Source organism: Procambarus clarkii, chromosome 51 (genome assembly GCF_040958095.1).
Source record: "Procambarus clarkii isolate CNS0578487 chromosome 51, FALCON_Pclarkii_2.0, whole genome shotgun sequence".
Classification (NCBI taxonomy): Eukaryota; Metazoa; Arthropoda; class Malacostraca; order Decapoda; family Cambaridae; genus Procambarus; species Procambarus clarkii.
Window position 1 is genome coordinate 25,960,440 of NC_091200.1, and position 72,089 is coordinate 26,032,528.

Below are 72,089 nucleotides of genomic sequence, written 5' to 3' on the forward strand. Positions count from 1 at the left end.
CGAAATAGCTATATGCTGACTGGACGTGTATGTATGTATGTATGTATGTATGTATGTATGTATGTATGTATGCATGTATGTATGTATGTATGTATGTACGTATGTATGTATGTATGTATGTATGGATGGATGGATGGATGTATGTATGTACGCATGCATGTATGTATGGATGTATGCATGTATGCATGTATGTATGTATGTATGTATGTATGTATGTATGTATGTATGTATGGATGGATGGATGGATGTATGTATGTACGCATGCATGTATGTATATTGACAATCGACTTGAGAATTGTCCAGGACGGACCGAAACGTCGTCGTCCCTTCAATTTCTAGTGTGTGGTCTGGTCAACATACTTCAGCCACGTTATTGTGACTCATCGCCTGCATATGTATGTATAGATGTATGTATGTATGCATGTATGCATGTATGTATGTATGTATGTATGGATGGATGGATGGATGTATGTATGTACGCATGCTTGTATGTATGGATGTATGTATGTATGCATGTATGCATGTATGTATGTATGTATGTATGTATGTATGTATGTATGTATGTATGTATGTATGTATGTATGTATGTATGTATGTATGTATGTATGTATGTATATACGCATGTATATACGCATGTATGTATGTATGTATGTATGTATGTATGTATGTATGTATGTATGTATGTATGTATGTATGTATGTATGTATGTATGTATGTATGTATGTATGCATGCATGCATGTATGCATGTATGTATGTATGCATGCATGTATGCATGTATGTATGTATGTATGTATGTATGTATGTATGTATGTATGTATGTATGTATGTATGTATGTATGTATGTATGGATGGATGGATGTATGTATGTACGCATGCATGTATGTATGGATGTATGTATGTATGTACGCATGTATGTATGTATGTATGTATGTATGTATGTATGTATGTATGTACGTATTTATGTATGTATGTACGTATTTATGTATGTATGTATGTATGTATGTATGTATGTATGTATGTATGTATGTATGTATGTATGTATGTATGTATGTATGTATGTATGTATGTGTGTATGTATGTATTCCCAATCACGTTAAAGACTCCCCCTCTATCATCCAATTAAAGAGAAAAACAACTATGTACTAAATAATCAACTCCTTGTAACTTTAATTATGCTGACCTTCCTATCTGTATTCAGACTGTGCCTACCATCATTATAGGTGATTATAACGCTAGACATAGGAATATGGGTAATTCGCAGTTCAATAATCGTAACGGCAACCAACTGGTGTCACTATTAGGTAGTCACGTGATGCACAGATTGTGGGTGACCTTGAACCGACGAATATCTACGGAGGTATTCTTGATCTATGTCTGGGTGTCAACGTCTCCCACACCGTGTGCGCCTAGTCAATAGTGCCAGATATGGCGTCTGATCATCTGGGCATATTAGCCACTGTAAGCATTGGAAGCTCTCTCCTCCCCGGTGGAGTGTTCAAGCGGAAGAGGCTGGTTGTGCCCATCGATTAACGAGACAATTTTGTTGCTTATGTGTCAGATTGCTACAGTTCATCTGAGCCTTCATCAGTTGAAGATTTTAACAATGAGCTCACAGATACTATCAAGCAGTTTATAGAATCACTTGATCCATCGTCCAGGCCACGTAACCCAAATTACACTGGTCATAGCACTTATGCTTATTATAATGATTCTAAATTGCATACACTAAAACGCACTGCCAGAATAATTGGACTAGCTTATAGAAGGACCCGCACTGCTGAAATGCTTCGGCTCTTTCAAGCGGCTCTGGCTAAGGCCAGGGAACGTATGGTGGAGCTGAGGCAGACAGACTGGGAAACTTTTGTCTGTGGTCTCACTCTCACACGCCACTAAGTCGGGCATGGAAGGATATCAACAAGATCAAAGGAAAAAATGCAGAGATCGCGCACCCTAATCCTTTGCACAGAGCAAATGAGCTTGTTGGTGCTTGGGCCACGACTTCCAGCTTTGACAGTCTTCCTCTACCCTCAAAGAATGAATTAAATGATAGATATACTGATAGGGCAAGGCTCCTTGACTTCATGCGTCATCAAGAGGATGACTAAAACATGCTTTTTACTGAATACAAACTAGATTCTGCTCTACATAAAGGCAAAGCTACATCACCCGGGGAGGATGGAGTTACTGACGGCATACTGCATATGCTTCTGTTAGTTCCAGGGAATACCTTTCTTCAATTGTATAATATGAGCTATGTAACTGGGGAGCTTCCTAAGTCATGGACCAACAGTGTTATTATTCCCATTCCTAAACCTCACCAGCCGAGTGCTTTTCGCCCAATCTCCCTCACTAGTTGTCTCTATAAGTGTCTTGAGAGGATGGTTCTCAACCGTCTCCTTTACAAAATTAATAATATGTTGTCTCCCCAGATATATTGCTTTATGCATGAAAAGAGTGTACATCACTGTATTACCACATTCCTCACCCTGCATACTGATAGGTCATATACCACTTTCCTAAATCTTAAGTCAGCCTTTGACAATGCTAACCCACACGTCATTCTGAGAGAACTTGCTAAAATGAATGTTGGAATGTTAATGTTAAAAATTGTTCAAACTGAAATAAATATATAACACTGTATGGTACAGTTGTGTTTAATTATGTTTTGCGATTCCTTTGGAAAAGGTATTTGTGCACCAAGTACTACTAGGTCATTATGAGATATGCTGAATGTTGTCAATATACCATCTGAATACGCTTCACTTTGCGTTAATCATTGGACGTCCTAATGATTAAGGTCCCCAAAAGGACTTAAACAGACCTCAGTGGATATTTTTACTCTCCCTCTCTCTCTCTCTCTCAGAGCATCCCTTTATGTGTTGTATGTGGGTGCTGAAGTTCAGTCTCTTGTCTATGTATAGGTGAAGGAACTTTCCATAATTGTTATTGCTAATGTTTACTTGTAATACTGGGTATACATCCGGTGTTCTTACCCTCGACGGCGGCGAGGGTAAGCCTCGGTCGTATGGTCTGAAACCCACAAATATTTACAAAGTGGGGGGGGGGGGGGATAAAATTTCCTCTTCAAGCACGCGCACACAAATGAACTATGTTACTTAACTGGAAGCACTCGTACAACATAATTTACACGATTTTTCAGGATTATTATACTTCTTACCAGTATATATACAGTATAGTACCTAGGAGGTTCTCTTCAATGATATCTAAGATAATTAAAAGAACCCAAGCAAACTACTGTGGAAATGTGCAGGACAAACATATCAATTGTGACACTAGCTCTCCACATATGGCATTTGCTTAATTTAGAAACTGTACTTGTGGTCGATCTCGAACACATGTTGTTGATGTGACGATGTGTTATGAATTTTGTGCCTAGCTCCTCAAGATTGTAACTTGCTTAGATAAATAAATTGTGTGTTCAGTCCCTGAACCCATTATGTGATAAATTAACTAAACTAAAAACTATAGTATGGCGACGAAACCTGAACTGCATAATGTAAATAGGGATTAACCAGAAAAAGATATAGGTGAAGAATAACACCAGTTAACTGTAAAGCTGCCGCCCAGTTGGGTGGGTGTGGAGCAATTAGACTAGTAACTGTGCGACTCCTCATGGATGTAAAGTGCCTTGTATAGTGACTGTTGTGAGCCTCTTGTTGAATCACTTGTGACACAAAAGATTACTGATGTGTGTATTTGTGTGGGTGATTAAATATGTATGTGTATTTATATATGTATACGTATGTATATGTACATGTATGCATAAGTATGTGTACATTAATAATTTTGTAACTAGCGTCAAAAGATTGTTATTTGCTTAGCTAAACGAACTAGAGGGTTCACTTCCTGAACCAATTATGTGCCTCTGTAATCCTTTACACCACCGCCCACGGGATGTGTATTATGGGGTGCATAATAAAGAAAGAAAATGAATGGACCGAACCCCACAATTCATTTAGCTAAGCAAGTTACAATCTTGGTGAGCTTGTTACAAAATTCACTATAAGTCGTCACATCATAAATGGGTTCGAGATCGACCACAAGTAGTGCATTATATAATTTATCAGTATTGTGCAGCCTGTGATCCCCGTCTGGCTGGATACTGATACCTAGGTAGTTTTCATGTGTCCGGACACCAGCGATAAGGTGGTATTATTTATTTAACTTAAGAGATATATTTTTTTAAATGTTGTCACATTAACGACTACATCTTCCTTTCTTCGGACATATAGATTTTTAAGATTAATTAAAATATATGGAAACTAATTATACAATTTATTGGCTGGTGTGCAGGGCTTCACACTCTCAGAGCTAGCCATCAAGTAACTATCAAAAACGCATATATCTTCGTTTTCACTTCAGTTATATTTATGACAAAGGATTTTAAATGTAGCCTATATTTCTACCTTTCAGATGACATAAATACTTTCGTTTATTACAATATCTAGATCAAACTAACATTGATTTTCAAAAGGTTGTATATTTTCCATCAATGGAGAGCATCAGCCAAGAAGCCTTCTTTAAAATATGAATATCTTTCCTCACCCAATAAGATCTAATCTCTGAATAAAACGCAAAAAACGACTTGATTGTAACCTATCCACCGCTGCCCATTGGATGGGCAGTTATGTGTAGGGGGGAGAGGGGGTTATGTGTAGGATAAACATATCAATTGTGACACTAGCCCTCCATATATGTCAGTTGCTTAAATTATAAACTGTACTTGTGGTCGGACTCGAGCCCATTGTTGATGTGACAATGTGCATTGACTTTTGTAACTAGCTTATCAAGATTATAACTTGCTTGGCTATATGAATTGTGGGGCTCAGTCCCTGAGCCCATTATGTGCCTCTGTAACACTCCACTATCGCTCATAGGATGGGTATGGGGTGCATAATAAATGAACTAAAATAAGCTCTGCCTTTTTGATAACATATACAATTATTAGCTTTATTTGTGAATCTCAATTAATTAAACAATATATCACAGAGCCTGTAGGGTTCGGTGAGATAAGCGAAGAGACATGGGAGATTTTACATAAGTACAGTACATGGTAGTTTAAGTAGCGAACGCATGTCAACGAATAACGAGTATATATAACAAAACTATACAATACAATACAATTTTATACAATACAATTTTATTTAGGTAAGGTACATACATACAATAAATTTTTACAAGGATTGGTTGACTTATAGGTAGAGCTAGTACATACAATGCCTAAAGCCACTATTACGCAAAGCGTTTCGGGCATATATTGTCCTATGAAGTTGATTTAACTTCCAAACATATATTTTTTTAATAAATGTTAAATGTTTTCTGGCTAGTTATGTTAGATTTTATTAAAAATACGTATTCTACTTGTTAACATTATAATTTAAATTTGTGATAATTTGTGCAGAGAAGTGCGACAACTGGATATGCCAACAAACACTTTCCAAACAACGATATATCTTGGATAAGTCGTTCCACAACATTGACGCTTGGACCGTCGACTTCCTTTGATGCTACTTATTTACTTATTTCATAATAAATTATATTAGTTTGGAGTAAATATATGTTTTTTCATGTTCTGCATTCAGCACCCACATTATAGTGAGTAAATATACCATATTACGTCATTACTTAAATAATGCTAGGAGGGTTTGAGTAGCTTTGGGTCTTTAGTGCACAGAATCTCCAATAGATGGGGCGAGAGTCGCGCCATCTGTCTCACCCGAGAGAGAGTCGAAACTTAATTTAAAATTGATATATCTTTGTTCTCGAACATGATATATTTCATTTGGTGCAATCATAATAATGTTCATATCTCGGACTTTCTGGAGGCATATAAGATTTTAGGCTTTATTAGCGTATCTTTGTTAATTATACAATATATCGGCAAATGCGTAGGCGTCTGCACTCCATGCCCGACAAGCTACTGAGCGCTACTATAAAAACATATGTATCTTCACTTGAGCTATAAATATGTCTATTGTAATGTATTTAAAATGAAGCTCTTATTTCTATCTTGCTTAAGACATATAAAACATTTGTGTTTATTAACGAATTTACGTGAAATAAACATTGATCTAACAGCGAGTTGCTCTGTCGTTCAGTCTGTACGAGGTGGGAGCTCCGTAATTTTTAAAATACATGTATCTTCATTAGAACTTTAAATATGTCTATGGTAAAGTGTTTAAAGTGAAGCTTATATGTCTGCCTTTCTTGAGACATATAAAACATATATGTTTATTAACGAATTCACGTGAAATAAACATTGTTCTGAGAGAGAGTTGCTCGGTCGATCAATCTGTCCGGGGTCGGAGCTCGGCTATTATAAAAGTACACGTATCTTCGCTTTAAATTTAAATATGCCCATGGTAAGGTATTTAGAATGAAGCTCATATTTCTATCTTTCTTGTGACATATAAAACTCTTACGTTTATTAAGGAATCTGTGCGAAATAGGCATGGTTCTGAGATGAATGCTGCGGTTTTCGAGCTCGACGCGCGGCAATGGACGCCATACACATCCAGTGGGTGTTATTGGACCCTATACCCATTTTATGGGTGGTTGGTGCCCCATACCCATTCTATGGGTGGTTGGAGCCCCATACCCATTCTATGGGTGGTTGGAGCCCCATACCCATCCTGTGGGTTGTAGTGGACGCCATACTCATCCTGTGGGTGGTATTGGATCCCATACCCTTCCTGTGGGTGGATGTGATCCCCATACTCATCCTGTGGGTGGATGTGACCCTCATACCCATCTTGTGGGTGGTATTGAACCCCTTTCCCACCTAACAGGCGGTAGGTGACAATATACCCATCCTAGCTATAGTTGGTATAGTAGACACAATACCGCCCTGTTTGCAGTAGTTTACCCTATAGACATTCAAATGTAACATCGTTTTCTGTTAGCGTTCCTACAAAACATCCTTTAAAGATTTGTAAAGCACAAACTATGGTATATAATATTGATTGGTGAAGGACTGTTATTCTATGTAATAATTTTTAGTGCTTATTATAATTTACTAAGAACAACTAATATTTCTCAAGACAAAACTACGAGCCTTCAATAGGAAGTAGCTGATCTGTAATATTCTAAGAGCATGGACAATAGTAGGTAAATTTCACAACCCATGTGGGACCTGAAAACTACAATTGTCCTTATAATTGAACCAATCACTAATTTTCTGCTATCTATGTTGACGGACGGGTACTGTGAGACGTAAATTGGTACGTGAGGAAGAGTTTGGGCCTTGGTAAAAAAAGTAACTGGGAATATATCACATATTTACTAATTCATATTCAACATATTGACTTTAAGCATTAAGTCATATATGTGCTGTCTTGTGTGTGAACGGGTTGACTCTATATATCAAAATAGATTACTTTGAAATCCGTATCAGTCACTAAACAAAAAATTGGGCTACTCTTATTACAAATTCGCTACTTTTAGACCGTCAGCTCGCTACTTTTAGCAATTTGGATCTGGCAACCCTGCAGGCGGCCCTCTCGCTCAGTCGCCCACCAGTAGTCGGAGTGGATGGACGTCGCTCCCCCCTCCAGATAGTTCCTCCATCTTTACTCTCTTATTTAGGCCTTCTACCTTATCAAAACATGCCTAACATATCAACAGACACTTACTACAATCGCTGGGCACATGACCAACTATAGGTAATCACTGTAAACTGGCTTAAAATGAGCTTACCACAGAGTTAGATGTATAGGGGCACGCCCTGACCCCAGCGTCGGACGTTAGCGCGCTGCTCAGCCCACAAAATCGCTATTTAAACTCCTTTACTGGGTTTCTTTCCCTGCTGGTTCGAGCACTAAGTCGTCCCCAGGCTTCATACAAGAATGCCTGGCTAATTCTTCTCTTGGCGGAGCACGTAACATGAGATTCTTCCTCTGTTACCAGGAGCTCACAGACACTGCATCTTGCTCCCACAACATCAGCTGCTCGAGTGAGGTCAGGACCCCTGCCTTGAGCCTCCTACCTTCTTCACAAACTCTCGACATCTCATGTCAAGTCCTTCATTTCTATTCTTGATCACTGCCCATACCCTTAAACTGTCTGTTAAATTTACCCAATTGTTTTACGTATGTATCTTCATTTCTATATTTCTGTGACCTCCTATTTAGGTCAGGTCTTGCAGAATAACTCTCAAGGTAGACTCGTTTCTCAGCTACCTGGGATCTTAACACATTCCATTTACTAACTACTCTGACACAGAAAAAGTCTAATGTCTCTGGCTCATTTGGGTACTCATCTTCCACCTGCGTCTCCCTTGTGTGTGTACCATCTGTGCTAAATAGTCTTTCTTTATCCAACCTATCAGTTCCCATGAGAATTTTGTATGTGATGATCATGTCTCCTCAAACTCGTCTGTCTTCCAGCGACATGAGGTGCAATTCCCACAGCCATTCTTCATAACTCATGCTTCTTAGTTCTGGGACTTGTCTAGTAGTATACCTTTGGACCTTCTCTCTCTCTCACCCCCCCCTTCCACACACACCTCCTCAGTGTGTGTGTATTCACCTAGTTGTGCTTGCGGGGGTTGAGCTCTGCTCTTTCGGTCTGCCTCTCAACTGTCAATCAACTGTTTCTACTACTATGTTTTTCTCCCCACACCACACACACACACACACCAGAGAGCAGCCTGTGACAGCTTACTAACTCCCAGGTACCTATTTTCTGCTAGGTAACAGGGGCATAGGGTGAAAGAAACTCTACCCATCGTTTCTCGCCGGCGCCTGGGATCAAACCCGGGACCACAGGATCACATGTCCAGCGTGCTGTCTGCTCGGCCACCGGCTCCCCTAGGCTCTGTGTGTGTGTGTGTGTGTGAGGTTCAGCTCCTTTAGCCTTTCCTCGTAGCTCATTCCTCTCAGTTCCGGGACGAGCCTGGTGGCAAACCGCTGAATCTTTTCTAACTTTGTCTTGTGTTTAACTAGGTATGTACTCCAGGCTGGAGCTGCATATTCCAGGATTGGTATGACATAAGTAATATACAGGGTCCTGAACGATTCCTTACAGAAGTTTCTAAAGGCAGTTCTTATGTTGGCCAGTCTAGCATATGCCGCTGATGATATCCTTTTGATGTGGGCCTCTGGGGACAGGTTCGGTGTGATATCAATCCCCCTTATTTTTCTCTATTTGACTCTTGCAAGAGTTCACCTCTCAGATGGTATCTTGTGTTCAGCCTCATGCTCCGTTCGCCTAATTTCATTACCTTACATTTTCTTGAGTTGAACTTTAGCAGCCATTTTCTAGACCATTCCTCGTTTATCCAGGTCATCCTGTAGTCTCTGTCTATCTTCATCCGGTTTGATTCTTCTCATAATTTTTGCATCATCAGCAAACATCGAGAGGAACGAGTCTATACCCTCCGGAAGATCGTTTACATTTATTAAAAACAGGATGGGTCCAAGTACTGAGCCCTGTGGGACTCCGCTGGTGACATCTCGCCACTCTGATGTCTCCCCCCTCAACGTTATTCACTGTTTCCTGTTGCTTAAATACTTCCTTATCTACTGGAGCATCTTCCCTTTTACTCCTGCATGCTGCTCCAACTTTTTTAACAGCCTTTTATGGGGTACTGTGTCAAAGACTTTCTGGCAGTCCAGGAAAATGCAGTCGGCCCACCCTTCTCTTTCCTGCCTAATTTTTGTTGCCTGGTCATAAAATTCTATTAAACCTGTGAGGCACGATTTGCCATTTCTGAACCCATGTTGGTGGTGCGTTACAAAGTTATTTCACTCCAGATGTTCTACGAGCCTTTTCCTCACGATTTTCTCCATTACCTTGCAGGGTATACAAGTTAAGGAAACAGGCCTGTAATTCAGTGCCTCTTGTCTGTCTCCCTTCTTGTATATTGGGACTACGTTAGCTGTCTTCCAACTTTCTGGTAGGTCTCCTGTTTCCAGTGACCTGTTATACACCATAGAGAGTGGCACACTTAGTGCTTCTGCACCTTCCTTTAGTATCCATGGTGAGATTCTGTCAGGCCCAACAGCCTTTGTTACATCCATCTCCAACAGACACCTTTTGACCTCATCACTGGTGAGGTCAAATTCCTCCAAGGTTGCTTGGTTTGCCTCCTCTTCATTTAGTGCAGGGGCTTCTTGTTCTATTGTGACGACCTCCTGGAATCTCTTGTTGAGTTCTTTACACGCCTCCTTGTCATTCTGTGTGTGTGTACTCACCTAATTGTACTCACCTAATTGTGCTTGCGGGGGTTGAGCTCTGGCTCTTTGGTCCCGCCTCTCAACCGTCAATCAACTGGTGTACAGATTCCTGAGCCTATTGGGCTCTATCATATCTACATTTGAAACTGTGTATGGAGTCAGCCTCCACCACATCACTTTCTAATGCATTCCATTTACTAACTACTCTGACACTGAAAAAGTTCTTTCTAATGTCTCTGTGGCTCATTTGGGTACTCAGCTTCCACCTGTGTCCCCTTGTTCGCGTCCCACCAGTGTTGAATAGTTCATCCTTGTTTACCCGGTCGATTCCCCTGAGGATTTTGTAGGTTGTGATCATGTCCCCCCTTACTCTTCTGTCTTCCAGTGTCGTAAGGTGCATTTCCCGCAGCCTTTCCTCATAACTCATGCCTCTTAGTTCTGGGACTAGTCTAGTAGCATACCTTTGGACTTTTTCCAGCTTCGTCTTGTGCTTGACAAGGTACGGGCTCCATGCTGGGGCCGTATACTCCAGGATTGGTCTTACATATGTGGTGTACAAGATTCTGAATGATTCCTTACACAGGTTCCTGAACGCCGTTCTGATGTTAGCCAGCCTCGCATATGCCGCAGACGTTATTTTCTTTATGTGGGCTTCAGGAGACAGGTTTGGTGTGATATCAACTCCTAGATCTTTCTCTCTGTCTGTTTCATTAAGTACTTCATCTCCTATTCTGTATCCTGTGCCTGGCCTCCTGTTTCTACTGCCTAGTTTCATTACTTTGCATTTACTCGGGTTGAACTTCAACAGCCATTTGTTGGACCATTCACTAAGTCTATCCAGGTCATCTTGTAGCCTCCTACTATCATCCTCTGTTTCAATCCTCCTCATAATTTTTGCATCGTCGGCAAACATTGAGAGGAACGAATCTATACCCTCTGGGAGATCATTTACATATACCAGAAACAGTATAGGTCCAAGGACTGACCCCTGCGGGACTCCACTTGTGACGTCTCGCCAATCTGAGACCTCACCCCTCACACAGACTCGTTGTCTCCTGTTGCTTAGGTACTCCTCTATCCACCGGAGTACCTTCCCTCTCACTCCAGCCTGCATCTCCAACTTTCGCACTAGCCTCTTGTGTGGCGCTGTATCAAAGGCTTTCTGACAATCCAAAAATATGCAGTCTGCCCACCCTTCTCTTTCTTGCCTTATTTTTGTTGCCTGGTCGTAGAATTCAAGTAACCCTGTGAGGCAGGACCTGCCATCCCTGAAACCATGTTGATGCTGTGTTACAAAGTTCCTTCGCTCCAGATGCTCCACTAGTTTTTTTCGCACAATCTTCTCCATCAGCTTGCATGGTATGCAGGTTAGGGACACTGGCCTGTAGTTCAGTGCCTCCTGTCTATCCCCTTTCTTTTATATCAGGACTACGTTAGCTGCTTTCCAAATATCTGGCAGTTCCCCTGTTGCCAGTGATTTGTTATACACTATAGAGAGTGGTAGGCTCAGTTCTCTTGCTCCTTCCTTTAGAACCCAAGGGGAGATTCCATCTGGGCCTATAGCCTTCGTCACGTCCAACTCTAGTAAACACTTCCTTACTTCCCCACTGGTAATCTCAAACTCTTCCAGTGGTTCCTGGTTAGCTATTCCCTCACTTACCTCTGGAATTTCTCCTTGCTCTAAGGTGAAGACCTCCTGGAATTTCTTATTCAATTCCTCACACACTTCCTTGTCATTTGTTGTGAATCCTTCTGCCCCTATCCTTAATCTCATAACCTGTTCCTTTACTGTTGTTTTTCTCCTAATGTGGCTATGCAACAATTTAGGCTGAGTCTTTGCCTTGCTTGCGATGTCATTTTCGTATTGTCTTTCTGCCTCTCTTCTCTTCCTGGCATTCTGGTATCTTTCTCTGCTCTCCAGTGTCCTGTTATTCCTATAGTTTCTCCATGCCCTTTTACTTTGCTGCTTAGCTAGCCTACATCTTTGATTAAACCATGGGTTTCTCATCTTCATTTCTCTGTTTTCCTTTTGGACTGGGACAAACTTGTTTGCTGCGTCCTTGCACTTCTGCGTGATGTAATCCATCATATCTTGGGCCGTCTTTCCCTTGAGCTCTGTTTCCCATGCTATATCTGTTAGGAATTTTCTTATCCCCTCATAGTTTCCCTTTCGGTATGCTAACCTTTTGGTTTCGGTATCCCTCCTCGAGTTCAATAACCCTTCTTCAATCAAGTACTCAAACACCAGTACACTGTGGTCGCTCATTCCTACTGGGTCCTCAAAACCGATTTCTCTTATGTCGGAGTCGTTCAGAGTGAAGACTAGGTCGAGTCTCGCTGGTTCGTCATTGCCTCTCATCCTTGTGGGTTCTCCGACATGCTGGGTTAAAAAGTTGCTTGTCACCACCTCCAATAGTTTGGCTCTCCACGTATCCTCGCCTCCATGCGGTTCCTTGTTCTCCCAGTCAATCTTTCCGTGATTGAAGTCGCCCATGATGAGCAGGTGGGATCTATTTCTACAGGCAGCAGAGGCTGCCCTCTCATTTATTGTGTTTACTGCCTTGTTGTTTTCATACTCTTGACTGGATCTCCTGTCATTTGGTGGAGGGTTCTATATTACTGCTACTACTATTCTTGGTATTCCCATTGTTATGGTGCCTGCTATGTAGTCTCTGAACTCCTCACAGCCCGGTGTGTGTGTGTGTGTGTGTGTGTGTGTGTGTGTGTGTGTGTGTGTGTGTGTGTGTGTGTGTGTGTGTGTGTGTGTGTGTGTGTGTGTGTGTGTGTGTACTTATCTAGTTGTGTTTGCAGGGGTTGAGCTCTGGCTCTTTGGTCCCGCCTCTCAACCGTCAATCAACAGGTGTACAGATTCCTGATCATATTGGGCTCTATCATATCTACACTTGAAACTGTGTATGGAGTCAGCCTCCACCACATCACTTCCTAATGCATTCCATTTGTCAGCCACTCTGACACTAAAAAAGTTCTTTCTAATATCTCTGTGGTTCATTTGGGCACTCAGTTTCCACCTGTGTCCCCTTGTGCGTGTGCCCCTCGTGTTAAATAGCCTGTCTTTATCTACCCTATCAATTCCCTTCAGAATCTTGAATGTGGTGATCATGTCCCCCCTAACTCTTCTGTCTTCCAGCGAAGTGAGGTTTAATTCCCGTAGTGTCTCCTCGTAGCTCATACCCATCAGCTCGGGTACTAATCTGGTGGCAAACTTTTGAACATTTTCCAGTTTAGTCTTATCCTTGACTAGATATGGACTCCATACTGGGGCTGCATACTCCAGGATTCGCCTGATATATGTGGTATACAAAGTTCTAAATGATTTTTTACACAAGTTTCTGAATGCCATTCGTATGTAGGCCAGCCTGGCATATGCCGCTGATGTTATCCTCTTGATATGTGCTGCAGGACACAGGTCAGGCGTGATATCAACCCCCAAGTCTTTTTCTTTCTCTGACTCCTGCAGAATTTCCTCTCCTAAATGATACCTTGTATCTGGCCTCCTGCTTCCTACACCTATCTTCATTACATTACATTTGGTTGGGTTAAACTCTAACAACCATTTGTTCGACACACCATTTGTGTGTGTGTGTACTCACCTAGTTGTGCTTGCGGGGGTTTAGCTCTGGCTCTTTGGTCCCGCCTCTCAACCGTCAATCAACAGGTGTACAGGTTCCTGAGCCTATTGGGCTCTATCATATCTACACTTGAAACTGTGTATGGAGTCAGCCTCCACCACATTACTTCCTAATGCATTCCATTTGTCAACCACTCTGACACTAAAAAAGTTTTTTCTAATATCTCTGTGGCTCATTTGGGCACTCAGTTTCCACCTGTGTCCCCTAGTGCGTGTGCCCCTTGTGTTAAATAGCCTGTCTTTATCAACCCTGTCGATTCCCTTGAGAATCTTGAATGTGGTGATCATGTCCCCCCCTAACTCTTCTGTCTTCCAACGAAGTGGGGTTCAATTCCCGTAGTCTCTCCTCGTAGCTCATACCTCTCAGCTCGGGTACCAGTCTGGTGGCAAACCTTTGTACCTTTTCCAGTTTAGTCTTATGCTTGACTAGATATGGACTCCACGCTGGAGCCGCATACTCCAGGATTGGTCTGACATATGTGGTATATAATGTTCTGAAAGATTCCTTACACAAGTTTCTAAAGGCCGTTCTTATGTTAGCCAACCTGGCATATGCTGCTGATGTTATCCTCTTGATATGAGCTTCAGGGGACAGGTCTGGCGTGATATCAACCCCCAGGTCTTTCTCTCTCTCTGACTCTTGAAGTATTTCATCTCCCAAGTGATACCTTGTATCTTGATTCCTGCTTCCTACCCCCTGTCTTCATTACATTACATTTGCTTGGGTTAAACTCTAACAGCCATTTGTTCGACCATTCCTGCAGCTTGTCCAGGTCTTCTTGAAGCCTCAAGCTGTCCTCCTCTGTCTGAATCCTTCTGATAATTTTGGCGTCGTCAGTAAACATTGAGAGGAATGTGTCTATAGTCTCTATACCCTCTGGGAGATCATTTACGTATATCAGAAACAGGATAGGTCCAAGCACAGAGCCCTGTGGGACTCCACTGGTGACTTCACGCCATTCTGAGGTCTCACCCCTCACTATAACTCTCTGCTTCCTATTGTTTAGGTACTCCCTTATCCACTGGAGCGCCCTACCAGTTACTCCTGCCTGTTTTTAATAATAATAATAATAATCTTTATTTAGGTAAGGTACATACATAAAGAGATTTACAAAGTTTGTTGGCTTTATAGATAGAGCTAGTACATACAATGCCTAAAGCCACTATTACGCAAAGTGTTTCGGGCAGGAAAAACATTAATGACTACAGCTTAAAACTAATGGGTAAAAAGAAAAGATGTGATGAGTACATATAAAAAATAGAGGTAAAAGAGGGGGGAACATTGTTGAAAAAGCAGCACAAATACAATTACAAATTATTACAGAAAATTACATTCAAACAGCGTTGATTTGAAAAACAAAAAAACAAAAAATATACATGGGTTGACAACAGGGGGGGTAAGGTGGGTTACATGGAATTTATTAGGTATAGCTTCGTTTTTATCTTAAACTGGTTGAGAGAGGTACAGTCTTTAACATGGTTGGGAAGGTCATTCCACATTCTGGGCCCCTTGATTTGTAGAGCATTTCTGGTTTGATTTAGTCGTACTCTAGGAATATCAAAACTGTATTTATTTCTGGTGTGGTGCTCATGGGTTCTGTTACAACCTTCTATGAAGCTTTTGAGATCAGGATTGGCATTATAGTTTAGCGTTTTATATATGTATAATACACATGAGAGAATGTGCAGTGACTTAATGTCTAACATATTCAGAGATTTGAGTAGGGGTACCGAGTGATGTCTGGGGCCAGAATTGGATATTGTCCTAATAGCAGCTTTGTGTTGAGTAATTAGAGGACGTAAGTGATTTTGGGTAGTAGAGCCCCAAGCACAAATACCATAGTTGAGATATGGATAGATAAGGGAGTAATAGAGAGTCACCAGGGCAGGGCGTGGTACATAATATCTGATCTTAGAAAGAATGCCCACAGTTTTTGAAACTTTTTTTGATATGTTTAGAATGTGTCCCTGGAAATTCAGCTTGTGGTCAATGAGAATGCCAAGGAATTTGCCATCTAATTTGTTACAAATTTGGGTATTGTTTATTTTGAGATTTATTTGATTAGAGGATTTATTGCCAAACAGAATATAGAAAGTTTTGTCAATGTTAAGGGTGAGTTTGTTGGCAGTTAGCCACAGATGGACTTTATTAAGCTCAGCATTTACTGTGGCATTTAGAGCAAGGGGATCAGGACTGGAGTAAATGAAGGTTGTGTCATCAGCAAATAGAATTGGTTTGAGGTGTTGGGAGGCATTTGGAAGGTCATTAATGTAGATGAGGAAGAGGAGAGGGCCAAGTATGCTGCCCTGGGGAACACCAATGTTGATGGGTAGTGTGGGAGAAATTGTATTATTCACAGGAAACACATTGGAGCCTGTCAGTAAGGTAGGATTTGAGGTATTGTAGGGAGTGTCCTCTGACACCATAATGATGTAATTTAAGAAGAAGGTTTTGGTGGTTGACAGTATCGAAAGCTTTACGCAGGTCCACAAATAACCCAACAGGGAACTCATTTTGATCAAGAGCTGTATGAATCGAGTTAAGCATACTAATAAGTGCATCGTTAGTGTTTTTTTTGGGCCTGAAGCCATATTGGCAAGGGCTAAGTATATTGAGTTTGGCTAGATATGAGTAAAGCTGCTTATAGATTAGTTTTTCAAAAATTTTTGACAAGTTTGGCAGGATTGATATAGGTCTGTAGTTGTTAACATCTGTGAGATCACCACATTTGTGGACAGGCGTTACTCTCGCTTTTTTTAGAATATCTGGAAAGGTTTGGAGTTCAAGTGACTTGTTGAAGAGCAAAGCAATAGCAGGGGCTAAAGATCTGGAGGCTTTTTTGTAGATTAAAGTTGGTATCTCCTCAAGGGCACCAGACTTGGTTTTAAGGGAAAGGATTATCTCATTGACGTCAGTGGAATTAATAGGCTTTAGGTACAGAGACTGTGGATAGTTACCTGTAAGGTAGTCCTTAATGTCAGTACTGGAAGAGGGAATATCATTAGCAAGGGATGAACCAATGGAAGAGAAGAACCTATTGAACTCAATAGCAGAATCCGAGGCTGAAAGCTGACCATCGTTATTAGACAGGAGTGTTGGTTTGTTAATTATAGACTTCTTTGATCCCAATATTTGTGAAATTGTTCTCCAAGTTTGTTTAATGTTGCTCTTTATTTGGGTAAATTTATCTTCGTAGTATTTAGTTTTGGCTCGTCTAATTATCTTAGATAGCAATAATGAGTAATTCTTTGAGAATTCTTTGGAGACAATTCCTAACCTATACTTCTTCTCAAGGTCATGTTTTTTATTAATAGATTTAAGTATTCCCTTTGTAAGCCAGGGATTGTTAAGCCTTTTGGTTGTGACTTGTTTTGTAAGCATAGGACAGTGGGTATTATAAAGGCTAAGAGTTTTTTGAAGAAAAGATTGAACTGCTAGGTTGATGTCCTCTATGTTACCTAACTCGGACTCCCAGTTGACATTATCAGTAGCAGTTATAAAATTGTCTATAGCAGTTTCATTGTGTAGTCTAAAACGTATCTCTCTTGACTCAAGAGGTGGTTTGCTAATGTTAGTTAAGAGAAATGTGGGGTAATGGTCTGTAGTGCTATCGGTGATTATACCTGAAGTAAGCGGAGAGGTTATGTTTGTCCAGATGTGATCTAGAGTCGTGGCAGTGCTATCAGTGATTCTAGTAGGTCTAGTGATTAAGGGTCTGAGGAAGCAGGAGTTCATACAGTTGAGGAAGCTAACAGCAGTAGGGTGTTCTGGCTCGCAGAGGTCAATATTAAAGTCCCCTGCAATAATTAGGTGGTTTTTGTTCAGTCTGTTATCAAGTATTAGATTTCTAAGGTTTGAGTTGAATTCGGACACATCAGTGTTAGGAATTCTATAAACTGCACCCACAGACAGGACAGACTCGGCACCCTTGACTCTGAAGCTGGCGAAGATATACTCCCCATAGCAGTCTCTAGTTCTAATTTCTTTTAAGCATGTTAGTTCTTGGTGGTAGTAAAGAGCAGTGCCACCACCTCTCTGAAGTTGACGACAGTTGTGAATTGCTGAGTAGTTAGGCATGTTAAAGAGTTGAGTGGTATCCTCTTTCAACCATGTTTCAGTAAGTATAATAAAAGAGAATTTGTTGTCAATAGCTTCAATCAAGGCACTAACATCATCGAAGTGTTTACCTAGGGATCTAACATTCAAATTGATTACAGAGATATTGTGATTATGAGTTACTACATTGTTTACATCATGTGCTGCAAAATATCTGCAATTTAGATCATTAAAGTGATTATTGTCATAGATAGTGGATAAGAGATTAAGTTCTGGGTCTATACTTGACTGCATTAAAAAAAGCTGAATGCAGGAAAAACAAGGAAAGAAAGGCAGATTACAAGGTAGAAATAAGCTATAAAATAGGGGAAAAAAAAAAATGTACACAATACTGTGCAAAACAACCACAAAAGGGGCTTACAGGGGTACAATGGAGTAAGGGAGTATGGCTAGGCTAGGCAACCTAGGTAATAAATGAGATTAAAGAAAAAACATATAAACATGGACTATACAAAACACAAGATATAGATATACAAAACAAAAATATAAACAAGACTAAGCAATACAAAAACAAATTGATCAAAAATGAAAAGTGAGGTAGATTGCTTACAAGTGCTCTCAGGTACACTGTAAGTAACAATAGATAGATAATATATATCAATATAGATAAGAATGTCACGATACAATAAGATGAGCAGTTACAGGAACAGATGAAAGCAAATCTGCTGTAAAATAGAAAGTAATTATAGCAAAACACAACAATATAATAATATAACAATACAATAAGAGCTTACAAAGTATTGAGTCTGCTAAATTAGAGAATAATTATGGCAAAACACAACAATAAATGCAAGTAAACAAAAGAATTGAAACAATTAGAGGTAGAATTAAGGTCACTAGATAGCCATGGAGGATACACAAGTTTGGTGGAGAGAACAAAAAATCAGTAGAGACTGACAAGATGAATGTATAAAAAAATTTGACAAATGATAATTGTAAAGTAAAATAATCTTAAAGATAAATTTTTTTATTAAGCTTAGTTTTAACTTATAATTAGTATGAATTTAATTAAAAGAACAAAAATGAGATCAATAATTGATTTCAATAAATGATTTAGATCAAGACAAATAAATTTAAAATATAATTGGAATAGGGTAAGATTAGATTTAAGAGTAAAATTTTACAATGAAACTGAGGTAGATGCTTGCATAAGTGCATGGAGACTTGATGGATTATTTAGGAAATTATATGAATGAGAGAACATTAGGTAAAAGGTAAGGCAGAGACAGCACCTTAGACAAAGTTAGATTAAGTTAGGTTAGGCTCAGGCACTGAAAGTTTATTTTAAGTACTGGCATTGGTTGGGTTCAGGTTTTCAGATATACCACAATCACTTAAGAAGGCCAGGAGTTGTTGGTCACATTTTATTTCATATCTTTTTCCTGTAATTTCCTTCTTCGCAAAAATCGTACCATTCCTTGTGTAGCACTGCTTGATAAGACCAAGGTTTTGTTTGCGAATTTGGCGCAGCCTGTAGAGGAGGGATCCACGCTGCTTTGTAAGACACTCATTTATATAGAGGTTGGTTTTTTGCTTAGCAGCTGATTGTATGAGGTCAGACTTCATAGAGGGATTTGCAAGTTTGATGAGCATTCTCCTAATGGTACGGGGATTGTTTTTATCTAACCTAATAGCCGATTTGATTTGAACATTGACACTGATCTTTGAATTAATTAGGGTGTTGGCTATGTTACAGCAATCCTCACCTTGTTGTTCATCAGGTAGATCAGTAGAGCTAATTATCAGGGAGTCATGAAGTTGTTGTTGCTCTTGGTCATCTTCAGAAGCCGCCTGGTGAATCTGAAGGAGATTGATCTGTTTTTCCAGCTTTTGAAGGAGGTCACTTTGAGCTGAGTGGGTTTCTTCGGCCTGAATCTTACGTATTTGTTCCATTGCACCATTTGCAACAGTTTGTATGTTGTGAATTTCTTGGTTGTTGTTCATCGACGATTTAAGGAGGCGGTCTATGGTATGTTGTTGTCGGATGACTGTGGCTTGGAGGGCCGAAATAGCTTCTGATTGCATTTTCACAAGGTTGTGCAGTTTCTGGAGCCATGGATTACTTCGGAGAGGTTTGAAGTTTGGACAGGGAGCCATAGATTGAGTGAATTCTACAGCTAGAGATTCGAGTGAGTGAGTTGAAGGGGGGGAGTGAGGAGGGGGAGCGGATGCTGTGTTTACCAACATCGGCGGGGATTGCAACGTTGCCAGTGTTTCATTCAGAACTCTAGGAGTAATGGAACCAGAGCGAGAGGCACTCCTACCTTGCTTGGTGTTATGTTTGGGCATGTTTTCGACGAATAGATTCTTGGTAGCGTTTCTAAAGGTAGATACTTGGTGAATTGTAGTAGGGATGCCTAGCGTATAGGGAACACTTGGCTGCAGGGTCGTAGAAAGGCAGGCGAAAAATGGTTAATTTTGGTTGATTACTGTTGAGGTTCACTGTGAGTTATGGCATATTAAGTCTCCATGCACTTAACTCGTGCTAGGCAGCAGTTAGGCCATGCAACGTTGAGTGGAGACGAAATACCACGAATTTTCAGCAGCAGTGTCGGAGCCGGTACCACCCGCCTGGCGTTTCCCGCCAGAACTATATAACAGAAGTTTCTCAAGCTTATGCATCAACCTTTTTTGGGGTACTGTGTTAAAGGCTTTCCGACAGTCCAAAAAAATGCAATCCGCCTATCCTTCTCTTTCTTGCTTAATCTTTGTCACCTGATCGTAGAATTCTATCAAACCTGTAAGGCAAGATTTACCCTTTCTGAACCCATGTTGATGGGTTGTCACGAATGTGTGTGTGTGTGTGTGTGTTTACCTATCTGCTTGCAGACTTGAGCTAGCTCCTGGGCTTCATATTTTTAGCTACCAAATCCAGCAATACAATGACTTCTTTTTCTCGAGGCATTTGCCAGTTTGTCTTCTGTTTAATTGGAAGGTACATTTACCGTAAAAATTCTGAATACGCCTTTTATCTTGAAACTTTTGTGGTGAAAACGTTCTTCATAATCTCTCTACAGCTAATTTATATCTCCTAATATCCAATTGCAATCGAAAGTTCCACTGTGCATTATGGTGAGCATTACCAAATTGTCTGTCCATTCCCATTAGTATTTTGCATGTTCTTATCATGTCCACTCTGTGAGTATTTTGCACGTTCTTAGGTCCCATATATGAGTATTTTGTACGTTCTAAGGTCCCACATATGAGCATTTTGTACGTTCTTAGGTCCCACATATGAGCATTTTGTACGTTTTTTAAAGCCCTTCCCCCCCATCCTTGCGAGTATTTTTAATAATCTTATGTCCACAATGTGAGTATCTTGTATGCTTTTATCATGTCTACTCTGTGGTAAGGTCGAGCACCCGCAACCATACCATGTAATTCAGTCCCTCTCAGTGACAGAAAAACATTGTAGTGTATATTCGCTTCGGAGGGATTTTTCTAATTGCAGTTTGTCTCTTTTGCAGGTTGGGTTCCAGGCCGGAGCTATATAGAATACTATGGTGAGTGTTTTAAGTAAGTTGTGTGTGTATGTGTGTATTCTCCTAGTTGGTCTTCCGAGGGTTTTGCTCTGCTCTCTTTCGGCCCGCCTCTCAACTATCAATCAATCAAGTGTAACTAACCACTAACTAATGTTTTATTTTATTTTATTTATTTATGTGTGTGTGTGTGTACGCACCTATTTGTACTCATCTATTTGTGCTTGCGAGGGTTGAGCTCTTTGGTCCCGCCTCTCAACTGCAAATCAACTGGTGTACAGATTCCTGAGCCTATTGGGCTCTATCATATCTACATTTGAAACTGTGTAAGGAGTCAGCCTCCACCACATCACTGCCTAATGCATTTCATCCGTTAACTACTCTGACACTAAAAAAGTGTGTGTGTGTGTGTGTGTGTGTGTGTGTGTGTGTGTACTCACCTAATTGTGCTTGCGGGGGTTGAGCTCTGACTCTTTAGTCTCGCCTCTCAACCGTCAATCAGCTGGTGTACAGATTCCTGAGCCTACTGGGCTCTATCATATCTACACTTGAAACTGTGTATAGAGTCAGCCTCCACCACATCACTTCCTAGTGCATTCCATTTACTAACTACTCTGACACTGAAAAAGTTCTTTCTAATGTCTCTGTGGCTCATTTGGGTACTCAGCTTCCACCTGTGTCCCCTTGTTCGAGTCCCTCCAGTGTTGAATAGTTCATCCTTGTTTACCCGGTCGATTCCCCTGAGAATTTTGTAGGTTGTGAACATGTCCCCCTATACTCTTCTGTCTTCCAGTGTCGTAAGGTGCATTTCCCGCAGCCTTTCCTCAAAATTCATGCCTCTTAGTTCTGGGACTAGTCTAGTAGCATACCTTTGGACTTTTTCCAGCTTCGTCTTGTGCTTGACAAGGTACGGGCTCCATGCTGGGGCCGCATACTCCAGGATTGGTCTTACATATGTTGTGTACAAGATTCTGAATGATTCCTTACACAGGTTCCTGAACGCCGTTCTGATGTTAGCCAGCCTCGCATATGTCGCAGACGTTATTCTCTTTATGTATTCTGGTGGCACACCTTTGAACTTTTTGCCATTTTAGTCTTATGCTCGACTAGATATGGACTCCATGCTGGGGCTGCATACTCCAGGATTGGTCTAACATAGCTGGTAAACAAATTTCTGAATGATTCTTTGCACAAGTGTCTAAACGCTATTCTTATGTTAGCCATCCTTGTATATGCTGCTGGTGTTATCTTCTTGATATGGGCTTCATGGGACAGGTCTGGCGTGATATCAAACCCCAGGTCTTTCTCTTTCTCTGACTCTTGAAGAATTTCATCTCCCAAATGATACCCCCAAACTGGTCTCCCGCTCCCTACACCTATCTTCATTACATTACATTTTCTTGGGTTAAACTCTAACAACCATTTGTTCGACCATTCCTTTAGTTTGTCTATGTCTTCTTGAAGCCTCAAGCAGTCCTCCTCTGTCTTAATCCTTCTCATAATTTTGGCATCGTCAGCAAACATTAAGAGGAATGAGTTTATATCCTCTGGGAGATCATTTACATATATCAGCAACAGGATAGAACCGAGTACAGAGCCCCGTGGGACTCCACTGGTGATTTCACGTTAATCTGAGGTCTCACCCCTCACTGCAATTCTTTGCTTCCTATTGCTTAGGTATTCCCTTATTCACTGGAGCACTTTACCAGTTACCCTTTCCTGTTTCTCCATTTTATGTACCAGCCTCTTATGGGGGACTGTGTCAAAGGCTTTCCGACAGTCCAAAAAAAATGAAGTCCGCAAAGCCTTCTCGTTCTTGCTTAATCTTTGTCACCCGACCGTAGAATTCTATTAAGCCAGTAAAGCAAGATTTACCCTCTCTGTACCCATGTTGGCGATTTGTCACGAAGTCCCTTCTTCCAGATGAGTTACTAGATTTTTTTTCACGATCTTCTCCAGCACTTTGCATGGTATACAAGTTATGGACACTGACCTGTTGTTCAGTGTCTCTTGTCTGACACCCTTTTTGTGCATTGGAACCACATTAGCTTCCTTCCATATTTCTGGTAAGTCTCCCATCTCCAGTGACCTACTATACAGTATGGAGAGTGGCTAGCAAAGTGCCTCTGCACACTCTTTCAGTACCCATGGTGAGATCCCATCTGGACCGACAGCCTTTCTCACATCCAGATCCAATAGGTGTCTCTTGATCTCATCTCTCGTAATTTTGAACCCTTCCAAGGCCACCTGGTTTACCGCCCCCTTTCCTAGCACAGTAACCTCACCATGTTCTATTGTGACGACCTCCTGGAACATCTTGTTGAGTTCTTCACTCACCTCTATGTCGTTCTCTGTATACCTGTCCTCGCCTATTCTAAGTTTCATTCCCTGTTCTTTCGTTGTTGTTTTCCTTCTGATTTGACTGTGAAGTAGCTTTGGATCGGTCTTGGCTTTGTTTGCTATATCATTTTCATAATTTTTCTCACCTTCTCTTCTCACCCTAACATACTCATTCCTGGTTCTCTGGTGTATCTCTCTCTGCATTCTAGTGTTCTGTTATTTCGGATTTAAGGGCTATTTCACGCCCTTTTGTTCAGTTCCTTCGCTTCCATACATGCCCTGTTAAACCATGGATTTTTATTTTGATTCCCGGATTTTTCCCTTTGGACCGGGATAAACCTGTTGACTGCCTCCTGACACTTTTGGGTGACATAGTCCATCATGTCTTGTACCGACTTAGCTCTAAGGTCTGTGTCCCATGGTATATCCCTTAGGAAACTTCTCATCTCCTCATAATTCCCTTTTCAGTACGCCAGCCTTTTGTTTTCTAGTTCTTTTTTGGGACAGATAAGTCCTAGCTCTACCAAGTACTCAATGATCAATACACTGTGATCACTCATTCCCAAGGGCGCTTCCATCTTAACTTCCCTTATATCCCACTCATTGAGGGTAAATATCAGATCAAGCATGGCTGGTTCATCCTTCCCTCTCATTCTTGTCGGTCCCTTGATGTGTTGGCTTAGAAAGTTTCTTGTTGCCGCGTCCAGCAGCTTAGCTCTCCATGTAACTGGTCCTCCATGCGTGAATCTGTTCTCCCAGTCTATTTTTCCGTGGTTGAAGTCCCCCATGATTAGTAGTCCAGAGACACTGTTCTCTAAATTATGTTAATGGTGGCCATGTTGTTTCTATCATATTCCTGTCTGGGTCTTTTGTCATTTGGTGGCGGGTTATATATGACTGTGACTATAATTTTTTGTCCTCCAGTTGCTATTGTACTTGTCAAGTAGTCAATGAAACCTTCAGAGCCCTGAATAACCATATCCTCAAAATTCCAGCCTTTTCTTACCAGCAGAGCTACACCACCACCTCCTCTTCCTTCTCTCTCTTTCCTCACATCACAGTAGTCCTGTGGAAACACTGCATTTGTTATGGTTTTTGTTTGCTTTGTGTCTGTGAGTGCAATTATGTCTGGGTTTTCTTTAAGTACCCATTCTCCAAGTTCATTTGTTTTATTTGTAATCCCATCTGTGTTACTGTACATTGCCTTGAGACTGACTTTCTTCTGTCCTTTCTCATGTTCCCTTCTTGGTGAGGTTCTGCTGATGGGTCAAGCTGTTCCATGGACATGAGGATTTGTGGGGTGGGTAACGGGGTCTTAGAGGATACTGGAGTTAGGGGCGGGGGGGGGGGGGGAACAGGGAGGGTATGGGATGAAGTGGGAGGGAGGCCAGTGGGGGGAAAGGGGGGAAGGGGGACATGGTGGGAGTAGGGGAGGGGAAGCAGGGTAGGAGTGGGGTGAGGGGGGGGGGGGGTAGGGAGAGTTGACTGAACATTTGAGTGGGGGCAGGGATGGTTCGGGGTAGTGGAGGTTTCTATGCAGAGGAGGGTGGTGGAGTTGTCCTCCCTTCTGGTGTTACTGGGTTGCTGGTTGTGGGATCGCCCCTCACCTCTGGGGATGTTGTGTTGGGAGCTGTGTTTTCCTGGTTTTCTCCTCTCGCCCTGTGCATCTTCTTTGCTTCTGCAGGCATGGCTCTCTCCTCCCTTGTCATGTCTTTCTGGAGGAATACTTTTTTGAATTTTTCCACATACTGCAGGTGGCTCTTCCTTGTTAGAATCTTCTCCTTTGTGGCTCGTTTGCAAACACTGTCTTTAACTTATGGTCTCTGTTCTTGTTGTACCAGCCCATCCTGAAAACCTTCTCAATTCTATGCTCAGTTTCTTCCATCTCTAACCTCCTTAGTATTTCATTTGCGGCTGCTCTGTCCTTATCATTCCATTCTGTCCTATTGGAACCATCCTGCTCTTTATTACCCACAGCTACCGCTGATCTTTTTCTTTCCAGCATTTGACTAGTTGCCTTTGCTGCTTCCTGTTAGGTGGCTGCTTTCATGGCTACCTCCCTCACTATGAACATTACTTCCTTGTTCTTTTTTAGTATTTCTACAAATGTTGCTTGTACTTTGGCAGTCCCTTTCAATGTACCATTTTCATCTTCTCTTTGAATAATTATCTGAGCCTCCGTCTCAGTATTGTTCTTTTTAAGGGTTTTAATCTCCTCTTTTGCTACTGTCAGCTCGGTTTGCAGGTTGCTTATTGTATTATTCATTTCCTGCATCTCCCTTCTGATATCCTCCAAAACCTGGGCAAACACTTCCTTCATTTGGTTACTTTGACTTTTCCCTGTTCCCTTGGAAGTCCTTGCTGCCATGTTTGTCCCTGTTCCTACTATGTATTGGTAGGGTTTGCCAGGAGGGGGGCAGAGAAAGAGAGAGAGAGAAAGAGAGAAAGAGAGAGAGAGAAAGAGAGAGAGAGAAAGAGAGAAAGAGAGAGAGAGAAAGAGAGAGAGAGAAAGAGAGAGAGAGAAAGAGAGAAAGAGAGAGAGAGAGAGAGAGAGAGAGAGAGAGAGAGAGAGAGAGAGAGAAAGAGAGAAAGAGAGAGAGAGAAAGAGAGAAAGAGAGAGAGAGAGAGAGAGAGAGAGAGAGAGAAAGAGAGAAAGAGAGAGAGAGAGAGAGAGAGAGAGAGAGAGAGAGAGAGAGAGAGAGAGAGAGAGAGAGAGAAAGAGAGAGAGAGAAAGAGAGAGAGAGAGAGAGAGAGAGAGAGAGAGAGAGAGAGAGAGAGAGAGAGAAAGAGAGAAAGAGAGAGAGAGAGAGAGAGAGAGAGAGAGAGAGAGAGAGAGAGAGAGAGAGAGAGAGAGAGAGAGAGAAGAGAGAAAGAGAGAGAGAGAGAGAGAGAGAGAGAGAGAGAGAGAGAGAGAGAGAGAGAGAGAGAGAGAGAGAGAGAGAGAGAGAGAGAGAGAGAGAGAGAGAGAGAGAGAGAGAGAGAGAGAGAGAGAGAGAGAGAGAGAGAGAGAGAGAGAGAGAGAGAGAGAGAGAGAGAGAGAGAGAGAGAGAGAGAGAGAGAGAGAGAGAGAGAGAGAGAGAGAGAGAGAGAGAGAGAGAGAGAGAGAGAGAGAGAGAGAGAGAGAGAGAGAGAGAGAGAGAGAGAGAGAGAGAGAGAGAGAGAGAGAGAGAGAGAGAGAGAGAGAGAGAGAGAGAGAGAGAGAGAGAGAGAGAGAGAGAGAGAGAGAGAGAGAGAGAGAGAGAGAGAGAGAGAGAGAGAGAGAGAGAGAGAGAGAGAGAGAGAGAGAGAGAGAGAGAGAGAGAGAGAGAGAGAGAGAGAGAGAGAGAGAGAGAGAGAGAGAGAGAGAGAGAGAGAGAGAGAGAGAGAGAGAGAGAGAGAGAGAGAGAGAGAGAGAGAGAGAGAGAGAGAGAGAGAGAGAGAGAGAGAGAGAGAGAGAGAGAGAGAGAGAGAGAGAGAGAGAGAGAGAGAGAGAGAGAGAGAGAGAGAGAGAGAGAGAGAGAGAGAGAGAGAGAGAGAGAGAGAGAGAGAGAGAGAGAGAGAGAGAGAGAGAGAGAGAGAGAGAGAGAGAGAGAGAGAGAGAGAGAGAGAGAGAGAGAGAGAGAGAGAGAGAGAGAGAGAGAGAGAGAGAGAGAGAGAGAGAGAGAGAGAGAGAGAGAGAGAGAGAGAGAGAGAGAGAGAGAGAGAGAGAGAGAGAGAGAGAGAGAGAGAGAGAGAGAGAGAGAGAGAGAGAGAGAGAGAGAGAGAGAGAGAGAGAGAGAGAGAGAGAGAGAGAGAGAGAGAGAGAGAGAGAGAGAGAGAGAGAGAGAGAGAGAGAGAGAGAGAGAGAGAGAGAGAGAGAGAGAGAGAGAGAGAGAGAGAGAGAGAGAGAGAGAGAGAGAGAGAGAGAGAGAGAGAGAGAGAGAGAGAGAGAGAGAGAGAGATACAGTTTGAGTGGGATAGTGAGAGGGGAGAGGGAGAGGAGGTGGGTGGCTGATAGTAGTATGGTCAAACCTATCACCTAGGTGCCAAATCCTGTTTGTGATACAAGTGTGTGTGGGCTGTTTGAGAAAGGGTAGTGACTCAGTGTCTTGAGGTGAGGAGTTGGAGGTAGCCTGAGTGTGTATGTGTGTGTGTGTGTGTGTTTGTTTTTGGAGGGGTTATGGTGAGGGAAAGAGGGGAGAGGGAGGGGATGGACAGTGCTGGAGGGTGAGGAGAAGGGACTTGGGGTAGCTGGTGGCTGGGTCTATGGACGGGGGGGGGGGGGTTGGTTGGTATGGTGTGTGTGTGTGTGATGGAGGGATAAAGGTGAGGGGCGTAGGAAGGTGTGAGGGGGTTTCTGGTGGCGAATACTTTCTTACCTATGTGTGAAAAACTAGTCCCAGATGAGCCGTATATTTCTCGAGATTCGTTTGAGTTAATTGAACTTTTATCCAAGCCTAAATTTTATACTAAATGAACACTGTACACCATTAGATTGGCACAAGGGACTGACACTTACCGGCCACTTCAACCCCCAAGTGTACAATAGGCGAGTTTATGTAACAATCCGCGTTCTGTAGACCTTGTTTGCGCTTGCACCTCTGCCATGCGGCAGGTTTCCTCTATGACACTGATGTCGTACTCCTTGATTACTTGCTACTTTGCACTATCAGACACAGTCACTGACACAACTATTTCCTATCTTTCGTGTTACAATTCGTAATACTGTCCCGCAATGGTTTTCCTCGGTATCACTCAGATGTCACTAGTTATGAATACTTTTTCGAGGAGAGCATCAAAAACGTGACCCGACCCTACTGCGTACCGCGTGTGTGTGTGTACTCACCTATTTGTACTCACCTATTTGTGTCTGCAGGATCGAGCATTGACTCTTGGGTCCCGCCTTTCGAGCATCGGTTGTTTACGGCAATGACTATGGTCCTATTTCCCTATCATACCTAGTTTTAAAATTATGAATAGTATTTGCTTCCACAACCTGTTCGTTAAGTGCATTCCATTTTTCCACTACTCGCACGCTAAGAAAAAAATTCTTAATATCTCTGTGACTCATCTGAGTTTCCAGCTTCATCTATGTCCCTCGTTCTGTTACTATTCTGTGTGAACATTTCGTTTATGTCCACTCTGTCAATCCCCTTGAGTATTTTATACGTTCCTATCGTGTTCCCCCTGTCCATTCTTCTTTCTAGTGTCATAAGGCACAGTTCCTTCAGGAGCTCCTCATAGCCCATCCCTCATAACTCTGGGACTAGTCTTGTTGCAAACCTCTGAACCTTTTCCAGTTTCCTTATATGCTTCTTCAGATGGGGACTCCATGATAAGACGGGATACTTTAAGACTGGCCCCATGTAGGCAGTGTAAAGCGCCCTAAATGCCTCCTTACTTAGGTTTCTGAATGATGTTCTAACTTTTGCTAGTGTAGAGTATGCTGCTCTCGTTATCCTATTTATATGTGCTTCAGGAGATAGATTAGGTGTTACGTCTATGCCCAGGTCTCTTTCTCATGTCGTCACAAGCAGATAGTTCCCCTTCATTATGTATTGTCCCTTTGGTCTCCTATCACCTAGTCCCATTTTCATAACTTTACATTTGCTCGTGTTGAACTCCAGTAACCATTTCTCTGACCCTCTCTGCAACCTGTTCAGGTCTTCTTGGAGGATCCCACAATCTTCATCTGTCACAACTCTTCTCTTCAACTTTGCGTCATCTGCGTAAATCAACATGTAGGACTCTACTCATGTAAACATGTCGTTAACATATATTAGAAATATAATTGGTCCCAGAACCGATCCTTGAGCTACTCCACTCGTTACTGTTCGGCAGTCCGACTTCTCGCCCCTTACCGTAACTTTTTGGCTCCTTTCTGTTAAGCAGTTCCTTATCCATGCTGGGGCCTTTCACCCCACCTCCGCCTGCCTCTCGAGTTTGAGCAGCAGTCTCATGTGCCTATTTACCTATTTGCCTATCTCAGGTACTTATTTACTGCTAGGTAACAGGCGCATAGGGTGAAAGAAACTCTGCCCATCGTTTCTCGGCGGCGCCCGGGATCGAACCCGGGACCACAGGATCACGTGTACGGCGTGCTGTCCGCTCGGCCACCGGCTCCAGCATGGTGTGTGTGTGTGTGTGTGTGTGCACTCACCTATTTGTACTCACCTATTTGTGCTTGCGGGGGTTGAACTTTGGCTCTTTGGTCCCGCCTCTCAACTGTCAATCAACTGGTGAACAGATACCTGAGCCTACTGGGCTCTATCATATCTACATTTAAAACTGTGTATGGAGTCAGCCTCCACCACCTCACTGCCTAATGCATTCCATCCGTTAACTACTCTGACACTGAAAAAGTTCCTTTTAACGTCTCTGTGGCTGATGTGGGTACTCAGTTTCCACCTGTGTCCCCTTGTTCGCGTCCCACCATTATTGAATAGTTTATCCTTGTTTACCCGGTCGATTCCTCTGAGGATTTTGTAGGTTGTGATCATGTCTCCCCTTACTCTTCTATCTTCCAGTGTCGTAAGGTGTATTTCCCGCAGCCTTTCCTCGTAACTCATGCCTCTTAGTTCTGGAACTAGTCTAGTGGCATACCTTTGGACTTTTTCCAGCTTCGTCTTGTGGTTGACAAGGTACGAGCTCCATGCTGGGGCCGCATACTCCAGGATTGGTCTTGCATATGTGGTGTACAAGATTCTGAATGATTCCTTAAACAGGTTCCTGAACGCTGTTCTGATGTTAGCCAGCCTCGCATATGCCGCAGACGTTTTTCTTTTTATATGAGGTTCAGGAGACAGGTTCGGTGTGATATCAACTCCTAGATCTTTCTCTCTGTCTGTTTCATTAAGTACTTCATCTCCTATTCTGTATCCTGTGTCTGGCCTCCTATTTCCACTGCCTAGTTTCATTACTTTGCATTTACTCGGGTTGAACTTCAACAGCCATTTGTTGGACCATTCACTCAGTCTGTCTAGGTCATCTTGTAGCCTCCTACTATCGTCCTCAGTTTCAATCCTACTCATAATTTTTCCATCATTGGCAAACATTGAGAGAAACGATTCTATACCCTCTGGGAGATCATTTACATATATCAGAAACAGTATAGGTCCAAGGACTGACCCCTGCGGGACTCCACTTGTAACGTCTCGCCAATCTGAGACCTCACCCCTGACACTGACTCATTGTCTCCTGTTGCTTAGGTACTCCTGTATCCAACGGAGTACCTTCCCTTTCCGTCCAGCCTGCATCTCCAGCTTTTTCACTAGCTCTTGTATTGCACTGTATCAAAGGCTTTATGACAATCCAAAAATATGCAGTCTACCCACCTGTTATGATCTCAGCCTGCAGGAGAAACGAGTCTCCCTTCTTGAGAGTTATTCAGCAAGCCTAACCTAACTAGAAGGTCTAGCAAATATTGAGGTGATAACCCATATGTAAAATGGCTGGTTGGATATGTATAACAGTTTGAGATTATGGGCAATGCAGAGGAAACATATAAATGACTGGCTAGGAGATGTGGACATTTTGCTGGAGGCGTGAGGCTCGCTTCCGGAGGACCTTGACCTCACTTGAGTGCCAGACATCGCAGGGGAAAGCCGCGCTCCGTGAGCTCCCGTCAGAAGGGAACCCCTAGTGATATATCTCGAAGAGAAGAGAAGTGTGCAGACGTACCAGCTGTGGAATCGAGCTGGGGACGTGTGGTCTCAAGTCGTGGGCGATAATTAGTGAATATTAAGCCGCCCAGAGGTATTATTGTGGGCCGTGGAGCGCCCTGACCAAGCCTCGTCAGAGGAAGAAGCGCCCTCGACCTTATAATCTGTGGTAAGCACGATATACGCCAGTTCATAGTGATTGCTTGTAGTTGGTCATGTGCCCAGCAACAGTAGCAATGTTTATTTATAAGTTAGACATGTTTTAATAAGGCAGAAAGCCTGAAATAGGAGAGTGAAGAGGGAGGAGCACGGAGCGACGTCCGTCCCCTCTGAGCTCTGACGGACGACTGAGGGAGCCCGGCTCCTGACGGAGGAAGACCCTCCCAGCGAGTGAGGACCGCCGCCAGGCGAGGTGGAGTATGGACCCGCCCAAAACGGGGGAGTCCACTCTCACTGTATGTAGAGAACAGATAGAGGTTTGAGGCAAGCATATTGTGTGGTTATTTTTGTTTATGTGTTAAAGGGGAACATTTTATTGGAGTGTCGATGGGTTGCAGGTTTGTCTTTGGGGAAGAAGTGGCTGAGAACTTCGAAGCCAGCCTAGATGAAGTAATTGATGAGACTCCAAGGTAGTGAAGCAGAGGACCTCGAGCTGTGAGGAGAAGCAGTGAAGAGGAGTGTCACGTGCTTCTGTAGAGGTGGTGTAGCAGCCAAGAGAGCTGTGGAGGAACCTAGCAGAAGGGTGAAGCACCGTAGTTACTCAAGGAAACTTCATGATAGCAGCCTGGAGAAGCTGCAGAGGGTCCTGGTAGTGAAGCCCGGAAGAACCTAAAGATATTAGGGTAGTGAACTTCCAGAGGTGGAAGGGAAGTTCTGGTGGATTACTAGTAGGGAGTTGATAGTGTTTGGTTGTCATTAGCGTGCAGGACGCAGTGAGAGGTGAGTGACTGTTTGCATTCTTATGTCAAGGAGTGTGTTATACTGAAGTTTAGAGTTACAGACGTAGGCTGGATTACCTGCGGTTGTATGCGTTCTAGGACTGATAGGGTGATCGATTGATCATTGTTGTGTATCAATGAACATTTATACTGATATCTGTTATTGCATTCAAATGCTGATTTTCTATATATATATTATCTTGCTGATGGTGCAACAGTGTATGTAGACTTGATCAACTTGAGGAGGTTGATAGTATCAGGTGGCGAACCAGGAGATAGGATACCACTTGATAAGCTGATAATAGAGTTCTGATGGTGTTGGAGAGCAACCTGACTGTAATATTATAGAGTATAGGATTCATTATTATTATATGTGTGTATGTATTGTGTATGTGCTTTGTCCAGTAAATGTATCACAATTTGCTGGTGTTTGCCCTTGTCCTAGTGAGGCTTCCCAGGAAGTAGTAAAGAAGGAGAGAGAGAGAGAAAGAACCAAGAACCACTGCTGTGGACAGGGTAAGAGGTAATACTAGTAAGTCATAGGGGATTGAGGAGATCATACCTCATAAGGAGAGAGTGGGGAGTCACAGCGGCTCGAGTGGGTGTGTGCACGTGACAACGAGGCTAAGCGTTAGAGCCGCATCCCCTAAACGTGTGACGTTGAGCCCCTCTCCAAGAGCCAGAAGTGCCAAGGGTGATCTCCTAGTATCAGCACTCTACCGAGTTGTGGGTTGGGTTGTCCATAGAGAAGGATCAACGACGACACCAACCAACCCACAGTCTATAATACCACCCTTCTCTTTCTTGCCTTATTTTTGTTGCCTGGTCGTAGAATTCAAGTAACCCTGTGAGGCAGAACCTGCCATCCCTGAATCCATGTTGATGCTGTGTTACAAAGTTCTTTCGCTCCAGGTGCTCCACTAGTTTTCTTCGCACAATCTTTTCCATTAGTTTGCATGGTATGCAGGTTAGGGACACACCTCCTGTACTTCAGTGCCTCCTGTCTATCCCCTTTCTTGTATATCGGGACTACGTCAGCTGCTTTCAAAATTTCTGGCAGTTTCCCTGTTGCCAGTGATTTGTTATACACTGTGTGTGTGTGTGTGTGTGTGTGTGTACTCACCTAGTTGTACTCACCTAGTTGTGTTTGCGGGAGTTGAGCTCTGGCTCTTTGGTCCCGCCTCTCAACCGTCAACCAACAGGTGTACAGATTCCTGAGCCTATTGGGCTCTATCATATCTACATTTGAAACTGTGTATGGAGTCAGCCTCCACCACATCACTTCCTAATGCATTCCATTTGTCAACCACTCTGACACTAAAAAACTTCTTTCTAGTATCTGTGGTTTATTTGGGCACTCCACCTGTGTCCCCTTGTGCATGTGCCCCTTTGTGTTAAATAGCCTGTCTCTATCTACCCTATCAATTCCCTTCAGAATCTTGAATGTGGTGATCATGTCCCCCCTAACTCTTCTGTCTTCCAGCGAAGTGAGGTTTAATTCCCGTAGTCTTTCCTCGTAGCTCATACCTCTCAGCTCGGGTACTAGTCTGGTGGCAAACCTTTGAACCTTTTCCAGTTTAGTCTTATCTTTGACTAGATATGGACTCCATGCTGGGAGGACTTCACGCCAATCGGAGGTCTCACCCCTCACTGTAACTCTCTGCTTCCTATTGCTTAGGTACTCCCTTATCCACTGGAGCACCTTACCAGCTACACCTGGAGTCACAGTAGGGACGGCGGTCAGGGAACAAGTGTAGGACAGCAGTCCGCGAATTACTTCAATATTCTCAGGATATATACGTACCAGTGAGCCCAAAACATAGTTTTTGGTCATATGAAGGGTACAGCAATGCAGTGATATCGCAACATAGTGAATTCTTATAACGTTGGATAAGAAAAAAATTGAAAAAGAACGAGATTGTGGCAAGACGGTGGCACCAGAGGCCTGAGAAGGGAAGAGCTTGGACCACCACGTGGGAGGAGCTCTGGCGCGGACGTCAACAATTAAGGCGGACATCGCTTCATAAATCACCTAATTGTGCTGTGGGATGCTTACTTGGAGGTGAGTGCCTCTCAAAGTCAGTCATACAAGGTGTACAGTGTTTTTTATATAGCAATTAGCTTTGAACATAAGTTAATTAAAATACGAAAAAGTAGCTCAAGAGCCTCAGCTTGGTACTAGTTTTCTCACACCTGTGTGTTACATTACACCGCCACTGACTAGACCTACCCCCCCCCCCCCTCCTCACCATAACAAGCCAGTGTAAACACACACACACGCACGCAAAACCAGTCTACCGCCAACCTCACCCCAGGGACTGACCCTCCATACCTCACCCACCTGATTGTCCTCCTTCCTCTCCCCCCCCCCCCGCACTGCCTATTTCCCTCTCTTCCTCAATCTCCCTCACTCCCTTTCACTCCTCTTCACTCCCCCTCTCCCTTTCACTCCCTCTCTCCCTCTCCCTCCATCCCTCCACCAGTTAACCCAACCCCCCCACCGTGCCACCCCCCCACAATAAACACACAGACACACACACACACACAGACACACACACACACACAGACACACACACACACACACATACATACACACACACACACACACACACACACACACACACACACACACACACACACACACATACACACACACACACACACACACACACTCACACTCACACACACACACACACACACACACACACACACACACACACACACACACACACACACACACACACACACACACACACACACACACACACACACACACACACACACACACACACACACACACACACACACACACACACACACACACACACACACACACACACACACGCAAAATTAATGAGAAGAGTTGTGACAAACGAGGATTGTAGGATCCTCCAAGAGGACTTAAACAGGCTGCAGAGATGGTCAGGGAAATGGCTACTGGAATTTAACACCAGTAAATGTAAAGTTATGGAAATGGGATCAGGTGACAGGAGACCAAAGGGACAGTACACAATGAAGGGGAACAGCCTACCTGTAACGATTCGAGAATGAGACCTGGGAGTGGATGTGACACCTAATCTAACTCCTGAGGCACATATAAATAGGATAACGACAGCAGCGTACTCTACACTGGCAAAAATTAGAACTTCATTCAGAAACCTAAATGAGGAGGCTTTTAGGGCGCTTTACACTGCCTACGTGAGACCCGTCTTAGAGTATGCCGCGCCATCATGGAGCCCCCACCTGAAGAAACACATAAAGAAACTGGAGAAGGTTCAGAGGTTTGCGACGAGGCTTGTCCCAGAGTTACGAGGGATGGGATATGAAGAGCGGCTGAAGGAACTGAACCTTACAAGACTAGAGAAAGGAAGGGAGAGAGGAGATATGATAGGGACATATAAAATACTCAGGGGAATTGACAAAGTGGAAATAGATGAAATGTTCACACGTAATAATAACAGAACGAGGGGACATGGGTGGAAACTGGAAACTCAGATGAGTCACAGAGATGTTAGGAAGTTTTCTTTTAGCGTGAGAGTAGTGGAAAAATGGAATGCACTTGGGGAACAGGTTGTGGAAGCAAATACTATTCATACTTTTAAAACTAGGTATGATAGGGAAATGGGACAGGAGTCATTGCTGTAAACAACCGATAGCTGGAAAAGCGGGATCCAAGAGTCAATGCTCGATCCTGCAAGCACATATAGGTGAGTACATATAGGTGAGTACACACTACGGGGGCCTCGTAGCCTGGTGGATAGCGCGCAGGACTCGTAATTCTGTTGCGCGGGTTCGATTCCCGCACGAGGCAGAAACAAATGGGCAAAGTTTCTTTCACCCTAAGTGCCCCTGTTACCTAGCAGTAAATAGGTACCTGGGTGTTAGTCAGCTGTCACGGGCTGCTTCCTGGGGGGTGTGTGTGTGGTGTAGAAAAAAAAAATAATAGTTAATAAACAATTGATTGACAGTTGAGAGGCGGGCCGAAAGAGCAAAGCTCAACCCCCGCAAAACACAACTAGTAAACACACACACAAACACACACACACACAGAAACCTTCAGAAACTTGTTCTTCAGAAACTTGTGTAAGCAATCTTTCAGAACCCTGTATACCACTTATGTAAGACCAATCCTGGAGTATGCAGCTCCAGCCTGGAGTCCATACCTAATTAAACAGAAGACAAAGTTAGAGAAGATTCAGAGTTATGCCACCAGGCTCGTCCCGGAACTGAGAGGATTGAGCTACGAGGAAAGGCTAAAGGAGCTGAACCTCACATCCCTGGGAAACAGAAGAGTAAGGGGAGACATGATAACCACCTACAAAATTCTCAGGGGAATTGACAGGGTGGACAAAGACAAACTCTTCTGCACGGGTGGGACACGAACAAGGGGACACAGGTAGAAACTTAGTACCCAGATGAGCCACAGAGACGTTAGAAAGAATTTTTTCAGTGTCAGAGTAGTTAATAAATGGAATGCACTAGGAAGTGATGTGGTGGCGGCTGACTCCATACACAGTTTCAAATGTAGATATGATAGAGCCCAGTAGGCTCAGGAATCTGTACACCAGTTGATTGACAGTTGAGAGGCGGGACCAAAGAGCCAAAGTTCAACCCCCGCAAGCACAATTAGGTGAGTACACACACAGACACACACGCACACACACACACACTCACACACACACACACACACACACACACACACACACACACACACACACACAATATACAACACAATATTATCTAAGCAGTAGGAAGCAGAGAGATACGGTGAGGGGTGAGACCTCCGATTGGCGTGAAGTCACCAGTGGAGTCCCACAGGGCTCTGTACTCGGTCCTATCTTGTTTCTGATATATGTAAATGATCTCCCGGAGGGTATCGATTCATTTCTCTCAATGTTTGCGGACGATGCTAAAATTATGAGAAGGATTAAAACAGAAGAGAACTGTTTGAGGCTTCAAGAAGACCTAGACAAGCTGAAGGAATGGTCAAACAAATGGTTGTTAGAGTTTAACCCAACCAAATGTAATGTAATGAAGATAGGTGTAGGGAGCAGGAGGCCAGATACAAGGTATCATCTGGGAGAGGAAATTCTTCAGGAGTCAGAGAAGGAAAAAGACTTGGGCGTTGATATCACGCCAGACCTGTCTCCTGCAGCACATATCAAGCGGATAACATCAGCGGCATATGCCAGGCTGGCTAACATACGAACGGCATTCAGAAATTTGTGTAAAGAATCATTCAGAACTTTGTATACCACATATGTCAGGTCAATCCTGGAGTATGCAGCCCCAGCATAGAGTCCATATCGAGTCAAGGATAAGACTAAACTGGAAAAGGTTCAAAGGTTTGCCACCAGACTAGTACCCGGACTGAGAGGTATGAGCTACGAGGAGAGACTACGGGAATTAAACCTCACTTCACTGGAAGACAGAAGAGTTAGGGGGGACATGATCACCACATTCAAGATTCTGAAGGGAATTGATAGGGTCGATAAAGACAGTCTATTTAACACAAGGGGAACATGCACAAGGGGACACAGGTGGAAACTGAGTGCCTAAATGAGCCACAGAGATATTAGAAAGAACTTTTTTAGTGTCAGAGTGGTTGACAAATGGAATGCATTAGGGGGTGATGTGGTGGAGGCTGACTCCATACACAGTTTCAAGTGTAGATATGACAGAGCCCGATAGGCTCAGGAATCTGTACACCTGTTGATTGACGGTTGAGAGGCGGGACCAAAGAGCCAGAGCTCAACCCCCGCAAACACAACTAGGTGAGTACAACTAGGTGAGTACACACTCTCGCACACACTCGCACACACAGACACACAAACACACACAGACACACACACACACACACACAGACACACACACACACACACACACACACACACACACACACACACACACACACACACACACACACACACACACACACACACACACACACACACACACACACACACTTGTCTTGTGACCATCGTGTTGGGTGGACGTGGGTTGGGAGCTCCTGGATCACTAGTGGAGTGGGAGGGGTAATCAGGCAACTTCGAAGTGAAAAAGACTATAAGTGAATGTACAAGTGAATGAAAAAACCTTGGGTTTTGACCAGAGCCATAAGGTAGTGAAGAAAAACAGTTTAATTAGCGTAATTCAAAATAGTTGAGGAAATACTGTGCAGTGTGAAACCAGACCTCACCGACCTCTGACCGCGTGACCTCACCTCGGCAGCAACCCTTATACCACCACGTGGGACGACGATAGGAGATTCACTCACCTATTGTGTTAGCAGATTGTGCAAGGTATTGAGGAGCGCCTTTTTGGCTAGATTGTTACTGCAATGACTAGAAGGGGTTCAAGGTCAATCACCAGCAGGGATGAGGAGGAGGACAGATTTATTTACAAATTAATAGGGAAATTTGTAGAGAGAAGGAGTGATTGGTTGGAGGATCTAATCCAGGGGATTAAAAGTGAGGTATTTCAGCAAATACAGGATGCGGTAGAGAGGCAGAAACAAGAACTTATGCTCTATGTTCAGGAAGAGATTAGGAAGGGAAGAGAGGACTGGGAGAGGGAATGTGCTCGTATCACAAACGAATTAGGAAGGTTTAGCAGCATGGCTAAGGATAGAGGATTAGTGGGAGATGGGTTAGTGACTGCGGTTGGGATGGGGAATCCCCAGGGGACAGGCTACCAGCATGACAATGAATTACTGAGGAGACGGTCTATTATAATACATGGATTATTCGAATCTAGGGCACCAACTAGACAAGAGAGAATAGAAACAGAAAATTACGAATTGCACGAGATATTGAGGTGTATTGGAGCAGAGATGGCAGAACGCGAGGTGGATATCAATCGACGGGTTGGACCCTACAATTGAACCAAGAATAGACCTGTTCTGGTGCAATTCTCCAATGAGGAGGCAGTGGAGTACATAATGAGGAGCAAGCATTTACTCAGAGGAAGTGAAACCCATTACAATGTGTTTATAGAGAGGTTTATGACGAAAGATGAGCAAACAGCCCACAAAAATAGATGGCAACAACGACAACGTACTAGCTTCTCAGGTAGTCTCACCTCCCAGGTCACATCCCAGGTCACCTCCCAGGTCACCTCCCAGGTCATCTCCCAGGTCGCATCCTCCCCAAATCAGCCCTCCTATACATCCCCCCTGCCTCAGCCTCCCAAAACCCCCCTGTCCCTTCCACATTTGCACCTCCACAACGATTCCCCTGCCCCTGCTACATCACACTTGTCAGCGACCCCAGTGGGTCAAGCAATGCCCTCCCCAAACCCACCTTCCCATCCCCCCTCCCCAAATACCCCTTCCCACTCCCCTGCCCCTTCTACCCCATTGACTTCAATTCCATCTACTCCATCCCAGCTTCCACTGCACCCCTCTTCCACTCACCCCCAAACCCCACCCAACCCTCACCCCTCCTATGCACCTCCAGCCCACATTTAACCCCCTCACCTTGTGACCCCCTAACACCTTCCCCCATCTCCCTCTTCCCCTCTTCTACCCCAAAACCCCCACCTACCCCCGATTCCCCCCTAACTAATATACCCTCTCTTCCACTCCCAGCACCCATGCTCCATTCTCATCTCAACTCTCCGCCCTCAGTAGCCCTCTTCCCCCCAACCTCTCAACCTCTATCTGACTCTCAGTCTCACTCTATTTCTCAACCCCCCTATGCTATTCAGACCCCTAACTTTCAGACCCATTATGCCCTTCCTACCCCCCTAGATGCCCAGACCCCATTCGCCTACCAGGCACTCCCAGGCACCCCCCTAGCACCCCCCCACTCACCCCCACAGCCCCCACTTGCCCCCCAGACACCCCCCAGTTCCCCCCAGACCCCTGGTGAAAGGGGGAACTCTGACACCCGAGTTTCCAAGAAGAGTCTCAAGGTTTGGTACACCAATGCTGATGGGGTAGCCAATAAAGCAGAAGAGATAAAAGAAAGAGTTAGTGAGGCAGACCCAGACATAGTGGCAATAGTGGAAACTAAAATAAATGGCATGATCTCGGATGCAATCTTTCCAGAGGGGTACCAGGTGATAAGAAAAGAAAGGACACAGAGACAGGGAGGAGGAGTGGCACTACTAATAAAGCGGAAATGGAAGTTTGATGAGCTGGAAAATCCGGGTACCAATGAAAGCACAAGCTTCATACATGGAACTCTGACAGTGGATGGGAAGAAGATTGTAATCTTGATACTCTACAATCCCCCACCAAACAGTAGAAGGCCCAGGCAGGAGTACGAGGACAGCAACAAGACATGTATGGATGAACTGCAGAGGGCAGCAACTTTAGCGCATAGAATGAGAGCGAAGCTGCTGGTCATGGGGGACCTAAATCACGGAGAGATAGATTGGGAAACGAGGAATCCCCATGGCGGGGAGGAGACCTGGGGAGCGAAGCTGGTAGACGTTATTGACAGGAATTTCCTAACAAAGCATGTGAAAGAAGATACTAGGGAAAGAGGAGGGGATACGCCCAGCCTATTAGATCTCATTATCACTCAGAATGTAGAAGACATCGAGCAGTTGGAACATGAAATACCACTAGGAGCTAGTGACCATTGTGTCCTAGCCTTTGACTACATGATGGAGCTTAAAATTGTGACCAAAGGACAAGAGGTCCGGGAAAGGAGACTTGATTACAGAAAAGGGGACTACAGAAGGATAAGGGACTACCTGGGAGAAGTGCAGTGGGAGGAAGAACTTAGAGGAAAAACAGTGCAAGGTATGATGAACCAAGTCATATTGAAATGCAAGGAGGCTGAAGATAGATTTATTCCAACAATAAAGGAAAAAAGCAGGAGGGAATATAATAACCCATGGTTTAATAGACAGTGTCAGGAAGCAAAGGTGAGAAGCAGGAGGGAGTGGAGGAAGTACAGAAGGCAAAGGACAGAGGACAACAGGATTAGATGTAACAGAGCTAGGAATGATTACATTAACATAAGACGAGTGTCGGAAAGAAATTATGAGAACGATATTGCAGTCAAAGCGAAAAAGCAACCAAAATTACTACATAGCCATATAAGAAGGAAGATGTCGGTAAATGACCAAGTGACAAGACTGAGGAAAACAGAAGGGGCATATACAGAAAGCGACAAGGAAATCTGCGAGGTACTGAATGCAAAATTCCATGGAGTGTTCACTACCGAGCCTGAGCAGCTCCCATTGTTAGAAGAGATTACCCAAGATGAAAGACTATCAGATATAGAGGTGACAGCAGAGGATGTAATGAAACAGTTGACAACACTGGATGCAAATAAAGCTGTTGGACCAGACAAAGTATCACCGTGGATACTTAAAGAGGCAGCGCAGGCTCTCAGCGTGCCTCTGGCAATGATCTTCAATGAGTCACTTATGTCGGGAGAATTGCCCAGTTGCTGGAAGGAGGCAAATGTCGTACCGATTTTCAAAAAGGGGGATAGGGAGGAGGCACTTAACTACAGACCCGTATCACTGACAAGCATCCCCTGCAAAATACTTGAAAGAATAATTAGGCTAAGACTTGTTGAGCACCTGGAGAGCATTGGGTTTGTAAACAAGCACCAACATGGGTTCTGGACAGGGAAATCATGCCTAACAAACCTTTTAGAATTCTATGATAAAGTAACAAGGATAAGGCAGGACAGAGAAGGCTGGGCAGACTGCATATTTCTTGACTGCCAAAAGGCCTTTGATACGGTACCGCACATGAGACTGCTATACAAACTTGAGAGGCAGGCAGGAGTAAGCGGAAAGGCCCTAGTATGGGTGAAGAACTACCTAACAGGAAGGAGCCAGAGGGTAATGGTAAGGGGCGAAAAGTCGGACTGGCGAACAGTAACAAGTGGAGTACCTCAAGGATCGGTGCTGGGACCAATCCTCTTTCTAATTTACGTAAATGATATGTTTACAGGAGTGGAATCATACATGTCGATGTTTGCAGATGACGCAAAATTAATGAGAAGAGTTGTGACAGACGAGGATTGTAGGATCCTCCAAGAGGACTTAAACAGGCTGCAGAGATGGTCAGAGAAATGGCTACTGGAGTTTAACACCAGTAAATGTAAAGTTATGGAAATGGGATCAGGTGACAGGAGACCAAAGGGACAGTACACAATGAAGGGGAACAGCCTACCTGTAACGATTCGAGAAAGAGACCTGGGAGTGGATGTGACACCTAATCTAACTCCTGGGGCACATATAAATAGGATAACGACAGCAGCGTACTCTACACTGGCGAAAATTAGAACTTCATTCAGAAACCTAATGAGGAAGCTTTTAGGGCGCTTTACACTGCCTACGTGAGACCCGTCTTAGAGTATGCCGCGCCATCATGGAGCCCCTACCTGAAGAAACACATAAAGAAACTGGAGAAGGTTCAGAGGTTTGCGACGAGGCTTGTCCCAGAGCTACGAGGGATGGGATATGAAGAGCGGCTGAAGGAACTGAACCTTACGACACTAGAGAAAAGAAGGGAGAGAGGAGATATGATAGGGACATATAAAATACTCAGGGGAATTGACAAAGTGGAAATAGATCAAATGTTCACACGTAATAATAACAGAACGAGGGGACATGGGTGGAAACTGGAAACTCAGATGAGTCACAGAGATGTTAGGAAGTTTTCTTTTAGCGTGAGAGTAGTAGAAAAATGGAATGCACTTGGGGAACAGGTTGTGGAAGCAAATACTATTCATACTTTTAAAACTAGGTATGATAGGGAAATGGGACAGGAGTCATTGCTGTAAACAACCGATAGCTAGAAAGGCGGGATCCAAGAGTCAATGCTCGATCCTGCAAGCACATATAGGTGAGTACATATAGGTGAGTACACACACACACACACACACACACACACACACACACACACACACACACACACACACACAAACACACACACACACACACACACACACACACACAAACACACACACACACACACACACACACACACACACACACACACACACACACACACACACACACACACACACACACACACACACTACTGGAGTTTAACACCAGTAAATGTAAAGTTATGGAAATGGGATCAGGTGACAGGAGACCAAAGGGACAGTACACAATGAAGGGGAACAGCCTACCTGTAACGATTCGAGAAAGAGACCTGGGAGTGGATGTGACACCTAATCTAACTCCTGAGGCACATATAAATAGGATAACGACAGCAGCGTACTCTACACTGGCGAAAATTAGAACTTCATTCAGAAACCTAAATGAGGAAGCTTTTAGGGCACTTTACACTGCCTACGTGAGACCCGTCTTAGAGTATGCCGCGCCATCATGGAGCCCCCTCCTGAAGAAACACATAAAGAAACTGGAGAAGGTTCAGAGGTTTGCGACGAGGCTTGTCCCAGAGTTACGAGGGATGGGATATGAAGAGCGGCTGAAGGAACTGAACCTAACGACACTAGAGAAAAGAAGGGAGAGAGGAGATATGATAGGGACATATAAAATACTCAGGGGAATTGATAAAGTGGAAATAGATGAAATGTTCACACGTAATAATAACAGAACGAGGGGACATGGGTGGAAACTGGAAACTCAGATGAGTCACAGAGATGTTAGGAAGTTTTCTTTTAGCGTGAGAGTAGTAGAAAAATGGAATGCACTTGGGGAACAGGTTGTGGAAGCAAATACTATTCATACTTTTAAAACTAGGTATGATAGGGAAATGGGACAGGAGTCATTGCTGTAAACAACCGATAGCTAGAAAGGCGGGATCCAAGAGTCAATGCTCGATCCTGCAAGCACATATAGGTGAGTACATATAGGTGAGTACACACACACACACACACACACACACACACACACACACACACACTCGCACACACTCGCACACACAGTTACATCAGGAGGAAGACAACAGTGAAGGAACAGGTGATGAAACTTAGGGTGGGCGAGGACAGGTACACAGAGAATGACAAAGAGGTGTGTGAAGAACTCAACAAAAGGTTCCAGGAGGTCTTTGCAATAGAACAGGGAGATGTCGCGGAGCTAGAAGAGGTGGTAGCAAACCGGGTGACCTTAGATAGATTCGAAATTACAAGAGATGAGGTCAAGAAGCACCTATTGGAGCTGGATGTGAGAAAAGCTGTTGGGCCGGATGGAATCTCGCCATGGGTACTGAAAGAGTGTGCAAGAGCACTTTGCCTACCACTCTCCATAGTGTACAGTAGGTCACTGGAAAAGGGGGACCTACAAGAAATATGGAAGACTGCTAATGTAGTACCAATATACAAAAAGGGTGACAGACAAGAGGCACTGAACAACAGGCCAGTGTCCTTAACTTGTATACCATGCAAGGTGATGGTGAAGATTGTGAGAAAAAACCTAGTAACACATCTGGATAGAAGAGACTTCGTGACAACCCATCAACATGGGTTCAGGGAGGGTAAATCTTGCCTTACAGGATTGATAGAATTCTACGATCAGGTGACAAAGATTAAACAAGAAAGAGAAGGGTGGGCGGACTGCATTTTTTTGGACTGTCGGAAAGCCTTTGACACAGTACCCCATAAAAGGTTGATGCATAAGCTGGAGAAACAGGCAGGAGTAACTGGTAGGGCGCTCCAGTGGATAAGGGAGTACCTAAGCAATAGGAAGAAGAGAGTTATAGTGAGGGTGAGACCTCAGAATGGCGTGAAGTCACCAGTGGAGTCCCACAGGGCTCTGTGCTTGGACCTATTCTGTTTCTGATATACGTAAATGATCTCCCAGAGGGTATAGACTCATTCCTCTCAATGTTTGCTGACAACGCCAAAATTATGAGAAGGATTAAGACAGAGGAGGACAGCTTGAGGCTTCAAGAAGACCTGGACAAGCTGCAGGAATGGTCGAACAAATGGCTGTTAGCGTTTAACCCAAGCAAATGTAATGTAATGAAGATAGGGGTAGGAAGCAGAAGACCAGATACAAGGTATCACTTGGGAGATGAAATACTTCAAGAGTCAGAGAGAGAGAAAGACCTGGGGGTTGATATCACGCCAGACCTGTCCCCTGAAGCTCATATCAAGAGGATAACATCAGCAGCATATGCCAGGTTGGCTAACATAAGAACGGCCTTTAGAAACTTGTGTAAGGAATCTTTCAGAACGTTATATACCACATATGTCAGACCAATCCTGGAGTATGCGGCTCCAGCATGGAGTCCATATCTAGTCAAGCATAAGACTAAACTGGAAAAGGTTCAAAGGTTTGCCACCAGACTAGTACCCGAGCTGAGAGGTATGAGCTACGAGGAGAGACTACGGGAATTGAACCTCACTTCGTTGGAAGACAGAAGAGTTAGGGGGGACATGATCACCACATTCAAGATTCTCAAGGGAATCGACAGGGTTGATAAAGACAGGCTATTTAACACAAGGAGCACACGCACTAGGGGACACAGGTGGAAACTGAGTGCCCAAATGAGCCACAGAGATATTAGAAAGAACTTTTTTAGTGTCAGAGTGGTTGACAAATGGAATGCATTAGGAAGCAATGTGGTGGAGGCTGACTCCATACACAGTTTCAAGTGTAGATATGATAGAGCCCAGTAGGCTCAGGAACCTGTACACCTGTTGATTGACGGTTGAGAGGCGGGACCAAAGAGCCAGAGCTCAACCCTCGCAAGCACAACTTGGTGAGTACAACTAGGTGAGTACACACAGACACACACACACACACACACACACACACACACACACACACACACACACACACACACACACACACACACACACACACACACACACACACACACACACACACACACACACACACACACACACACACACACACACACACACACACACACACACAGGCCAAACACAGGATACAGAATAGGAGATGAAGTACTTAATGAAACGAACAGAGAGAAAGATCTAGGAGTTGATATCACACCAAACATGTCTCCTGAAGCCCACATAAAAAGAATAACGTCTGCGGCATATGCGAGGCTGGTTAACATCAGAACAGCGTTCAGGAACCTGTGTAAGGAATCATTCAGAATCTTGTACACCACATATGTAAGACCAATCCTGGAGTATGCGGCCCCAGCATGGAGCCCGTACCTTGTCAAGCACAAGACGAAGCTGGAAAAGTCCAAAGGTATGCCACTAGACTAGTCCCGGAACTAAGAGGCATGAGTTACGAGGAAAGGCTGCGGGAAATACACCTTACGACACTGGAAGACAGAAGAGTAAGGGGAGACATGATCACAACCTACAAAATCCTCAGAGGAATCGACCGGGTAAACAAGGATAAACTATTCAACACTCTTGGGACGCGAACAAGGGGACACAGGTGGAAACTGAGTACCCACATGAGCCACAGAGACGTTAGAAGGAACCTTTTCAGTGTCAGAGTAGTTAACGGATGGAATGCATTAGGCAGTGATGTGGTGGAGGCTGACTCCATACACAGTTTTAAATGTAGATATGATAGAGCCCAGTAGGCTCAGGAATCTGTACACCAGTTGATTGACAGTTGAGAGGCGGGACCAAAGAGCCAAAGCTCAACCCCCGCAAGCACAAAAAGGTGAGTACACAGGTCAAGCGGGATGGTAAGACAACAGAATGAAGCTGGAGGAGAGGGACTGGACGAGTCATTCATGGAGATGATTGCTAAGGCATGGAAGGAAATCAGTAGGGAATTAAAGGACCTGAGGGAAACTATATGTAAGCTGCAGACAGAACTAAGTGCAGCGCAAGAGGAGATAAAAAGCCTAAAAACAGGCCCCCCCCCCCCTCAGACTCTGGCCCAGGGGACCAACCCCCATGAACCAGGAGATGTAGCAATGGCAGGGACCGCAACAGTTGGCCCAACCTTTGCTGAAATGCTGAAGAGCCCAGGAACAATGTCCACAGTCAAGGAAGTTGTAATGAAAGCAGTAACCTCACAGGAGGCAGCTAGATGCACAACAAGCTAATGGAAAGGAAAAGAGCTGTAGTAGTGGTAGGTGTTAAGGAACAAGAGGGCTCCACAATGGAGGAATCGAGGAATAAAGACAAAGCTGAAGTGACAGGGATATTAAAGGAGATAGGAATGGAAGGGGCTGAACGAGACATAGAACAGTTTTTCCGGATTGGCCAGTACAACAGAGACAAAAAGAGATTGATCAAGGTAGTATTCAAGAGCGAGGACATCAAAGAGGACATCCTAGTATAGAAGAGCAAATTGAGGTATGAAAGGTACTACAAAGAGGTATATGTTCAGAGGGACATGACCAGAGACGAGATAGTAAAGGCAGCAGATGCAAGAAAAAGGCGCAAGGAGAAGGAAGGGAACCAGGGAACCTCAGTCTCCAACCCAGCAATCCCAGAGGGGAGTGGGGAGCCCCAATCCAGCAACCCAGGAACCCCAGGGGGGAATGCAACACCCCAGCCCACCACCCAATAGGGCCCTCCCTACCCCCCAGCACAAACCCTTCCTTGCCTCTGCACAATGCCCATCAGGAAACCCAAATCCTCCCCCTCCCCTTACCCCAAGTAGCCCCTGCTTTCCCAGCCCCTGGTCTTCTCCCTGCCGCAAGCAGGCCTGAGCAAGACCAAAGCCCTCTATCCCTCACTCCATCTCCCTCCAAACCCCTGTCAACTACACTGCAGGAGGGCGTGCCCTTTCCCCAAGCAATCCCTTCTCTCTCACCCCCAGGACTTCTTCCTGCCCCAAGCAGGCCTGAGCACGACCTAAGCCCTCCATCCCCCACTCCGCCTCCCTCTGAACCCCTGGAAACTACCTCACAGGAGGAGGAGCGTACCCAAGCAGCAATGACCATAGAACAACTTCCTACACTTGTGGGGAGTGAGGGTGAAATTGGATATAAGAAAGCGAGCTTCAAGGTATTGTACTCAAACATTGATGGGATTACCAATAAAGCAAGTGAACTGGCAGAAAGGGTGCAAGAAGAAAACCCTGATGTAATAGGACTAACGAAAGCAAAATTGTCAGGAGTCATAACAGATGCTGTGTTTCCAAAGGACTTTTATATAGTAAGGAAAGAGAGGGAAGGGAGAGGAGGTGGAGGAGTGGCCCTGCTGATAAGGAAGGACTGGAGTTTTGATGAGATGGAAATTCCGGGCTGTGACGGATTCAGAGATTACATAACAGGAACTATAACAATGGGTGGACCTAAGATAATAGTGGCAGTCATTTACAACCCTTCCCTAAATGACAGAAGACCTAGACAGGAGTTTGATAGGAACAACATGGCAACAACTAATATAAAAGAGAGAGAGCAGCTTTAGTTGCCTGCAGGAATGGCTCAAGGCTCTTAATCATGGGCGATTTCAACCATGGAAAGATAGACTGGGAGAATGGGGACCCACATGGTGGTGCAGATACGTGGAGAGCTAAACTTTTGGAAGTGGCAACATGGAATTTTCTGAGCCAGCATGTCAAGGAACCGACAAGAGTGAGAGGCAATGATGAACCAGCTAGACTCGACTTGATATTCACCCTGAATGAGTCAGAAATAAGGAAAGTCAAAATTGCAGCCCCCATAGGAATGAGTGACCACAGTGTACTGACCTTTGAGCACTTGGTGGAGGTAGGGATAACCTATCCAAGGATGGGAGTAGAGGGAAAAAGACTGAATTACCGAAGAAGAAAATATGACGAGATGAGGAGCTTCCTCAGGGGAATACCATGGGAAACAGAACTTAGAGACAAGAATGTGCAGGTCATGATGGATTTTGTCACCTAGAAGTGCCAGGAAGCTGCAGACAGGTTTATCCCTGTCCAAAAGGAGAAAAACGACAAAAACAGAAAAACCCATGGTTCAACCAGGAATGCAAGGTAGCGAAGCAACTGAGTAAAAGAACATGGAGAAACTACAGAAATAACAGAACACCAGAGAGCAAGGAGAGATACCAGTGGGCCAGAAATGAGTACCTCAGAGTGAGGAGGGAAACAGAGAGAGAGTTTGAAAATGACATCGCGAGTAAAGCCAAGACCCAACCAAAGCTGCTCCACAGCCACATCAGGAGGAAAACAGCAGTGAAGGAACAAGAGATGAAGCTGTGAAAAGCGCAGAACAGATACACAGAGAATGACAAGGAGGTGTGTGAAGAACTCAACAAGAGATTCCAAGATGTCTTCACAATAGAACAAGGAGAAGCCCCTGCACTAAATGAGGAGGCAGCAAACCAAGCAACCTTGGAGGAATTTGACCTCACCAGTGATGAGGTCAAAAGGTGTCTGCTGGAGCTGGATGTGACAAAGGCTGTTGGGTCTGACAGAATCTCACCATGGATACTAAAAGAAGGTGCAGAAGCACTAAGTGTGCCACTCTCTATGGTGTGTAACAGGTCACTGGAATCAGGAGACTTACCAGAAAGTTGGAAGACAGCTAACGTGGTCCCAATATACAAAAAGGGTGACAGGCAAGAGGCACTGAATTACAGGCCAGTTTCCTTAACTTGTATACCATGCAAGGTGATGGAGAAGATCGTGAGGAAAAGGCTCGTAGAGCATCTGGAGGGAAATAACTTTGTAACGCACCACCAACATGGGTTCAGGGATGGTAAATCGTGCCTCACAGGTTTAATAGAATTTTATGACCAGGCAACAAAAATTAGGCAGGAAAGAGAAGAGTGGGCCGACTGCATTTTCCTGGATTGCCAAAAAGCCTTTGACACAGTACCCCATAAAAGGCTGTTAAAAAAGTTGGAGCAACAGGCAGGAGTAAATGGGAAGGTGCTCCAGTGGATAAGGGAGTACTTAAGCAACAGGAAACAACTAGTAACGGTGAGGGGGGAGACATCAGAGTGGCGAGATGTCACCAGCGGAATCCCACAGGGCTCAGTACTTGGACCCATCCTGTTTCTAATATATGTGAACGATCTTCTGGAGGGAATAGACTCATTCCTCTCAATGTTTGCTGATGATGCAAAAATTATGAGAAGAATCAAGACGGATGAAGATAGATAGTGACTACAGGATGACCTGGATAAACTGGAGGAATGGTCTAGAAAATTGCTGCTAAAGTTCAACTCGGGAAAATGTAAGGTGATGAAATTAGGCGAAGGGAGCAGGAGGCTGAACACAAGGTATCATCTGGGGGGTGAAATAATGCAAGAGTCAAATAGAGAGAAAGACCTGGGGGTTGATATCACACCGAACCTGTCTCCAGAGGCCCACATCAAAAGAATATCATCAGCGGCATATGCTAGACTGGCCAACATAAGAACTGTCTTTAGAAACTTGTGTAAGGAATCTTTCACAACCCTGAATACCACTTATGTAAGACCAATCCTGCATGCATGGAGTATGCAGCTCCAGCCTGGAGTCCATACCTAGTTAAGCACAAGACAAAGTTAGAGAAGATTCAGCAGTATGCCACCAGGCTCGTCCCGGAACTGAGAGGATTGAGCTACGAGGAAAGGCTAAAGGAGCTGAACCTCACATCCCTGGAAAACAGAAGAGAAAGGGGAGATATGATAACCACCTACAAAATTCTCAGGGGAATTGACAGGGTGGACAAAGACAAACTCTTCAGCATGGGTGGGACACGAACAAGGGGACACAGGTGGAAACGTAGTACCCAGATGAGCCACAGAGACGTTAGAAAGAATTTTTTCAGTGTCAGAGAATTAATACTCCATACACAGACTCCATACACGGTTTCAAATGAAGATATGATAGAGCCCAGTAGGCTCAGGAATCTGTACACCAGTTGATTGACAGTTGAGAGGCGGGACCAAAGAGCCAAAGCTCAACCCCCGCAAGCACGATTAGGTGAGTGCAATTAGGTGAGTACCTGCCTGTGTATCTAGCTTAAGTACCAGCCTCTTATGCCATACTGTGTCAAAGGTTTTCTGACAATCCAAGAAAATGCAGTCTGCCCAGCCCTCTCTTTCTTGCTTAATCTTCGTCACCTGGTCATAGAATTCTATTAAGCCAGCCAGGCAAGATTTACCCTCCCTGAACCCATGTTGGCAATTTATCATGAAGTCCCTTCTCTCCAGATGTGTTACCAGGTTTTTTCTCACAATCTTCTCCATCACCTTGCATGGTATACAAGTAAAGGACACTGGCCTGTAGTTCAGTGCTTCTTGCCTGTCGCACTTTTTGTATATTTGGACCACATTCGCCCCTCTTCCATATTTCTGGTAGGTCACCCGTCTCCAGTGACTTACTATACACTATGGAGAGTGGCAAGAAAAGTGCCTCTGCACACTCTTTCAGTACCCATGGCGAGATCCTGTCTGGACCAACAGCCTTTCTAACATCCAGATCCAGCAGGTGTCTATTGACCTCCTCTCTCATAATTTCGAACTCTTCCGAGGCCGCCTGGTTTACCTTTCTTTCTCCTAGCACAGTGACCTCACCTTGTTCTATTGTGAAGACCTCCTGGAACCTCTTGTAGTGTTCTTCACACACCTCTTTGTCATTCTCTGTATACCTGTCCTCGCCTGTTCTAAGTTTCAATACCTGTACTTTCACTGTTGATTTTCTTCTGATGTGACTGTGGAGTAGCTTTGGTTCGGTCTTGGCTTTGTTTGCTATATCATTTTCAAAACTTTTCTCTGCTTCTCTTCTCGCCCTGACATACTCATTACTGGTTCTCTGGTATCTCTCTCTCTGCTTTCTGGTGTTCTGTTATTCCGGAAGTTCCTCCACGCCCTTTTGTTCAGTTTCTTCGCTTCCATACATGCCCTATTATACCATGTATTCTTCTGTTGCATCTCGGATTTTTCCCTTTGGGCCAGGATGAACCTGTTTACTGCCTCCTGACACTTTTGGGTAACATAGTCCATCATACCCTGTACAGACTTATCTCTGAGGTCTGTGTCCTAAGGCATTTCCCTTAGGAAACTTATCATCTGTTCATAAATCTCCTTTCGTATGCCAGCCTTTTGATTCCTAGTTCTTGTTTTGGGGAGAGAATTCCTAGCTCTACCAGGTACTCAATGTTCAATACACTTTGGTCACTCATTCCCAAGGACGCTTCCATCTTAACGTCCCTTATATCCCACTCATTTTGGGTACATATCAAATCAAGCATTGCTGGTTCATCTTCTCTCATTCTTGTTGGTTCCATGATGTGCTGGCTTAGAAAGTTTCTTGTTGCCACGTCTAGCAGCTTAGCTCTCCATGTTTCTGGTCCTCCATGCGGGTCTCTGTTCTCCCAATCTATCTTATCATGGTTGAAGTCTCTCATAATTAGTAGTCCAGATCCATTCCTGCTGGCAAAAGAAGCTGCTCTTTCTATTATGTTAATGGTGGCCATGTTGTTTCTATCATAATCCTGTCTGGGTCTTTTTTCATTTGGTGGTGGATTATATATGACTACGACTATAATTTTTTTCCCCTCCATTTGTTATAGTACCTGCTATGTAGTCACTGAAACCTTCACAGCCCAGAATAACCATCTCCTCAAAATCCCAGCCTTTTCTTACCAGTAGAGCTACACCACCACCACCTCTTCCTTCCCTCTCTTTCCTCATAACATAATAGTCCTGTGGGAACACTGCGTTTGTTATCGTTTTCGTTAGTTTGTTTCTGTGAGGGCTATTATGTCTGGGTTTTCCTCTAGTACCCTTTCTCCAAGCTCATTTGCTTTATTTGTAATTCCATCTGTGTTAGTGTACATTACTTTGAGGCCCACTTTCTTCTGTGGGCCTTCTCAAATCGCCTCCTTGGTGAGTGTTCTGCTGGTGGGGGAAGCTGTTCCATGGGTGTGAGGACCTGTGAGGTGGATAACAGGGTCTCAGAGGATACTGGGATGAGGGGCGGGGGATCCAGTGAAGGGGGAGGGACAGGGAGGGGTATGGGGTGAAAGGGGAGGGAGGACAGGAAGGAAAGGGGGGGAGGGAGGACTCGGCAGGGAGGAGGGGAAGGGTAGAAGGGTCGGGATTGGGTGTGGGGGGGAGGAGATTTGGCTGAACATTTGAGTGGGGGCAGGGAGGGTTTGGGGTAGGAGGGTTTTCTATGCAGAGGAGGGTGGCGGGGTTGTCCTCCCCTTTGGTGTTACTGGGTAGCTGGTTGTGGGTTCTCCCCTCGCCTCTGGGGGTGTTGTGCTGGGAGCTGTGACTTCTTAGTTTTCCCCTCTCGCCTTAGCTGCGCCTCTTCCTTGCTTCTGCCGCCACAGCTCTCTCCTCCCTCGTCATGTCTCTCTGGAGGAATACATTTTTGAATTTTCCCATGTTTTTCAGGGAGCTCTTCCTTGATAGAATCTTCTCCTTTGTGCTCTCGTTTGCAAACACTATTTTTATCACTCGGTCTCAGTCTTTGTTATACCATCCTAGCCTGAAAACCTTCTCAATGCTATGCTCAGCCTCTTCCATGTCCAGTGCCTACAGTACTTCATTCACTGCTGCTTTGTCCTTGTCTTTCCACTCTGTCCTATTAGAGCCTTCCTGCTCTTTAATACCCACAGCAACCACTGATCTGTTCCTTTCCAGCAGTTGGCTAGTGGAGCGTGCCACCTCCTGTGAGGTGGCTGCTTTCATGGCTGTCATGTTCACAGAAAATGGTACCATCCGTTTTCTATGTGCAGCGGCTGAGACGCCAGAGAGAGGGAGAGGAAGGTGAACAATAAAGCGTACAGGACGCTACCAGCTTGGAAGCTACTAGTCATGTAATTGTTTATAAGTATCAGTTATAAGTGTCAGTAACCAAGCGATGGCTTTATATCAACCCTACAACCAAGACTTCCTCAGTAACACACAAACACCACATTAGCGACGAGGATGAACTGTGAACGCAGGTATGTGTCAGTTTAAAACACAAGGGAGAAGCATGTTGCCTGGAGGAGGAAGAGAAGTTTTGAGCACCATACCCGATGCTGTATGTTAACCGATGCTGTGTGCTAACCAATGCTGTGTGCTAAACGATGTTGTGTGCTAACCAATGCTGTGTGCTACCCAAACTGTCCTGACTGAAGAAGCTGTGTACTGAGGAATCTGCCGACGCGGTGTACGAAACGACGCTTTGATGCTGTATACAAAACCCGATGTTTTGTATACGCAACGCGCTCTGTGCTACAATTCTTCACGCTGTGAACTGACTGCTGTACCAACTGCTGCCAACTGCTGTACCAACTACTGCACCAACTGCTGCCATTTGCTGCCAACTGCTGTACCAACTGCTAACTACTGCTGTGACAACTGCTGTACTGTTGTGAGTAGGAACAACACATGTACACAAGGGCTAGGTAAGAAGTCAGTTGCTGCTGTATTGTGCTCTGCTGTGAACTTTTGTATTAGAATGCATGTGTGCTTTGCAAAATTAAAGTAATTACAGTGAATTCTTAACTAACATATACAGTGCAGTAAGTGTTTAGTATTCTGAGGAACATTTTAAGTGATAAGTTTACTTATATTCAGTAAAAAATGGCAAATATACCTCAGTTTCCTGCATTTGATCCTGACTGTGACCAGACAAAGCTGTCACAGAGGTGGATCAAATGGCTTAAAAGGTTTGAAAATTTGTTGATAGTTTCAGACACCAAAAGTGCTGAAAGAAAGCGTGCCTTTCTACTTCATTATGCAGGTGATAGAGTTTGTGACATTTTTGACACAATGAAAGACACTGGTGGTGCCAAAGATTATGACACTGCCAAAGCCAAATTAACTGAACATTTCAAACCAAGACAAAATACTGCAATGGAAATTATGCATTTCAGGAGAGCAAAACAACTCTCTAATGAAACCGTAGATCAATACCAAACACGTCTGCAGGGTTTAGCAGCCCATTGTGAGTTTGCTGATGTTGACAAAGATATCAAACAGCAAATAATTGAAACATGCACATCTACACGTCTCTGGCGAAGAGCTCTAGAACTTGTTGATGATGAAAGTTCTCTTACCAAGATACTGGATATGGCTCGTCTAATGGAAGATGCTGCACGTGATGCGCGTGTCATGGAGTGCAGTGCCAATAACGGTTCTGCCACTGTTACTAACAGTGATGAGGTACGTAAGGTTCAGGGAGGACACCATGATCAAACAAGATATCATGGCAAACCTAACAGTAAATTGAGCCGAGAGCCACATCACAACTGGAGTCATGGAACAAGACTCAAGCAGTCACAACGATTCACATCAGAGGGTGTCAACAATAAATGTTACAATTGTGGAGGAGACTACCCACACCAAGGTAATGTTTGTCCTGCTCAAGGTAAGAAGTGCTATGAGTGTGGAAAACTAGGTCATTTTTGTGCTATGTGTCGTTCCGCACTAAAGAAACCACAGTCAATGAATAAAAGCACTGTACGAGGATCAGGTCATAGGGGACGAGGTGGTAAACACAATATTGCACCTCATATCCAGAATGTTAATAATGTACAAGACAACATTTCATTACAACCAGTCTCAAATGACAGTGAATGTGATTATACTTATGGAGTACAAGCAATCACAGAATGGAATGATCTTCCAAACAACCCAGAGACGTGTGTATACATTGCTGGTTTTTGTCTCAAAGTTCTCATTGACACTGGGTCAAACATTGACACCATTGCTGAGTGCCACTATGAGAAATTTAAAAAACAGTTCCTAAAGCTTGAAAACTATAATGGCAAAGCCACTGCCTATGCTTCAAAGGTAGCCTTGCCAGTGATTGGAACTTTCACTGCATATATCAAGTCAAAGAGTGCAATGCTCATTACTACATTCCATGTTATTAGGAATGCGAAGGAGTCTCTACTTAGTTACAAGACTTCAACCAAATTGGGGCTACTTCAGCTTTCTAATGCTGTAGCAGTGGAATCTGCAAGCAATGTTGATGGTAATGTTGCTGAATTTTCTGATCGATTTAAATCCATAGGTTGTTATACTGATAGCAAAGTACATCTGCATATCAACCCAGATGTAATTCCAGTTGCCCAACCACATCGCCGATAACCATTCCATACTCGCAAGAAAGTCGATGCCGAACTGGATAGGCTGATCGAACTAGATATCATTGAACCAGTAACAGGCCCAACACCATGGGTAAGCCCAATTGTCACTCCACCAAAGCCGAAGAATCCAGATGAGATACGCATTTGTGTGGACATGCGTGTTCCCAACAAGGCAATAATGCGTGAACGCCATCCTATACCCACTGTAGATGATATGATTTACCGCTTGAATGGTGCAACTGTATTTAGCAAGTTAGATTTAAACAAGGGCTATCATCAGCTTGAACTTGATGGTGAGAGTCGATTCATCACAACGTTTACGACACATCGAGGTCTGTATAGGTACAAGCGCCTGAGTTTTGGTATCAACAGTGCTGCCGAGGCATTCCAGCACATCATCAGCCAGGTATTGCAAGATATACCTAATGCTGACAACATGTCTGATGACATCATTGTTTATGGCCGTACCCAAGCTGTACATGGCAAAGCTCTTCGTGCAACATTGCAACGCTTACGAGAAAAGAATCTGACGTTAAGCCGAGCAAAGTGTGAGTTCAATCAACGTAAAATTGAATTCTTTGGACATGTACTTAGTGACAAAGGTGTGTCTCCAGATCCTAAGTAAGTTGCAGATATCAAGAATGCTGCACCTCCTTCAACGTCCACTGAAGTACATAGTTTTCTGGGAATGGCAAACTACTGTTCTCGCTTCATTCCAGATTTTGCTACTATTACGAAGCCTCTCCGTGAGCTCCTGAAGAAAAATGCATCATGGTCCTGGAGCGATATCGAGCAAAATGCATTTGATGCTGTGAAAGATGCACTTGTAGAGAATGCGACTGCTGCGTATTTTGATCCATCAATGGACACTGAGTTAACGGTGGATGCTAGTCCTGTTGGTTTAGGTGCTGTTTTAGCCCAACACAAACCTGGTCAACCAGATTCCAGAGTAGTAATTGCCTACGCCAGCCGTTCTCTCACAGATGTTGAGCAACGATACAGTCAGACAGAGAAGGAAGCTCTTGCTCTTGTATGGGGCTGTGGACACTTCAATGTGTATCTGCTTGGTGCACCCTTCACCACGATAGTCACTGACCACAAACCGTTGGAGACCATCTCAATAATCCAAAGTCCAAACCACCAGCTCGCATTGAGAGATGGGCTCTTCGTCTGCAACCATACAACTTTACGGTGAAACACAAGCCGGGTGCAGGCAATCCCGCTGATTACATCAGTCGACATCCTGCCAACAGTTTCACCATTACCAAGCATCAGCAAGTTGCCAAGGAATATGTACACTCTGTAACCTGTGATGCAGTCTCTAAGGCTCTCACTCTTGATGAAATCCGTACTGCAACCCTAGAGGACCCAACTCTGCAAGCAACAGTGGATGCATTGACTAAGAAAAAGTTTCCACGCATCCCACCCTCAGGAGTTGACCAAGATGCATTCAAAGCATTTGAACACATCCAGACAAAATTAAGTGTTACGCAACAACGCGACACCGTGCTGCGAGGTACTCGTATCGTCATTCCAGCTGTTCTCCAGCAACGTGCTCTGAAGCTTGCACATCAAGGACACTAAGGTCTTGTTAGGACCAAACAGCTGCTACGAGAAAAGGTGTGGTTTCCTGGCATTGATCGTCAAGCAAAGGACATGCATGATGCCTGTGTCCCTTGCCAAGCTGCAGTGGATACTTCAAGACCAACACCTCTACAACCTTCACCACTACCTGCTGCACCATGGACGGAAGTATCGATGGACTTCTGTGGACCACTACCAGCTGGAGAGTACTTGATGGTAGTCATTGATGATCACTCACGTTATCCAGAAGTAGAAATCATCACTTCCACATCTGCAAAGGCTGTCATCCCGAAACTCGACAAGATCTTTTCAAATTTTGGCATTCCTGAAGTTGTCAAGACGGACAATGAACCGCCATTCAATAGACAAGACTTCGTCAACTTTGCTGAGCATATTGGATTCAAACACCGCCGTGTGATGCCACTACATCCTCAAGCAAATGGAGAAGTCGAGAGATTCATGCAACCTGTCATGAAAGCGGTACGCTGTGCTCATGTCGAAGGACGATCCTGGAAACAAGCTATGTATGCTTTTCTCAGGAACTACCGTGCAACACCACATGGCACACTGGGCAAGTCGACTGGCGAACTTTTATTTGGACGTCCTATGAGAAACACACTAAAAGATCTAGGAGTTGATATCACACCAAACCTGTCTCCTGAAGCCCACATAAAGAGAATAACGTCTGCGGCATATGCGAGGCTGGCTAACATCAGAACGGCGTTCAGGAACCTGTGTAAGGAATCATTCAGAATCTTGTACACCACATATGTAAGACCAATCCTGGAGTATGCGGCCCCAGCATGGAGCCCGTACCTTGTCAAGCACAAGACGAAGCTGGAAAAAGTCCAAAGGTATGCTACTAGACTAGTCCCAGAACTAAGAGGCATGAGTTATGAGGAAAGGCTGCGGGAAATGCACCTCACGACACTGGAAGACAGAAGAGTAAGTGGGGACATGATCACAACCTACAAAATCCTCAGGGGAATCGACCGGGTAAACAAGGATGAACTATTCAACACTGGTGGGACGCGAACAAGGGGACACAGGTGGAAGCTGAGTACCCAAATGAGCCACAGAGACGTTAGAAAGAACTTTTTCAGTGTCAGAGTAGTTAGTAAATGGAATGCATTAGGAAGTGATGTGGTGGAGGCTGACTCCATACACAGTTTCAAGTGTAGATATGATAGAGCCCAATAGGCTCAGGAATCTGTACACCAGTTGATTGACGGTTGAGAGGCGGGACCAAAGAGCCAGAGCTCAACCCCCGCAAGCACAATTAGGTGAGTACAATTAGGTGAGTACACTACCTGTCATGCCAGCCGTGATAACGGATAAACGTCTCGCTGAGAAGGATGCACTAGCCAAGGGCAAAATGAAAATTGCTCATGATCAGCGTGTAAAGGAACAATTCATAAAGGTTGGAGATACTGTTCTCGTTAAAAAGAAAAAAGAGGGAAAGCTAGATATGCCGTATGATAAAAAACTATATAAAGTGATTAGTGTAAAAGGAACTATGGTAACAGCGAGTAATAGAGATCATAGTATAACACGTAATATGGCTTATTTCAAAGTGATTCCAACTAGTGTAGAAAATGATGAAGTGCAAAGTCGTGCAAAAGAAAAAGAAAAAATAAGTTATAACTCAATAAACAATTCATCAAGGGATATTATTGTATTTGGGGACTCTCGTCCTAAACGTCATGTTAAACGCCCTACACGATTTGATGATTAATTGTGTTCCTATGTAATGCAAAGTATTTACTTGTTATGCTAAAGTAAATTTAATATTGTTTGAATAATGCAGATCTCTCATTCAATATTTTGTAACTTTGTATTACAGTTTCTTTCATGTTTGTTTAACATTGCATATGTATTTTTAACATTGAAATCCTTTGTGGTAAAGATTAAGTTGTTTAAATTCTTTGTGTGCTTAATTAATGTTAAATGTATGCAATATCTCTTGATATGTTAATAACTTACTTTGTGACAATAACTTTGCTTTGTGCTACAAGCATGGTGGACATCCTGTATTCATTCTTTTTAGAGAAAAGGAGGGATGTCATGTTTACAGAAAATGGTACCGTCCGTTTTCTATGTGCGGCGGCTGAGACGCCAGAGAGAGGGAGAGGAAGGTAAACAATAGAGCGTACAGGACGCTATCAGCTTGGAAGCTACTAGTCATGTAATAATTTATAAGTATTAAAGTTAGTAACCAAGCGATGGCTTTATATCAACCCTACAACCAAGACTTCCTCAGTAACACACAAACACCACAATGGCCACCTCCATCACTGCAGTCATTACTTCAGAGTTATTTTTTTTAGCATTTCTGCAAATGTTGCTTTTATTGTGGTATTCTCATCCAAAAAAACTATTACCACCTTCTCCCTGGATGATTTTCTGAGTCTCAGCCTCGATACCATTCTCATTGAGGGCTCTAATCTCCTCCTTTGCTGCAGTCAGCTTTCTCTTCAGGTTGCTTATTTTGTTCTTCATTTCCTGCATCATTTCTTGCATCTCACTCTTGATGTCCTCCAGAAACTGGGCGAACATTTCCTTCATTTCGTCACCTTGACTTTTCCCTGTTCCCCTGGTTCCCCTGGCTGTCATGCTTGCCCATGTTCCTATAGTTGTGCCGTGATAGGATTTGTCAGGAGGGCAGAGCAGGATGGGGGAGGGAGAGAGAGAGAGAGAGGGAGAGAGAGAGAGAGAGAGAGAGAGAAAGAAAGAGAGAGAGAGAGAGAGAGAGAGAGAGAGAGAGAGAGAGAGAGAGAGAGAGAGAGAGAGAGAGAGAGAGAGAGAGAGAGAGAGAGAGAGAGAGAGAGAAAGAGAGATAAAAGGAGAGATAAAAGGAGAGATAAATGGGTGGGTGGGGGCGATCCGACCCTTCCACTGAAGTGAGAAGAAAGTAGAGGGGAAGGGGGAGAGATGGAGAGAGAGGAGGGAGGGAGAGAGAGAGGGAGGAGAGAGAGACAGAGATTGAGAGAGATGGAGAGGGAGAGACCGGGTGAGGGAGAGAGGATGGGAGGTGTGTGTGTGTGTGTGTGTACTCACCTAGTTGTGTCTGCAGGATTGAGCATTGACTCTTGGATCCCGCCTTTCGAGCATCGGTTGTTTACAGCAATGACTCCTGTCCCATTTCCCTATCATACCTGGTTTTAAAATTATGAATAGTATTTGCTTCCACAACCTGTTCCTGAAGTGCATTCCATTTTCCCAATACTCTCACGCTAAAAGAAAACTTCCTAACATCTCTTTGACTCATCTGAGTTTCAAGCTTCCATCCATGTCCCTTCGTTCTGTTAGTATTCCGTGTGAACATTTCGTCTATGTCCACTCTGTCAATCCTTCTGAGTATCTTATACATTCCTATCATGTCCCCTCTCTCCCTTCTTCTTTCTAGTGTCGTAAGGCACAGTTCCCTCAGGCGCTCCTCATACCCCATCTCTCGTAGCTCTGGGACGAGTCTCGTTGCAAACCTCTGAACCTTTTCCAGTTTCATTATATGCTTCTTCAGATGGGGACTCCATGATGAGGCGGCATACTCTAAGACTGGCCTCACGTAGGCAGTGTAAAGCGCCCTATCTTGTTATCTTGAGGTTATCTTGAGATGATTTCGGGGCTTTTTTTGGTGTCCCCGCGGCCCGGTCCTCGACCAGGCCTCCACCCCCAGGAAGCAGCCCGTGACAGCTGACTAACACCCAGGTACCTATTTTACTGCTAGGCAACAGGGGCATAGGGTGAAAGAAACTCTACCCATTGTTTCTCACCGGCGCCTGGGATCGAACCCAGGGCCACAAGATCACAAGTCCCGCGTGCTGTCCGCTCGGCCGACCGGCTCGGCCGACCGGCTCGGCCGACCGGCTAGGGTACTGTGGTACCAGGTGGAGAAACTGAAGCACAGTGGCTAGGGTACTGTGGTACCAGGTGGAGAAACTGAAGCACAGTGGCTAGGGTACTGTGGTACCAAGTGGAGAAACTGAAGCACAGTGGCTAGGGTACTGTGGTACCAGGTGGAGAAACTGAAGCACAGTGGCTAGGGTACTGTGGTACCAGGTGGAGACACTGAAGCACAGTGGCTAGGGTACTGTAGTACAAGGTGGAGACACTGAAGCACAGTGGCTAGGGTACTGTAGTACAAGGTGGAGACACTGAAGCACAGTGGCTAGGGTACTGTGGTACAAGGTGGAGAAAGTGAAGCACAGTTGCTAGGGAACTGTAGTACCAGCAGGAGAAAATAACACTGCTTTGAGGTGTTCCATTGCTTCTGTACACTAATAAAATAACTTGATACAAATACTTGATACAAATTAAAAGCATTTACCAGACAATTATTTATGCTCACTGATTAAACAGTACATGCAAATCAAGTTAAAATATTACCTACTGCTTGTAGAATAATAAGCAATCAAATCAAGGAGCTTCTCACAATTGAACTAAGAGATAAACAGGATACATTACAAAGTTTATATGGCGACCGAGATATATTACGAAACCATAGTTAAAAAGTATTAAAAATCATCGCCTCTGTGGTGAGGCAGTCAACAAATATTACCACTAGTGGAGGAACGGAAAAAGAAGCTTTAATCTGTCTTTGCAATCTAGTGTACTATTCAAACCTTAGAAGCAAGGTGCTTCATAGAATATCTAGCACACCACACTTGCACGCTAAACGAAACAATTCCCTCAATTCATCGCTGTGCCCTTTTTGACTTGATTTCGCTATATTCTATCATTGCCAGTATCTATTAGTATTTATCATCTTATCCGATAATTTATGATATGCCTCTCTTTCCTTTTATCATAATGATAAATGTGTCATCACAATACTGATATTCTACTTGTTCCTCTTACACTATTATTTCTATAGTATCAGTGTTTGTTTTGCCAAATGACAGAAAAATTGAAACCAATTTTTTTTTTTTTTTAATTTTAAACACAAAAAACCCTGTGTTGAATTACTCTCACTAGGTGCCAGCCAGACAAAACATACAAATCCTAAGTTTTATAAGTTAGGCTTGTTTCTTGAATGAAGTTGTATACTCAAAGAAAACATGCTGGATACGTATTATGTCACAAGATACAAAAATTGTGGTAAAGAGGGTACAGTAATTGTAGTGTAGCTAAATATGGGCTAAAAGTCAGTATACCTAATATAAGCCACACTAACCCCAAGGCAAAGTGAAATGTGGTTTCTGCTACTGTGGATATACCAAAAATTCAGAGGTATGAAGCCTTTGTAGGTAAAACATTATACATTGTCATACTGGAAAAACTAATGTACCCGGACATACTCTGAGAAGGTGCCACTATACTGTATATTTTATCCAGAAGAATATTAAAAATGTATGAATAATTTTCTCTTACCTAATCCTTCTGCACCATTTCCCAAAGGAAGCAAGGTGGGGTCAAGTAATTAACAATAGAAAACGCCAAGCCCGGAAGACTATATAGCGCAAGGTGCCCCAAGTACGCAAAACCTCTCGATAGGTTCATGAGCATCCTATACTCTTACACGACAACTTTCTTTACTCGCATAGAAAGTAACTACTCATGCACAAAGACATCCTCTACTCACACGCACAGACCTTCCACTCATGTACAAAGATACCCTCCACTCACCCCAAAGAGTTCCTGTACTCACGCCCCAAAGAGTCCATCTACTCGTGCATAATTAGTCCCTCAACTTACATATGGTAAGACTAACTGCTTATATACAATGAGCCCAAGCAAATGTTTTCTTTCACACTGTCTCAGCACTTTAGAATTATTCACTGTAAAAACTAAGCAGATCTGTCAAATATTTAAATATACAAACAAAAATATTGCTTGTTAACAAAAATATGGACCTAGGAAAATGACAGCACATTAGGTAGATATAGATACATTATAAAACAAAAAACAAAAATTATTTTGCCTACATTCTGAAGGCAAGTCGAGGGGAATAGAGGTGTCTAGTATTAATAATAATATGTGGCAACACCATATGTATGTATATATATGCTTTCATGGTCACATGTGTGGTAGGTATATATAAAAAATTCAATAATTTTGCCAATTATCATACAAATTAAATCATTTGAAACAAATAATGCCCAGGACACTAAAGATACAAAAAAAAAAATCCAAGATTTGTTTTGATTACAGTGAAATTACCATAGACGGCAGAAACGTATTAGCCACTCTCCAAGGAGAAGACACAACCCAGGGTTGTCACACACACACAATAATATCCTATAGTGGCCATTCTAGAGCTACCCTGTTGTTGATCTTATTCTGAAGGTTATGCAGTGTGGTAACCCCCAGGGAACAATATATCAAAATTATTTGTTCATAACACCAGACATTTGTCTTCATGCATCTGTACAAATGGTGCAACTTATTTACTCTTTGGAAAAAAATCTGTGCTATTAAAAATATTGATACCAAAAATTGATTGCTGGAATTATATTCAGGCTATTTGCCGATACGTACTCTATTTCCCCCCCCCCCCCCCCTTTCCTCTCAGTAAAGTGTTATTGAATGAGCAATTTTGCCTTTGTCAAGACATATTAAAAGAACTTAATTAAGACAATTAACTACCTTGGAAAAATAAAATGAGACGTCTAGACCTTTTGCAAGTTTTCACTGCAGCTTCTTAACTATGACTGTTTGAAAAATACTTTATACCTATTACCATTAGCACAGTAATTCTTGTAAGAAAAAGAAAGTAGGAAAATGCAGTTGTTTTTCAAATGCATGTAAATCATAGCACCAATTAGTATAAACAGAAATCAGCAAATCAAGATTTACAATTGACCTGTATTTGAGTGTGTCACCTTTCGTTTTGCCTTCATCTTTTTTTTTTTTTTTACTCCAAAACATCACTTTCCCTTTCATTCATCTGACGTGAGACATCTTTTTCACTCAACTCCTTCAGCTTGTCAATAAATCCACTGGGATTCTGGATACAAATAACGTGAGCATAGTCAATATCCTTGTACGGCCTGCGACCAGGGACTTTCTGGAGGACACTGCGCGAGTTCATGAAGGAGACATATTCCTGAACAATTTTTGTCCGGTCCTTTTCCTTCATGTCAGGTCCATTGCAAATTTCCTTCTCCCATGCCCTGTTGATTGACTGTATCCAACAACCAATTGCTTTATTGGATGCTGTAGAAGTTTTCCTTTGGCTTTTAAGGGCTGGTTGTCTCAGTAATTCCCGATTAAAAAGCTCCACAGCACGATCCCAGCTCATGTTGTTCTTTGCACCACCCTTGACATTAACTGTACGGTTGTGGACAGTATCATGTGCTGCCAGTCGGGGAATACGTCCTGCCACCCCAGAGAGAAAGGCATATCCTTGTCGAAGGTAATCACTGTATCCTCTGCTCTCAAACAGTGGCATAGACACCTTCCACACCGCGTGGAGGAGCCAACCATTGCCCTGCTGTTCGGCAGAGTGGCCTACCCAGAAGAAGGGGTAGGCCCAGGCCCTAAATGCCTCCTTACTTAGGTTTCTGAATGATGTTCTAACTTTTGCCAGTGTAGAGTACGCTGCTGTCGTTATCCTATTTATATGTGCGTCAGGAGATAGATTAGGTGTTACGTCCACCCCCAGGTCCCTTTCACGCGTCATCACAGTTAGGCTGTTCCCCTTCATTGTGTACTGTCCCTTTGGTCTCCTATCTCCTAGTCCCATTTCCATAACTTTACATTTTGCTCGTGTTGAATTCCAGTAGCCATTTCTCTCTGACCATCTCTGCAACCTGTTCTGGTCCTCTTGCAGGATCCTGCAATCCTCATCTGTCACAACTCTTCTCATCAACTTTGCATCATCCGCAAACATCGACATGTAGGACTCTACGCCTGTAAACATGTCGTTAACATATACAAGAAATAGAATTGGTCCCAGCACCGATCCTTGTGGTACTCCACTTGTTACTGTTCGCCAGTCCGACTTCTCGTCCCTTACCATAACTCTTTGGCTCCTTCCTGTTAGGTAGTTCCTTATCCATGCTAGGACCTTTCCCCACACCCCCGCCTGCCTCTCGAGCTTGAACAGCAGTCTCATGTGCGGTACTGTATCAAAGGCTTTTTGGCAGTCCAGAAATATGCAGTCTGCCCAACCATCTCTGTCCTGTCTTATCCTCGTTATTTTATCATAGAATTCCAGAAGGTTTGTTAGGCACAATTTTCCTGTCCAGAACCCATGTTGATGTCTGTTCACAAACGTAATGTTCTCCAGGTGTGCAACCAGTCGTAGCCTAATTATTCTTTCCAGTATTTTACAGGGGATGCTTGTCAGTGATACAGGTCTATAGTTAAATGCCTCCTCCCTATCACCTTTCTTGAAGATCGGCACGACATTTGCCTTGTTCCAGCAACTGGGCAATTCTCCCGACATAAGTGACTCATTAAAGATCATTGCCAGAGGCAAGCTGAGGGCCTGCGCTGTGTGTGTGTGTGTGTGTGTGTACTCACCTATTTGTACTCACCTATTTGTGCTTGCAGGATCGAGCATTGACTCTTGGATCCCGCCTTTCCAGCTATCGGTTGTTTACAGCAATGACTCCTGTCCCATTTCCCTATCATACCTAGTTTTAAAAGTATGAATAGTATTTGCTTCCACAACCTGTTCCCCAAGTGCATTCCATTTTTCCACTACTCTCACGCTAAAAGAAAACTTCCTAACATCTCTGTGACTCATCTGAGTTTCCAGTTTCCACCCATGTCCCCTCGTTCTGTTATTATTACGTGTGAACATTTCATCTATTTCCACTTTGTCAATTCCCCTGAGTATTTTATATGTCCCTATCATATCTCCTCTCTCCCTTCTTTTCTCTAGTGTCGTAAGGTTCAGTTCCTTCAGACGCTCTTCATATCCCATCCCTCGTAACTCTGGGACAAGCCTCGTCGCAAACGTCTGAATCTTCTCCAGTTTCTTTATGTGTTTCTTCAGGTGGGGGCTCCATGATGGCGCGGCATACTCTAAGACGGGTCTCACGTAGGCAGTGTAAAGCGCCCTAAAAGCCTCCTCATTTAGGTTTCTAAATGAAGTTCTAATTCTCGCCAGTGTAGAGTACGCTGCTGTCGTTATCCTATTTATATGTGCCTCAGGAGTTAGATTAGGTGTCACATCCACTCCCAGGTCTCTTTCTCGAATCGTTACAGGTAATCTGTTCCCCTTCATTGTGTACTCTCCCTTTGGTCTCCTATCACCTGATCCCATTTCCATAACTTTACATTTACTGGTGTTAAACTCCAGTAGCCATTTCCCTGACCATCTCTGCAACCTGTTTAAGTCCTCTTGGAGGATCCTACAATCCTCGTCTGTCACAACTCTTCTCATTAATTTTGCATCATCCACAAACATTGACATGTATGATTCCACTCCTGTAAACATATCATTTACGTAAATTAGAAAGTGGATTGGTCCCAGCACCGATCCTTGAGGTACTCCACTTGTTACTGTTCGCCAGTCCGACTTTTCGCCCCTTACCATTACCCTCTGGCTCCTTCCTGTTAGGTAGTTCTTCACCCATACTAGGGCTTTTCCGCTTACTCCTGCCTGCCTCTCAAGTTTGTATAGCAGTCTCATGTGTGGTACTGTATCAAAGGCCTTTTGGCAGTCAAGAAATATGCAGTCTGCCCAGCCTTCTCTGTCTTGCCTTATTCTTGTTACTTTATCGTAGAATTCTAAAAGGTTTGTTAGGCATGATTTCCCTGTCCAGAACCCATGTTGGTGCTTGTTTACAAACCCAATGCTCTCCAGGTGCTCAACAAGTCTTACCCTAATTATTCTTTCAAGTATTTTGCAGGGGATGCTTGTCAGTGACACAGGTCTGTAGTTCAGTGCCTCTTCCCTATCACCTTTCTTGAAAATTGGTATGACATTTGCCTCCTTCCAGCAACTGGACAATTCTCCCGACATAAGTGACTCGTTAAAGATCATTGCCAGAGGCACGCTGAGAGCCTGGGCTGCCTCTTTAAGTATCCACGGTGATACTTTGTCTGGTCCAACAGCTTTATTTGCATCCAGTGTTGTCAACTGTTTCATTACCTCCTCTGCTGTCACCTCTATATCTGATAGCCTTTCATCTAGGGTAATCGCTTCTAACAATGGGAGCTGCTCAGGCTCGGTTGTGAACACTCCATGGAAATTTGCATTCAGTACCTCGCAGATTTCCTTGTCGCTTTCTGTATATGCCCCTTCTGTTTTCCTCAGTCTTCTCACCTGGTCATTTACCGACATCTTCCTTCTTATATGGCTATGTAGTAATTTAGGTTGCCATTTTCGCTCTGACTGCAATAGCATTCTCATAATTTCTTTCCGAAACTCGTCTTATGTTAATGTAATCATTCCTAGCTCTGTTACATCTAATCCTGTTGTCCTCTGTCCTTTGTCTTATGTACTTCCTCCACTCCCTCCTGCTTCTCACCTTTGCTTCCTGACACTGTCTATTAAACCATGGGTTATTATATTCCCTCCTGCTTTTTCCTTTATTGTTGGAATAAATCTCTCTTCAGCCTCCTTGCATTTCAATATGACTTGGTTCATCATACCTTGCACTGTTTTTCCTCTAAGTTCTTCCTCCCACTGCACTTCTCCCAGGTAGTCTGTTATCCTTCTGTAGTCCCCTTTTTTGTAATCAAGTCTCCTTTCCCGGACCTCTTGTCCTATGGTCACAATTTTAAGCTCCATCATGTAGTTAAAGACTAGGACACAATGGTCACTGGCTCCTAGTGGTATTTCATGTTCCAACTGCTCGATGTCTTCTACATTCTGGGTGAAAAGGAGATCTAATAGGCTGGGCGAATCCCCTCCTACTTTCCCTAGTATCTTCCTTCACATGCTGTGTTAGGAAATTCCAGTCAATAACGTCTACCAGCTTCGCTCCCCAGGTCTCCTCCCCGCCATGGGGATTCCTCGTTTCCCAATCTATCTCTCCGTGATTTAGGTCCCCCATGACCAGCAGCTTCGCTCTCATTCTATGTGCAATAGTTGCTGCCCTCTGCAGTTCATGTATACTGTTCAGTTCTGTGTGTGTGTGTGTGTGTGTTTACTCACCTAATTGTACTCACCTAATTGTGCTTGCGGGGGTAGAGCTTTGGCTCTTTGGTCCCGCCTCTCAACCATCAATCAACTGGTGTACAGATTCCTGAGCCTACTGGCCTCTATCATATCTACATTTGAAACTGTGTATGGAGTCAGCCTTCACCACATCATTTCCTAGTAGTCAGCCTTCCTGGAGTCAGCCTTCCACCACATCACTTGATGTGTGTGTGTGTGTGTGTGTGTGTGTGTGTGTGTGTGTGTGTGTGTGTGTGTGTGTGTGTGTGTGTGTGTGTGTGTGTGTGTGTGTGTGTGTGTGTGTGTGTGTGTGTGAGTGTGTGTGTGTGTGTTTGTGTGTGTGTGTGTGTGTGTGTGTGTGTGTGTGTGTGTGTGTGTGTGTGAGTGTGAGCAAAGAGGGGAGGGGAAGGAAAGAGAGGGAGGAGGGAGAGAGAGAGAGAGAGAGAGAGAGAGAGAGAGAGAGAGAGAGAGAGAGAGAGAGAGAGAGAGAGAGAGAGAGAGAGAGAGAGAGAGAGAGAGAGAGAGAGAGAGAGGGGGGGGAGGGTCGGGAGAGCGAGGGAGAAGAGAGAGAGAGAGAGAGAGAGAGAGAGAGAGAGAGAGAGAGAGAGAGAGGAGAGAGAGAGAGAGAGAGAGAGAGAGAGAGAGAGAGAGAGAGAGAGAGAGAGAGAGAGAGAGAGAGAGAGAGAGAGAGAGAGAGAGAGAGAGAGAGAGAGAGAGAGAGAGAGAGAGAGAGAGAGAGAGAGAGAGAGAGCGGGAGAGAGATAGAGAGTGGGAGAGAGGGAGAGTGGGAGAGAGGGAGAGAGTGGGGAGGGGGAGAGTGTGTGTATGGGGAATGCGGGGGACTGGAGGGGTGGGGGCGGAGATGGCGACCAGGTCAGCTCAGGTCAGATGGGGGGGTAAGAGGAGGTGGGGTGGGGTATAGTAAGGTCCTATCCCCTGTTCCCAGAAGGGGTTAATCCATTTTCCCTTGACTGAACGTTTGTGTGTGTGTGTGCATGTGTGTGTGTGTGTGTGTGTGTGTGTGTGTGTGTGTGTGTGTGTGTGTGTGTGTGTGTGTGTGTGTGTGTGTGTGTGTGTGTGTGTGTGTGTGTGTGTGTGTGGTTTTGCGTGTGCGTGCTTGTGTGCGTGCATGCGTACATGGGCGGGCGTGCATGCGTGTGTCACGAGTTCCCTTAAGCGTTAACCTGTACCTAAATGAGCCACTTTGAGATTTTTTAATATATATGATATCCTGAACAAGAATTTGATAATATTTTACCTTAATTTGTACACCTGATTAATTGACCACAGAGGGGTACATACCAGTCTGCCTCCCGCTCACACAACCAGATGAGTAATGACGATGTATGATGACGATGGTTATCCATCGTTGTCTCCCATTAGGTGATTCACTAAGTGCTAGTAGATTGATGATGTCGGTGCTGTGTACACAAAGCTCTGGAGTCAGTCACTGTATCGTTGTGTAACAGTTCACAAATTTACTGTACCACTGATCACAGTCACCACTCAACAAACACAATCAGGCAGTTCCACGGCGAGTCGTCCCACCTGGCTGTCAGGTCAGGTCACTCCACGTGGTCCTCCACACTGTATATGCACCGGTGATGCCACTAGCTCCGCTTTAGTTTCTTTGCACTATCGCTAGCGATATGCTTATGCTGCACCCTTCTAGCTACACACTGCGAGAGGCCAAATACTATGATCTAGCCTCTATACTCCTTCAATGTCCTGAGAAATTGACGAATTTCCGCGGACCTCATTAATCGTGTGTGTCCCCTACCGGCTATGGCCTACTACTACTGTGTGTGTGTGTGTACTCACCTAGTTGTACTCACCTAGTTGTGTTTGTGGGGGTTGAGCTCTGGCTCTTTGGTCCCGCCTCTCAACCGTCAATCAACAGGTGTACAGATTCCTGAGCCTATCGGGCTCTGTCATATCTACACTTGAAACTGTGTATGGAGTCAGCCTCCACCACATCACCCCCTAATGCATTCCATTTGTCAACCACTCTGACACTAAAAAAGTTCTTTCTAATATCTCTGTGGCTCATTTGGGCACTCAGTTTCCACCTGTGTCCCCTTGTGCGTGTTCCCCTTGTGTTAAATAGACTGTCTTTATCTACCCTATCAATCCCCTTCAGAATCTTGAATGTGGTGATCATGTCCCCCCTAACTCTTCTGTCTTCCAGCGAAGTGAGGTTTAATTTCCGTAGTCTCTCCTCGTAGCTCATACCTCTCAGCTCGGGTACTAGTCTGGTGGCAAACCTTTGAACCTTTTCCAGTTTAGTCTTATCCTTGACTAGATATGGACTCCATGCTGGGGCTGCATACTCCAGGATTGGCCTGACATATGTGGTATACAAAGTTCTGAATGATTCTTTACACAAGTTTCTGAATGCCGTTCGTAAGTTGGCCAGCCTGGCATATGCCGCTGATGTTATCCGCTTGATATGTGCTGCAGGAGACAGGTCTGGCGTGATATCAACCCCCAACTCTTTTTCCTTCTCTGACTCCTGAAGAATTTCCTCTCCCAGATGATACCTTGCATCTGGCCTCCTGCTCCCTATACCTATCTTCATTACATTACATTTGGTTGGGTTAAACTCTAACAACCATTTGTTCGACCATTCCTTCAGCTTGTCTAGGTCTTCTTGAAGCCTCAAACAGTCCTCTTCTGTTTTAATCCTTCTCATAATTTTAGCATCGTCCGCAAACATTGAGAGAAATGAATCGATACCCTCCGGGAGATCATTTACATATATCAGAAACAAGATAGGACCGAGTACAGAGCCCTGTGGGACTCCACTGGTGACTTCACGCCAATCGGAGGTCTCACCCCTCACCGTAACTCTCTGCTTCCTATTGCTTAGATACTCCCTTATCCACTGGAGCACCTTACCAGCTACACCTGCCTGTCTCTCCAGCTTATGTACCAGCCTCTTATGCGGTACTGTGTCAAAGGCTTTCCGACAATCCAAGAAAATGCAGTCCGCCCAGCCCTCTCTTTCTTGCTTAATCTGTGTCACCTGATCGTAGAATTCTATCAAGCCTGTAAGGCAAGATTTACCCTCCCTGAATCTATGTTGGCGATTTGTCACGAAGTCCCTTCTCTCCAGATGTGTTACCAGGTTTTTTCTCACGATCTTCTCCATCACCTTGCATGGTATACAAGTCAAGGACACTGGCCTGTAGTTCAGTGCCTCTTGTCTGTCGCCCTTTTTGTATATTGGGACCACATTCGCCGTCTTCCATATTTC